The 71366-nt window shown below is 41.4% G+C and overlaps 4 protein-coding genes and 1 long non-coding RNA gene across 8 annotated transcripts in view; all 5 read left to right on the forward strand.

Annotated features, from left to right (window-relative positions):
- Nucleotides 1-17398: 17398 nt before the first annotated feature.
- CRT3 (calreticulin 3) lies at nucleotides 17399-24731 on the forward strand. Its single transcript, XM_078577991.1, has 14 exons — nucleotides 17399-17591; nucleotides 17939-18046; nucleotides 18181-18373; nucleotides 22802-23060; nucleotides 23185-23241; nucleotides 23342-23389; nucleotides 23487-23573; nucleotides 23639-23696; nucleotides 23807-23874; nucleotides 23966-24061; nucleotides 24149-24205; nucleotides 24280-24390; nucleotides 24480-24503; nucleotides 24588-24731. Exons 1-14 carry the CDS (start codon nucleotides 17492-17494, stop codon nucleotides 24597-24599), a joined length of 1278 nt encoding a protein of 425 aa, XP_078434117.1. The 5' UTR covers nucleotides 17399-17491; the 3' UTR covers nucleotides 24600-24731.
- An 87-nt stretch (nucleotides 24732-24818) lies between these two features.
- LOC144705368 (Nitrilase/cyanide hydratase and apolipoprotein N-acyltransferase family protein) lies at nucleotides 24819-33956 on the forward strand. Its single transcript, XM_078577992.1, has 9 exons — nucleotides 24819-25154; nucleotides 25527-25663; nucleotides 26641-26769; nucleotides 31593-31651; nucleotides 31849-31961; nucleotides 32038-32130; nucleotides 32296-32398; nucleotides 32533-32615; nucleotides 33757-33956. Exons 1-9 carry the CDS (start codon nucleotides 24957-24959, stop codon nucleotides 33802-33804), a joined length of 963 nt encoding a protein of 320 aa, XP_078434118.1. The 5' UTR covers nucleotides 24819-24956; the 3' UTR covers nucleotides 33805-33956.
- A 522-nt stretch (nucleotides 33957-34478) lies between these two features.
- Nucleotides 34479-37352, forward strand: LOC144705842 (hydroxyacylglutathione hydrolase 2, mitochondrial-like). Of its 4 annotated transcripts, none has more exons than XM_078578679.1 (9): nucleotides 34479-34578; nucleotides 34840-35019; nucleotides 35263-35466; nucleotides 35603-35726; nucleotides 35872-35972; nucleotides 36062-36136; nucleotides 36693-36791; nucleotides 36881-37040; nucleotides 37102-37352. In XM_078578679.1, exons 1-8 carry the CDS (start codon nucleotides 34525-34527, stop codon nucleotides 37025-37027), a joined length of 984 nt encoding a protein of 327 aa, XP_078434805.1. In that variant the 5' UTR covers nucleotides 34479-34524; the 3' UTR covers nucleotides 37028-37040; nucleotides 37102-37352. The 4 variants fall into 4 exon arrangements, with proteins under 4 accessions (XP_078434805.1, XP_078434806.1, XP_078434804.1 ...); XM_078578680.1 differs by having other exon boundaries at nucleotides 37111-37352; XM_078578678.1 differs by having other exon boundaries at nucleotides 37190-37352.
- A 2223-nt stretch (nucleotides 37353-39575) lies between these two features.
- Nucleotides 39576-40392, forward strand: LOC144705642 (uncharacterized). The gene is made up of 2 exons (XR_013582070.1): nucleotides 39576-39823; nucleotides 39924-40392. It is a non-coding gene; the product is annotated as an uncharacterized LOC144705642 (long non-coding RNA).
- A 30199-nt stretch (nucleotides 40393-70591) lies between these two features.
- The window catches only part of SKIP16 (SKP1/ASK-interacting protein 16), a 2555-nt gene continuing 1780 nt past the window's right edge, over nucleotides 70592-71366 (forward strand). Inside the window, exons 1-2 of the mRNA XM_078577894.1 lie at nucleotides 70592-70865; nucleotides 70929-71366. The exon at nucleotides 70929-71366 is cut by the window's right edge and continues 273 nt beyond it. Of these exons, the coding sequence (XP_078434020.1) occupies nucleotides 70656-70865; nucleotides 70929-71366 (648 nt within the window). The 5' untranslated portion in view covers nucleotides 70592-70655. The remainder of the gene's footprint in view (nucleotides 70866-70928) is intronic.

The following is a 71366-nucleotide window of genomic DNA, read 5'->3' on the forward strand; positions in this document are numbered from 1 at the left end:
TAACGAGGGGAGGCGAGATGGAACCTGATGTTGCCGTGCGGACGACGTGCAGTCGAGAGAATACCCACGCCAGATATACGGAGTCAGCCAACAGTTGTACTGGGAGAGGACCTTTGGAGAAGGCTCGGACGTTTCCCAGGCAGATCCGTCGTGGTTGACCGTTCGAAACAATTGCCGATGGAGTTAAACTATTGGGCACGCGGGGCGCGCAGGGTGAACAGGGACCAGCAGAACCAGGGCGTCGTCACACCGAGAAGGGCGGACGTTGGTCGGGGTCGTCCGCGCGTTGACCGACGCAGAGGACCGTACCGCGGGTACAGGACGTGCGCAGAAGGCGCGGGTCTGCGCGATTGTGCCCACGAGGCGCACCAGGGGATGATGCCGCGCTGAGTGATCTCCTGGAGCGCGTGCGGACGATTTGAGGTCTAACGGTGACGGCGGCAGCTCAGCTTAGGGGAGCTCAGATTATGAAAGGGGTCCCGAAGAAGGGCGACAACGTGTCACAGTCGCGCACGAGCGCGCAGGGGCGGGCTCGGTCGCAGTACTCCCGGAGGTGGAGGAACCAGACCGGGTCGTCGGCACGAGTTCAGGAGTGCCGTTCAAGGTGGGATCCGAGCGACCTGATAAGGACCAGCAGTCCTGGTCACGCAGAACGGGACTCGAACACTAGCGACAGTAGATCTTCCCGGCGATGCGCACATAAGACTCAACGGGGGGGAACATGCACGGGCTTCTCAGTAGAATGAAGGGGCGCCGGCTGATCGAGGAAGTCAGTCGATCCCGAGTGGCCGAAGATGTCCACCCAGAGACTTGCACGGATTTCTCAGACAGTCGAGAGGCGATCCTGGATCAAGGTCACGGGTGGGGTGGACGGTGAAGGGAGACCAACAAGCGACCAGAGGTAGAGGATGAAGGGAAAAACGTAGTTGCTATTATTAGCTACTAAAAAAAAAACGAACATACATGGTTTCTTTCAAAATGACTCTCTAATAGGGTTCGCCCGTCCCGATATCTGTCCGATATCCGATATCGGACAACCGATATCCGATATCCGGACTAAAGAGGGACGGTATAGGATCTCGGATATTGGATATCGGCCGATATCCATCCCTTAGGTGGTGGACGGATATCGATATCGGATATCGGAGGGGTAGGGACGTGGCAGATCTCGGAATCCGGATATCGGTTTCGATATCCGGATATCGAAAATCGATATCCGGCGAATTGTTTGTACAGTTTTTGCTATCACATACCGGAAAATTTTAAATTCCGGGAGAGTATTAAGTACGGGCGGCCCACTTTTTAATTGAAACGCATTTGAGCCGCCCCGTGGCCCATTGATAACGATGTTAACATTTCAAAATGACCTTAAGGAGTGTGGTTGTAATTAATAGAAATAATAATAATATTGTATTAATTGAATCAAAAAGTAAATACAATTTTCATTTACGTGAACAAACTCACGTGTTGTAGTTAGTGTATTTGGCAGTGTAGATGTAGATAACAAAAATATTTATAAACGTGTAATACTGAACAGAAAGAGTAAAAAATATTGATAAAATTTTTAAATTGAATTAAGAAGTGAAAAAAAAATTATTTTAAGTGAACAGAATTACGTGATGTACTTAATAAAAATATTAATAAATATTTTTTAATTGAATTAAGAAGTAAATTTTTTTTTTACTTTAAGCTAACAGAATTACGGGTTGCAGTTAATAAAAATAATAAGAATTTTAATGTTATCTTGGGAAAATTCATGGCATTTGATATTTAGTTAGTGGAATTAATAAATTAATGGAGTTTTCACTTTAAGAGAAGTAAGTCACGTTTGTAGTTAGTGTATTAAGGAGTGTAGATGTAAGTTAACAGAAATATTTATTAACGTGTTGTACTGAATAGAAACAGTAAAAAATATTATTAAATTGTTTTAATTGAATTAAGAAGTAAGAACAATTTTTATTTTAAGTAAACAGAATTACGTGATGTACTTAATAAAAATATTAATAAATATTTGTTAATTGAATTAAGAAGTAAAAACAATTTTTATTTTAAGCTAACAGAATTACGGGTTGCAGTTAATAAAAATAATAATAAATTTGTGTTAACTGAATTAAAGAGTAAATACAAATTTCATTTACGTGAACAAAGTTCCGTGTTGTAGTTAGTGTATTTGGGAGCATAGATGTAGGTAACAAAAATATTGACTAACGTGTTGTAGTTATAAGAAACAGTAAAAAATAGTAATAAATAATTCTTAATTGAATTAAGAAGTGAAAACAATTTTTATTTTAAGCTAACAGAATTATGTGATGTATTTCATAAAAATAATAATAAATTTGCGTTAACTGAATTAAAGAGTAAATACAAATTTCATTTACGTGAACAAAGTCCCGTGTTGTAGTTAGTGTTTTTGGGAGCGTAGTCAGTGTATTTGGGAGCGTAGTTAGTGTATTTGGGAGCGTAGAAGTCACGTGTTGTAGTTAGTGTATTGAGGAGTGCAGATTTAGTTATTAAGAGTAACGAACATATTAAGTTAATTGAGTTTATGGTGTTTCATACATAGTTAATTGAATTAAGAACTGGAAACGATTTTCATTTCAAGCGAACATACTCACGGGTTGTAATTAATTTTCATTTATGGCGTTTGATAGTTAGTGAATGGGATGAAGAAATTAATGGCAAGTGCATTCAACTGTATTATCGTAGTAAATTCGGGATATTTAATTACATGACTGGCCAGTGCATTAAAAATCTACTAATACAAAAGACACCATACAGTAGTGTTCGCCGGAATCCGGTTTTTTGATATTCGGTCAAAAAATTTACGGGTAGGCTATGAATGCAGCCATGTCAAAAAAACATAAGCCCAACGTCTCTGTCAAAGATTTCTGCTCACCTGATCGTCACCTGCGTTGCATAAGAGAAGTGATAAGTAGTGATAAATATGTATAAATAATATTTGGTTGAGTTATGTGACGTGTACCTCAAGAACAGCTAACCCCACCATCTTCATCGTCCTCAATATCCTCGCCTAGCTCGACGTCATTGTACCAACGTTTGTTGTCCGCACGGAGCCAACACTTCACGGTGATGAGTGTTTCAATGCTTATCGGCGAGACGGAACGCTTATGCGTGACAGCGCGTTAACTGAGAACATGCGCTCGGCGGGGGCGCTCGTCGCACATACAGATAACAAGTCCCTCGCGACGGCTGCAAGCAAGGGGAAACGCTTTGCCCCCGTCGTTGCCCACCAAGACAGTGGAGTGTAGACACCCTCGTTCGGCACAGTCTCCGCAAGGAACTGGTCGAACTCATCCCAGGCCGACCGCGTTGTCAACGGTGCCGGTTCCACATGTCGCATAGTGGTGCTAAGCCACCCAACCAACTCTGCACCTCCTCGCCGCCCCCTCTGAGCGGCCATTCTCGGAACACGGCTCGACCTGTCACCGGGCAACAACGACTGTACGTACGCGATAGTCGCCTCTCGAACCCCCGGGCGGAGCATTGACCCTTTGTGGATTGGGTCCATCAACGCTGCGGCAATGATCGCCTCATTCGCCCACAATATCTCCGCGTACTGTTTAAGTTTGGAAAGCATCGCTCTACACGCCTGTGCCATATTCGACCGATCTCCTTCGTGCAAATGTCGAACAGATGTGAAGAATGTGCCATCTTCAATTTGCTCTACCAGTTCCTCCATGTGAACCCTCAGGCCGTCAATGAGATGTAGGACATCGCAGATCGCTAGCGTCACGGACTTGCAGACATGGTCTGTGGATACGGCAAAACGGCCAAAAATGCGACAGAATTGTCCGACCAATTCCCACTCATCCTTCGACAGCTTCGAGGACGTCGCCTTCCGGCCGAAAGCCGTCGAGACTTCGTCCAGCACATCACGCTTCTCTATGGCGGCCGTCAGCATATCGTACGTGCTATTCCATCGGGTGGGGCAGTCTAGGACAACCATGTTGGTGTCCTCAACTTCGGGGTCGTCTTCACATGCTTGGGTGTACAGTTCTCGTCGTTGCGTAGAGCTTCGAATACTCCGCACTAAGTTGCGTACCTTCGCAACTGCGTCACCCAGACATAATGGCTTGCGCGGCCCGTCAACCTCATCGGATACTGAGTAGACATCTACGAGTTCATTGTCCTGGTCGCTGTCATACTGCTCTGCGGTCATCATCACATCTCCTTCTTCAGGTTCCATGCTCTGGGCCAAAGGAATGTTGAAGCTTTTCAACGCCGCTTTCACGACAATGTTTAAAATATGTGCGACACAAGGGACGTGCCTCCTGGCAGTAAACGTCAGGTTCACGCTCCTGACCTTCCGCGCCAACAAAGCCAACATCTTCTTGTTCACCGTCGCATTGTCCGTAGTAACGGCATAGACCTGCATAATTACGTTAGACAAGAAAACTAGCAAGCTCTACTAATAGAATGATCAACACGCTGAGTTCTGACCTTCGTCCACAAACAGAACTCATCTAGTGCTTGGAGAACAATGTACGCCATGTTCCCCCCGTCGTTCTTGCCGACGATTTCACGGATGGCAAGAACTCGCTCTCTGTACGTCCACGTGTCGTCCACCCAGTGGACGGTGATGCCTAGCAACCCGGTCCCGTTGTCCGCAGTCCACGCGTCTACAGTCAGTGATACTCGGGCCACGGTCTCCCAAAGCTTCCTCACACCAATCTTCATTTGGCCGTGCATTTGGATGGTCCACCTCTTTATGACCTTCGCACTTGGAGGATCCAGGTCTATAAGCGTAGCATACCGCCACATATCCTTGAACGCGACGTTGTCAACGATGCTCCATGGAGAATCTGTTAGGCATACGAACCGCTCAATGCAGTTCTTCGTCTCGTCTGGGGTGTGCCCCCTGATCGGCCCCCGTCGGCTTGGCTCTCCCTGTTGCCTGCTCTGCATTCTGTCGGTGATGCGTGTTTGACCACGTTCTTCGGGGACTTCGCCCTTCAATTCAGCATGACGATCTGGATGGCATGATTTGAAGTGGCGCCAAAACACATTTGTACTTCTGTCCGCCTGCCTCTTAATGGGTCTCCTCTTCGCGCGGGTTCAACTCCGCACAAGAAGCATATAGTACCCATCTTCTGTCAGCTCAAGTAGTCGATGATGAGGAACGATTAAATGCAGGCCGACTCTGTACGACACGGGAAGTTCCCTCCTCTGTACGTTCGGGACGTACGACTCCTGACCCAGCTCTTTCTTGGGCTGGGTCACCGCCTCCAATTGGATTCATCTTTCTGCACAATTTCAAGTTAACCTACATGTTTTGGACCAATTAAATTCAAATCTAGATACATTAATAATCAATCGAAACAGTGGAAGTACAGAAAACTTGGCATAATAAAAATCACGACCTCCATCTTCATCATCGTAATTAACATATTCCCCACAATTTCGACGTTTTTTTTCAGAATCGTGAAGTGATAAAATATGCACGAAAAGTAGATCTAAGTTAACCATAAAAATCACATTGCCTAGACTCACACCTAAACACCAAATCAACAATAAAATCCATAGTGTAATAAAGGATTTTAGGTGAAGAAATACCGTTGAAGAGCTCTTCTTCAGTTGTAATAATGCCCATATGTGGGTCTTCTACTCTGCCGGTCCTCAATCAGACAAGCTCGTCTTCAATTAAGAGAGGGAGAAGAAAAAATGGAGTTATGAAATTGAGAGAGGGAGAAGAGAAATAGAGATATGAAACTGAGAGAGAGAGAAGATAAATAGAGTTATGAAATTAAGAGATGGAGAAGTAAAATGGTGATATGAAATTGAGAGAGGGAGAAGTAAACTAGACATATGAATTTGAGAGAGGGAGAAGTAAACTAGAGATATGAATTTGAGAGAGGGAGAAGAGAAATAGAGATGAAATTGAGAGAGGGAGAGCAGTAATAGAGTTATGAAATTAAGAGATGGGGGAAAAAATAGTGATATGATATTGAAAGAGGAAGCAGTAAAATAGAGATATGAAATTGAGAGAGGGAGAGGAGAAATGGAGTTATCAAAATGAGGGAGGGAGAACAAAAATGGAGTTATGAAATTAGTAGATGGAGAAGTTAAAAGGAGATATGAATTTGAGAGAGGGAGAACAGAAATAGAGATATGAAATTGAGAGAGGGAGAGCAGTAATAGAGTTATGAAATTAAGAGATGGGGAAAAATTAGTGATATGATATTGAAAGCGGAAGATGTAAAATAGAGATATCAAATTGAGAGAGGGAGAAGAGAAATGGAGTTATGAAATTAATCAATGGAGAAGTTAAATGGAGATATGAATTTGAGAGATGGAGAAGTTAAATGGAGATATGAATTTGAGAGAGGGAGAAGAGAAATAGGGATATGAAATTGAGAGAGGGAGAGGAGTAATAGAGTTATGAAATTAAGAGATGGGGGAAAAAATAGTGAGATGATATTGAAAGAGGGAGAAGAGAAATAGAGATATGAAATTGAGAGAGGGAGAAGAGAAATGGAGTTGTAAAATTGATTGAGGGAGAAGGAAAATGTAGTTATGAAATTAATAGATGGAGAAGTGAAATGGAGATATGAATTTGAGAGAGGGAGAACAGAAATAGAGATATGAAATTGAGAGAGGGAGAGCAGTAATAGAGTTATGAAATTAAGAGATGGGGAAAAAATAGTGATATGATATTGAAAGCGGAAGATGTAAAATAGAGATATCAAATTGAGAGAGGGAGAAGAGAAATGGAGTTATGAAATTAATCGATGGAGAAGTAAAATGGAGATATGAATTTGAGAGATGGAGAAGTTAAATGGAGATATGAAATTGAGAGAGGGAGAAGTAAAATAGGGATATGAAATTGAGAGAGGGAGAAGTAAAATAGAGATAGGAAATTGACAGAGATATGAAATTGAGAGAGGGAGAAAAAAAATAGAGATATGAAATTGAGAGAGGGAGAAGAAAAATAGATCTACGAAATTGAGAAAGGGAGAAGTAAAATAGAGATATGAAAGTGAGGGAGGGAGAAGAAAAATGGAGTTATGAAATTGATGGAGGGAGAAGTAAAATAGGGATATGAAATTGAGAGAGGGAGAAGAAAAATAGAGATAGGAAATTGACAGAGATATGAAATTGAGAGAGGGAGAACAAAAATAGAGATATGAAATTGAGAGAGGGAGAAGAAAAATAGAGCTACGAAATTGAGAAAGGGAGAAGTAAAATAGAGATATGAAAGTGAGAGAGGGAGAGGACGAAGAGAGATAGAAAATTGAGAGAGGACGAAGATAACGGGAGAGAAAAGATAGAGAAAAAGAGGAAGCTGAGAGGAAAGATAGAGAGAGAGCTGAAAATCGACTTACCCCTGTTGCCTTCTGCCGCCGTTGCCCGCCGTTGCTCGCCGTTGCCCGCCGGTGCTCGCCGATGCCCGCTCTCGCCGTTGCCAGAAAATAAGGTTCAAAACTTTAAAAATTCGAAATACGTAACTTATATGAAATTTCATAAAAGAACTAACTTATATGAAATGTTTATGAAATTCGATGCGGATATCGAAAACCGATATCCGCATCTGATATCCGATACCGTCATCTATCCCCCTGAGACGGGAGACGGATCACGGTATCGGACGGATGTCGGTATCGGATATCGGCACTGTAGCAACCGATATCCGATACCGATATCCGGTATCTGGATATCGGAAAAAACCGGTACCGGAAGTTTCCAGTACCGGCATCCGTCCAGCATCCGTCCCGATACCGGTATCTGGTACCGGCATCGGGACGGGCGAACACTACTCTCTAAGGCAGTCCTCGGGCATGCCTCCCCTTTATATAGGAGGGGGAAGGGAGGGTGCCAAGAGACTAGACTAAGGGGAGGGTTCCGTCAAGTGACGTGGCCCTCCTCTTTACACGAGAGCGAACAAAATATCAAAGGCGGGACCGGTCCAGTGCACGACGCGGTCTGAAATCAACACTTTAGATAAATAACAATAAAACTTACTTGGGGTACTTGAACTCCGGGGTCACGGACGTTGGCACGAGTGGCTCGGAGCGGTCGAACATCTCCCGTGTCCGTGTCGACGCGATGGTCCCCCATCAACTCTTTAAGGCATACGGATGCATACACCATATATTGACACTAGCAGATCACTGGCATGTTATCCACTTCACAAGTTTGGAGATTCATGTGATTTAGCCATAAGGTATAGCTAGCAGCTAGCAAATGATTAAAAATCAAATTCACTAAATATGCATCCCATGCATCTTAAGTTCTCTACCTTTTGTCATTGGTATGAATGCTCATAAAGATGAGCCTTCTTCTCATAGTTTTTTCTCTTCTTAGGAGAAATATCACATTGAGATAGTGGTAACATCCAGTAGAATTATTCTCATACTATTGATGCCAAAGCAATCAATTTATTTCTCAAATAAATGGAACAACTATTGTGGTCTTCTGTTATTGTCTTAAGATACTACTATTGGGTTTGTTGTCCCACCAAAATCCCTGCTAATCTCGAGAGTGAACTAAGCCTAAAGGATTGATGTGGCTTTATTGTACCACTATAGTGGCTCCATTTGAATATAATCCCTTCAAATGTTGTATTTCAACCAAATCTAGTGGCTTCCAATGCTACCATGAGGATGCCATAGCATTAGAACTGAAATATGATTGGATATTACAAGGAATTTCAAGTCCCATGAAATATGTGCTCAATTAATGTATAAGTAGTTAGGCTATGTCCTTGATAATGATGTTTATGTTGATTCTACACTAGATTCAGCATATTTTTTTAGTATTGGTAGTGAAATATTCACTCTTATATGTTCTAATGTTACACATAATCAATGTTATACGATTTATTAAGATAGTGTGAGGACATAGAACCTAAATTCAAAAGATTTAAGGATGCTGTAGGAAGAGACTTAAAGACATGTAAGACTAAAAAATGTGATATAAATTAGTTTGTTTCAAGGGGTGGGATATATTATTTGATGGATATCACATGGCCTGAAAAGTGACCAAGACTTCCATGTCTTATTTATGTTAATCGAAATAAATCTTAATTCATGATTCTTCATATGTAATGTTTATAATGAAGCCCAATTGTATGACTAAGTAAATTATGATGATATCAAAATACAACGATCACTAGTCTTTAAACATTTATTCTAAATATTTGTATCCAAAATAAAATTGATATAGACATCAAATGTCCAGATATAATTTCATTGTATAATCCCACACATATGTTGAATATGGTAGATCTTATTGCCATTAATATGAAGATCTATATATATATATATATTTTTAATAAAACAAAAAACACGGTGGCGGGTACGGCCAACCCTGGGGTTGTTCCCGTCGACCGATCCATCCGTGCCCTGGACGCCACCCAGGGGGATTTTATTTATAAAGTGAACTTTTTATCAACGTTTATAGGTGTGGAGCGAGTATAAATATCCCAAGTACACTCGGATCCCACTCGTCTACGCCCATGTGCAGAAAACAAAAAGATACATAAGTGATACCTGGCAAGTGCTCGGAGAATTGCTCGCATCGACATCTTGCCGGAGCGTCCCTTGTGACGATGATGGAGCAGTGTGGGAGCTGTCCTCGCCTCCGACCAGTGGCAACGATGAGGTGCGTGATGAGGCTCCTTTCAAGGCGGGCGTAGTCCACCCCGCTAGCTTGAGATGATACGGCTTCGGATTAGGCGGAAGGATGGGCGTTCCCACCTCGAATGTTCCATGCAATCCGCCAATCCTGCGGGCCTGGTGGCAAGAGTATGTGACGCGTGCGGAGAGTCGCCAAGTTGAGACGGTCGATGCGATAGCAGCCCCTAGCTGTCGGAGGGAGCACCTGCCAAGAAAGAAAAAGGGAAGAAGAGGTGCGTGTGTGTACCGTGTGGTTGGCGAGGGCATTTGGTGTCTGGTTACCTTCTCGTAATTGATGACGTACGCTAATTGTGCGAGGTCGGCACCGCATGATGTACCTGCACAGAGCATCTCTACTAACACTTGTGAGTCTGATTCTATGACAAAAAGAGAATACTCCCTGTATGATCGCGGAGGATACCCCCTCCCCCTGTTGGCCCCGGGTTCCCTTTAGCCGCGCCATCCACATTCAATTTGAGGATGCCGATTGGAGGTGGGTACCAACGGACAACCTTTAGCTGAATGCGAATAAGGGTAGGGGTCACCGGACTGCCCCGGGAGGAAAGGAAGTCGCACACGGGTACGGAGTTGCACACGCAGGGAGGGATGAGATGATAGATGCGCCGTATCCATAACTTGACGCGCCGCATGATATCCACGGCACGCATGGGCGAACCTGCAAATTGAGAAGAATTTCGCCCTTTCCATATCCCCCATAGTAAATAAGCTATGGTGATGTGTAGGATGAGGCTCTGCTGCGAGCATGTTGGCGAGAGAAACACCTTGCCAAAACACTCGAACAGGGTCAGTGGAGTATGAAGAATTGGGCGCTAATGATGTGTGATTTGGCACCAACAGTCTACGGTTGTCTCACTATGGAAAAAAAGATGTGTCATGGTCTCAGTGTGTGGGGATGTGGGACAACAATGGCAACGAGAGCTGAGAGAGTGACCTATACGGATCACTCGATCATCGGTCGGAAGGCCACTATGTAAGAGTCTCTAGAGGAAAAAGGAGACGGGAGTAAGGATCGTTGGATGCCATATGCAGTGACCCTAGTGCTGGATGGGGGATTTCTCACGGAAATGCTCCCAAGAAGATCTGCATGAGTAGGCACCATTGAGTGTGAGCGTCCAAATGTCACATTCGGGAGTCGACTCGATTGGGGTAGTCTAGACCTTAGATAACGTGGCTAAAGGGAGCCCATGATGCTCCCATAGGTGTTGTGTGCTGCCTAGAAGCAGTTGGGCAACTGTGAGTCGCACTCGCTGTGGTACAAACTATGGGTGGTGAGCAAACTGCTCGTCAGCATGCCAGGTATCAAACCAGGTGCTAATTTCTCCTCGACCAATATGACAGCGTGTAACCTGAGCGATCTCAAACCAGTGGCGTTGCCACGTTCGCCATCTACGATGGCGCTGGATATCTATCTCTCGATAGGCCCACTCTCCATACTTGGCTGAAATAAAATTTCCCGCTGGGGAGTGTGTGGTGCGCATACGCCATACGAGCTTCTTTTAAAACATTTCCTGGACGTTCGTGAGGCGTCTGATCCCTAGACCCCCCCTCGGCCATCGGCCGACATTCTTTCTCCTAAGAAACCCAGTGATGACGACTCTCTCCCTTGAGGTGACCGGACCATAAGAAACGTGCGCATAGTCGTTCCACTGAGCGGAGGACTATAAGAGATAGTGAGTGGACCGCGAGGATGTGTAGCGGGATACTCATGAGGACATGTCGAATAAGTTGGATACGTCCTCCAAGGGATAGGAAACGAAGTTTCCATACCTCTAGTTTCTTTCTAAGTTTACCCTACAAGGCATCAAAGTATTAATGCCTAGCGGGCCCACGAAAGATAGGGCATCCAAGATAGTCGAACGGGAGGCATCCTTGTGAGTAGCGGGAAGATGATGGCATCATCGGCAAATAGAGAGTGCGAGAGGATTGGGCAGCCCCTTTTTATAAAATACGGTTGGATGAGGCCATGGTCGACCGCACGTGTGAGCGATTGGGTGGGCGAGATAGGATCACCTTGCCTTAGACCTCTCGTGGCCGTGAAGAAGCCAGTGGAGTTTCCATCCATCAGGAGAGAGAAATGATTCTCTCTAATGCAGGCATCAACAAGATCGATGAACGCATCTGTGAATCCAAAGTGCCTCAACACTTTGGTAAGGAAGTTCCACTCAACTCAATCAAAGGCCTTCTCCATATCTAGTTTGATGATGACATTTGAGCCCATAATATAAGCGTTTAAGGACTGGGCTAGCTCTTGAACGAGCATGATACTGTCATGAATCTGTCGACCCTTGACAAAACCACACTTTTTAGGCGAGATAAGGCTATCAAGGAAGTTCCCTAGTTGATTTGTAATGATTTTGGATGCAACTTTGTAGCGTAGGCATGGGCTGTCTTGATATGAGGAGAGTAAACCTAGAGTGATCAGATCAGGCTAACGGTTTTCATTGGATGAATAGTGATTTTTGGTTCCGACGTGTTTGTTTATTCTTATTGAGATTTCAAACCAAACCAGCAATCAAGGGTCGTCAATATGAAAATATGAACTTTAAGGGAAGACTTTTCGTTAATATGAAAATATGAACCATAGATAGTGAGTGTTCTTTAGGTAATGCTCTATATCAATCCTCAAATAGCATTATATATAAAAATCAACTCTGTTGGTTCATATCATGATTGTGCAATTGGCCATTGGATTTGAGACACCAAAGATAACAATATCTAATTTGTCTTAGCACATATGCAGCAAGCCATGGAAACATGTATGGTTGGTTAGCCAATCATTCATATCATCATAATTCATGTGTGATGCTTGTAATGAAGTCCATGAATGAATGTTAATACCAACTGAATTACGATGATATCATCATATTGAGATAACTAGTCTTCAAATATGTTTTCAATATATTTATTTTAGTGATACTAAAAAAGACCTCAAAATATCCGGATAATAACGCTATCTAGTCTCACGCATATGTCTGAGTATTGTCAAACATGTAGCCATTAATGTGGAGACACTAATGACATATAATGGGTGTTCTTTGGGGAAAGAGTTCAGTAAATCGATTATTATGAATCCATGGTGTAAGTGGACCTTAGACACACAACACTAAAGGCATATTTGGATGGAAATTGTACTCAAAATGTGACCTATGATTTCATAATCATGGAAATCTAAACCGTCTTAGCTCAAGTGCAGTTAGGAGTTCATGAAGATGATTAAGTGGCCCATATGGGTTGTCTACCATTGGTATCTGATGGCACAACTCTAGGAATAACATGGGATTAAGTCCTTATTTGAGGTAGTGGAATATCATAGAAGATTCACCTAACAGTTTTCTAAAACAATATTACTAATTATAATGATCAATAAGGGCTTAATAATTGACCATGCAATAAGTCATCCTAGGAGTTCCAAGTGGACGAGGGATTATACATACATTATATTTGATGAGAATAAGATTCTAGGAGAGATGCAATATACTCATTTGTATATTCTAGAGCATGAGGAATAGCTTGACACTCTACATATATATTCAATTAAATCAATCCTTCATTAATTAATCTTGATATTTTTATAGATAATTAATATGGTTTGTCGATAAAGGTCAATGGGCACCTTTGGTTATTAACTAGATTGATACTAGGGCCTAGATATCCACATGTAATGGTCTTAAGGATTTCAGATATGCAAAAGGTTTAAATTTTTTTATAAAAAATTCCTATTAAATATAATTAGGAGAAAATCCTGAAGAAATTTCACCAATATCAAAATTATTTAGGTTCCCACCCTTCTTTTCCCTTCCCTCCACTGCTCCCCTCTCATCTTGTTTTGATCGGGATAACTAAATGATGATGGTGGATTGAAAACATGAATCATCCAGATAGAGGAGATTGGGCATGACAATGAATGTGGATACATCAAGAGGCTTCATGCTTAAGCGTCACAATATGTCTTCACATATGAATTGAGAAATTGCAAATCTGAGGATTGTTATGATTACATAATACTTCTTCAGGTTTTAATAGTTTCACGATATCGATCATCAGGTTTTAAGGTGTGTTATGATTCCATTATACTTCTCCCAATTTACAATCATTCAAGTTTCATTTGAATCAGAACCTCATAACCCAACATAGATTACCCTTCAATTGGTAAATAATCAATTCTATATAATCATGGAATCAACATGCACGTTTGATACGAACATAAGAAGAGTTAGGAAATCAATAAGATCATAATTTTCTATGATAACATGATATGCATATTAATTTGATATACTATATGAGCATTCAAGGTATATCATTAAACATTTAAGCATGCTATCAGATTTGAAAATAAAGATAAAAGTTGGTTCAATTCCATTAAGAACATTCAACTTTTATTACTTGTAGTATTATTTACAGATTATATATGTGTGTTTGGAAGAAAAAACCATCTAAAGACAATCACCATTGTCTTGCATCTGCGTCTAGAAGTAACATTGCCCCAAGAAGAACACACAAATGAAAATGTTTGTTAGGCTAGAGCTAATATATCGCCAACGTTGATATGTCAATAGTCATCAACCATCACATATTTGTCAATATTAACAACACAATTATAGATAACATGATGACTTTGCTATGGACGAGACACAATGGATGACGAGGAGCTCTAGACGTGTGAAATGAAAATGGTTTATGATTTCATCGACGGTGGTGAACACTTAAAAATATAAAATCTAAATCTATCTTTTTTTGTCTCTCTCTTTCCCTCCCTCCCTATCTCTTTCTTTCTTTCTTTCTATGTCTGTCTCTCTCTCTCTCTCTGTCTCTCTCTCTCTCTCTCTTTCTTTCTTTCTCTCTATGCCTCTCTCTCTTTCTCTCCCTCCCTCTCTTTCTATATCTCTCTCTTTCTCTCTCTCTCTCTGCCTCTCTCTCTTTCCCTCCCTCCCTCCCTCCCTCCCTCTCTGTCTATATCTCTCTCTGCCTCTCTCTCTCTTTCCCTCCCTCCCTCTCTTTCTATATCTCTCTCTTTTTCTCTCTCTCTCTCTCTCTCTCTTTCCCTCCATATATCTCTCTCTTCCTCTCTCTCTTTCCCTCCCTCCCTCCCTCTCTTTCATTATATATCTCTATCCCTCTCTCCCTCTCTTTCGCTTCCTCTCTTTCTATCTTTCTTTGTATTTTTCTCTTTCTCTTTCCCTCTCTCCCTCTCTTTCGCTTCCTCTCTTTCTATCTTTCTCTGTCTTTTTCTCTCTCTCTTTCCCTCTCTCCCTCTCTTTCGCTTCCTCTCTTTCTATCTTTCTCTGTCTTTTTCTCTCTCTCTTTCCCTCTCTCCCTCTCTTTTGCTCCCTCTCTTTCTATCTTTCTCTGTCTTTTTCTCTCTCTCTTTCCCTCTCTCCCTCTCTTTCTATCTTTCTCTGTCTTTTTCTCTCTCTCTTTCCCTCTCTCCCTCTCTTTCTCTCTTTCTCTGTCTTTTTCTCTCTCTCTTTCCCTCTCTCTCTCTCTCTTTCCCTTCCTCTCTTTCTATCTCTCTCTCCCTCTCCCCCTTTCTTTCTATCTCTCCCTCTCTCTTTCTCTTTCTATCTCTCTCCTCTCTATATATTTGTCTCTTTCTCTATTTCTATCTCTCACACTTCCTTTCTTTCTATCGCTCTCTCTCTCTCTCTTCCTCTCTATCCCTCTCTTTCTATCTATATCTCTCTCTTTCTTGCTCCCTCTCTCTAATTCTCTTCCTCTCTATCCCTCTCTTTCTATCTATATCTTTCTCTTTCTCTCTCCCTCTCTCTCTCCTTCCCTCTCTTTCTTTCTATCCCTCACTTTCTATCCATATCTCTCTCTTTCTCGCTCCCTCTCTCTTTCCCTCTCTTCGTCTCTTTCTATCTATATCTCTCTTTCTCACTCACTCTCTCTCCCTCTCTTTCTTTCTATCCTCTCTTTCTATCTATATCTCTCTCTTTCTGGCTCCCTCTCTTCCTCTCTATCCTTCTCCCTCTATCTATATATGTCTCTTTCTCACTCCCTCTCTCTTTCCCTCTCTTTCTCTCTATCCCTCTCTTTCTATCTATATATCTCTCTTCCCTCTCTCCCTATCTTTCTTCTTCTCATTGCTTAGGTTTGATATATTGTCACGCGGTCAAATCCAGAGCTATGTCAATTGCTCGAATCTGGTGCGTGCCAGCCTCAGTGCTTGGGGCAGAACACTGAGCAGCCTTGAGCTCTTGCAGCAGAGTGTGGGGACGCAGCCCTATCGAGGAATAGTGTCATTGCATTGATATCATAAAAGAGTTACATTGGGGGAAGACCAAGGATGATAGAAAGTAACGAGATGAGGCGCATCGCGCCAGGGTACTGTTGCCTCTTCGCCTCGAGACCAGCCGCTCCGCGCACGCGTGCATGCCAGCTCTGTTGCTACACATGTGCCCCCCAGCTGGACACCGCGCCCCCACGGCCATGGCGATCATACACGCCACCCCTGCCTTGACGATCATACACACCACCATCACCCATGCTGACACCTATCGCGTGCAGACTACGCGACGCCGCCGCATTCGGCGCCTCAAGCCGAGCTCTGTGCACCCGAAACCACATGCGGGGACGCCACACGCCCCTATGCCGCCTCGGTGCTCACTGTGCACCACTGCCTTAGTCTCTTAGAGGGATGCCTCCTGCCCCGCGCCTTGCACACGCAATGCGCGCGCGCCCGTTGCGCGGCTCCCCGCACAACTCTGCGCACTGCACCCGCGACACGCTGCCTGGCCTGTGTGTCCCGTGCCCGCACGCGGCGCTTGGCATCCCCACGTGGCGCTTGGCGCGCTCACGCCTGTCGGCCCGCGTGCCCAACATTCGCGGACTTCACCTGATCCGTCCTGCTTAAGCGCGAATGGGCACGCGCACCGTCCATAGTTAATTACCACTACGGGGGCGATGGTCTGAAAGATTAGGTTGGGCGTTACCACCCTTAGTGCATCGTAGCTCTAAATAGGACTCAATCATTGTAGATAGTGAGTCTCACGCAAACACGCCCTCCCAATAAGCATGTTGGCCTCTGGGCAGGGAATGCCGCCTAGTTAGGGGCCTAACATATATACAGAGACCAAAAATGGGAAAATATAATACAGCCCTCAATGGGAAGATAGAGATATAGCAACGGGAAATATGACAACGGTCATATTTCCTTAAATTATGGACCCACGTGAGTGTCACGTGCAGTCCCTAGTTAACACCTGTCTTTCTCTCTATCCCTCTCTTTCTATTTATACATATCTCTCTCTCTTGGCCACTCTTCCTCTCTCTCTCTCTCTCTCTCTCTCTCTTTCTCTCTCCCTCTCTTTCACTCTTTTTCTCTTTCTCCATCTCTTTCTGTCATTGTCTATTCCTCTATTTTTTCTATCTCGTTCCTCCCATCTATTTCACACACACTCTCTCTTTCTTTCTCTTCATCTATTTCTCTATCTTAATCTTTTTATTTATATTTCTCTCCCTCTCTCTCTGTCTTTCTCTTACTCTTTCTATTTATATTTCTTTCTCTCTCTGTTTCTTTCATACTCTTAATATTTATATCTCTCTCTCTCTCTCTCTCTTTCTCTTACTCTTTCTATTTATATTTCTTTCTCTCTCTGTTTCTTTCATACTCTTAATATTTATATATATATCTCTCTCTCTCTCTCTCTTTCTCTTACTCTTTCTATCTATATTTTTTTCTCTCTCTATCTCTCTTCTCCCTCGCTTTCTTATCTTACTCTATGTATTTGTATTCCTCTCTATTTCTCTCTCTCTCTCTCTCTCTCTCTCTCTCGGTAATTGAGTGGACAAACTGCCAGCGAAGGTGCGGGAGGGGCAGAGAGGAAGCGACGTCGATGAGCAATCTGTCGTCGATATTGCAGCTGCTGGCAGCGATTCTCTCGCTCCATCTTCGCCTATGTAGCTCTGAAATCTTCTTCGAGGAGAGATTCGATGGTAAGAGAAGATAAACTGACCGAATACCGAACAATCCGTCGTTCCAGCTCGCCTCCCACTCTCCGACCAACCTTTGAATCTCTACATTGTTAAACCCACTTTCTATCTGTCACTCACTTCTGAATTTTCTTCCCTGTTCCCTTTGATTATGTTTGATGTTTAACTGCCCGTTGCAAAACCGTGCCAGGTTTTGGGCTTTATCTGGGTGAACTGTAATTTGAATTTTTTTAGATTTTTCTTTCCGTGATTATCCGGATCGTTGCTCTAGAATTCAGAATAATACACCATTTTGGCGATGCTGGTATTCCGTGGAAACTGACGATCTGCTCCAATTATCGGAATCACAGACGATTGGGACAGCCGGTGGATAAAATCCGACTGGAAACGAAGCGAGGAGAAGGCTGGGTCCTTCAAGCATACTGCAGGAAAGTGGGCTGGAGATCCAGATGACAAAGGCAAGTATCTTTCTTCTTTGTTTGATTCTAGTATGCACCGCCCCGTGTGATAAATTCCTGTTTGGTTGTCTAATTCTGCGTGGTTTGAACATGCAAAGTTACATATTTTACTTAACCTTTTCGCCGATCGCCAGGTATTCAAACTTATACAGATGCCAGGAATTTTGGTATTTCTGCTAAGATTCCGGAATTTAACAACGAGAACAGGACGCTTGTGGTTCAGTACTCGATAAAATTTGAGCAGGATATTGAATGTGGTGGTGGATATATTAAGCTCATGTCTGGATACGTCAATCAAAAGAAATTCGGCGGTGATACTCCGTACAGGTCTCTCCAAGTATCCAATTTAATTTTCCTCTTAGTCTATGTCAATAAATTGGCTATCTTGGCTTTGATTTTTCCTCCTGCTCTCTCTGTCATTATGCCACGAGTGATAGTCCCTTGTCAAGAAAAATTTTCAGCTTAAAAACCAAATCTGCTAATTTTGGGTGTAGAGTTAGTACATATGTTGTAGCTTATTGATACACAACGCTTCTTTTCCAAGAGTTACCAAATAAGGTAAAGAAAGAACAACCCATAGATACACGCACACCATAATGTAGCATATGTGAGAAAGCTATAAATGAGGAAGATTTTCAAGAATTGGTTGCCAGGAGCAACTGGTGGCTGGTTAGTTGGATCGGGCCTGCTGTCTAGAAAGGGCGAACTCTACTCGAGTGATAAGATCCTTCCCAGGACTTATCATTGGAAGAGGGCGCGAAGAAGCACCCAATCACATTAAACTTAAAACCGCACATGGCAGTTAAAATAAAAGGGGGTATTGGCTGCCACCGAGCCTATAACTAACATGGAGAGCACCCAAGAAGAGGAGTTGTTGGGCGCAAACACTCGCGGAAGCGTACTTGGATGTGAACAGTAGAAGATGTCAAGGATGATCCCAAGACGATACGAGGAGAAATACCAAGGCGTCATTGTCAGCCTCGTCACATCCCCTCGTTGTCACCGTCAAGAGAGCACCAACTCCAGGAGAGAGAGAGAGGGAAGGAGAGACTTCTAGTTCAAATCAACTTTCAAGAAACTCAACTTAACTCAAAGGAAGAAAAGAGAACACATCAAGGGATGAAGAAAACAAGAGAAATGGGGGGCCTTTTACAGGCACAACCCATGGCCTAAATGCCCCATAAAAACTAGGCACGATCCTAGAAAGTAGGCACGATCCTATTCTCAAGGATGTGCTAAGTCATCCTACTTTTTAGGATATACTAAGTCAACCCCCACAATCCTTAAACTTAGGGCTGGGGGTTTGACATTTTCGACAATCTCTACCTTGGCAAACTTCCCAGCCTATGCACTTGTCACTCAATCATCTTCAAGGTGCTCCACCTTCATCAAGGTACCATCTCCTACAAGCAAAAGCAGCAAAATCTTCTAGATGAGCGGGAGGTCTTGTCACCCCTCAGCCTCATCTAGATGTAACGCTCTCCTTCATGGACTCTGGAGTCTCCATGCGTTCAACCATCGACTTGGCTGACGTCCCAGTCGGAAGCAATCGAAGGGGGCAATCCGTGTAGACGCACAATTTCTCGGAAGACTAATTGTGCGACCTGAGTTGCGTCGGATGTCTTCCCACAGAGCACGAAGTGCGCCATATTTGAGAACCTACCAACGAATACCATGATAGAGTCATGTAGTTATACGGTATGGGGCAACCCTAGGACGAAGTCCATACTGACTTCGCCCCTTGGACGCTTGGGCACGCGTAGTGGGGTGTATAACGCTGCGCTCTTATTGACCAGTTTGGTCAAGTTACATACACCAGCACTAGGCGACAATGTTACTAACATCGTGCACCGTGCCCTCTCCACAATAATGCGATTCATGCGTTCAGCTACACCATTCTACCGAGGAGTCTTCTCACTGTAAAGTGATGATGGATCCCATGCTCATCACAAAACTGATTAAACTCTGAGTTCTTGAACTCTGCATTATCAGTTCGCAAGATCTTGAACTTCCTCCCAGTTTGATTCTAGCACACCATGTCTTGAACCAATAAAATACCTCGGACTTTGCGCAAAAAAGTGAATCCAAACCTTCCCGGAGAAATCATCAGCAAAGGTCAAGAAATAACGAGCACCTCCTCTCCACATCACATCAACAGTACCCCTCACATCAACATGAATGTAGTCAAGTGTGTTCCCAGTAGTGTGCTTTGCCGCCGTGCAATGCACCCTGCACTGCTTGCCAATAACACAATACTTGCACAAATCTAAGTTGCAAGATCTAACTCTTGGTAGCAATCCACGTGCATGAAGCGTCTGCATGCCTTTTTCACTAATATTGCCTAGCAGTAAGTGCCACAATAGGATGTCATTAGTTGACGGCTCATGGGGTGTTGTTGTAGCAACTCCACCTACAACGGTGCTCCCTTCAAGTCTGTAAATGTTGGCTCGCTGTCAACTTCCCTTCATAATGACAAGAGAACCTTTACAAAATTTGAGCACCTCATTCTCGGCCCGATAAGAATATCCATTCACCTCTAGCACCCTAAGCAAATTCAAGTTCTGGCGCTAGGCTGGTACATGCCGCACGTTCCCCAACATTCTCACTATGCCATCTAACATCCGAATCTTCATGCTTTCATGCTAACAATCTCGCACGGAGCATTGCATCCCATAGAAACAGTCCATGTCGAACTCCTATAGTAGTCAAACCCGTCAGCATGTGGGCACATATGATAAGAGCAACCAGAATCAAGGATCCACATGTCTGCCAACTCTGTAGCCGCAACTATGGCAGAATAAACTTCACCATCATCACTATCCTCCACCTTTGCGACATTGGCTGAACTCATCTCTCCACCTTCTCCCTTACCACCATTCAGCTTTGGACAATCACGCCTTAAGTGCCCTTTGGCATGACACTTATGGCATTCCTGGTTTTTCAACCAGTTGGCCCTTGACTTGGACCGTCCCTTCTTCTTCTCCCCGGCCTTGCTTCTCTCCCTCGTACGACCTCTTTCTTGTCTGCCTTGCATGAACAAACCTTGACTCTGATCTGCATCAGATGCGGACCGCCTCTTGTCAAACTCCATCAATGTCGTAATCGCCTCATCAAGACTTGGCATGTTCGTCCCATGAAGTATAGTTATCGCAAGGTTCTCGTACTTGTTGGGCAACGAAATCGACAAGATGATCGTCTTGCTCTCCTCAGACAAGTCGTCCTCAAACTTCTGCAGTTCAACGCAAAGGGATTGGAAATGATCAATATGAGCATGCAATTTGGTACCGTCGGCCATCCGGAGTCCAAATTGCTTTGCTTTCAACAAAGCTTTGCTCATAGTTGTCCTCCCCGCATATCGTCGAGCCAATGTCTTCCACATCTGGGCAGGATCTTCAAGATCGAAAACATGATATCTCACACCATCTGACAAACATTGACGAATAGTGCTGGCGGCTTTCATTTGCAGCCGTCTCCAATCGGCATCCTTGACACCTTCATGTTTCGAATCATCCAAAGCTTCAATAACGTCCTTTTTAATGAATATGTCCACCTTTTGTTGCCACAGATTGAAGTTGACCGAGCTGCTCAATTTCTCCAACACATAGCACTTGTTGGAGGGGGACGCGTGACGGCTATTGGAATGGCAACTTCCATTATTTCTCGATATGGGGTTGAGAAATTGGGCAGCTCGGTCAACTTCAGTCTGTGGCAACAAAGGGTGAAGGACATATTGATTAAAAATCATGCTATTGAAGCTTTGGATGATTTGAAACTTGAAGGTGTCAAGGATGCAGATTGCAGACGGCTGCAAATGAAAGCCGCCAGCACTATTCGTCAATGTTTGTCAGATGGTGCGAGATATCATGATCTAGATGTTGAAGACACTGGCTCGACGATATGCGAGGAAGAAACATCGAGGCATCGTCACGTCCCCACGTTGTCATTGTCAAGAGAGCACCAACTCCAAGGGAGGGGGAAGGAGAGACTTCTAGTTCAAATGAGCTTTCAAGAAACTCAACTTAACTCAAAGGGAGAAAAGAGAATACATCAAGGAATGAAGAAAACAAGAGAAATGGGGGGCCTTTTATAGGCACAACCCATGGACTAAATGCCCCCAAAAAACTAGTCACAATCCTATTCTCAAGGATGTGCTTAGTCATCCTACTTTCTAGGATATACCAAGTCAACCCCCACAATCCTGAAAGTTAGGGCTGGGGGTTTGACATTTTCAGCAGGAGTTTTTGAATATTCAAAATTCTGTTATGATCATCCAAGGCTGGAGCAGAGAGGTACTCTTATCTAGAGAGGGGAATCACCGGTGACTTCCTGTTTGTGTCTTCCCTTCTCTTCCCTTACCTCAATTGCACTCGATCTCATTAGTGTATCTCACATTGTTCTTCCTTTTCTTCTGAATTACTGGATTTGGTTATATTAATTGTGGCTCAATTGAGCTACCATGTATGGGATCATTACATTGAGATCTCCATCCTTCTATCACAATTCTTCTTCTTTCTCAATTTTTTTTGATACTCTCCATGGACCTTGTATTTTTACCTCTTTTGGGGTTCTATTGATACAAAACTCGCATCGTCTTTTGATTGGAACATATCATCGATTTCTGATCATATCACATAGCTTAAGAGGGGCAGAAAGTCAGACTTTGGAGTTTTCTTCAGGATCCTTCCAAAATCAAAATTTACGTCTTGTCAGTTTTTCGTTTTCACAAGAACTTATAGTTTATTCTATTTTCTACAGTTTAATGTTTGGTCCAGACATATGCGGCACACAGACAAAGAAGATCCACGTCATACTCTCTTATCAGGGACAGAACTACCCCATCAAAAAGGATTTACAGTGTGAAACAGACAAACTGACACATTTTTACACGTTTATCTTAAGGCCTGACGCTTCGTACAGTGTCCTGGTTGATAATCGGGAAAGAGAATCTGGAAGCTTGTACACTGACTGGGAAATTCTCCCACCCCCGAAGATTAAAGACATTAATGCGAAGAAGGTTTTTTGTCCTTTCAATGTTTAACCATTTATTTATTTTTGTGAAAAATAATGTTAAAAATAATGTTTTACCATTTATCATCGTGAACATTTCCCACATTATCGTTTTGTCCAATTTATTGCAGCCCCATGATTGGGACGATAGAGAATTCATAGATGACCCTAATGATGCCAAACCGGAGGCAAGTCGTCTGGATAAATTCTTCAATCTTTTTTATAAATACGGCCTTATTTCTATCAGTAAAATGTTCGACACACTTGACTCTATTGGTTTCTCTGTAGGGATATGATTCTGTTCCTGCTGAAATCCCAGACCCAAATGCTAGAGAAGTAGGCCATCTATCATCTGTTCGGAATTCAAGGCTTATTTTTGAGTAAAAATATAGTTTTTATGTGGAAATCTGGTTTTCTTCTTTCTTCTTATCAGCCAGCCACATGGGATGAAGACGAAGATGGCCCTTGGAAACCTCCAAAGGTGCCCAACCCAGCCTACAAAGGGCCATGGAAACCTAGGGTATGTGCAATTGATTAATCTCTACCATGAAAGTAGCCTCTTCAATCCTAATACTTCTACTGCAGAAGATAAAGAATCCAAACTATAAAGGGAAATGGAGGACACCATGGATCGATAATCCAGGTTAATTATTCTGCTTTCGATTCCGAAGTTTGGTTCAATATTACGCCACATGAATAAGATTGTTTTTCTTTCCGTTGTTTTACCATGCTTATCATGCATTGTGCTGACAGAGTTTGAAGACGATCCCTATCTTTATGTGTTGAAGCCCGTAAAATACGTTGGGATCGAAGTATGGCAGGTTGTTCTCCAACTTCAGGGCGATAATTTCCGATTTATTCGAGAAATTCATGAGCAATAGTTCTGATCTGTTCTGGGCACTGGATTTATAGGTTAAAGCGGGATCAGTCTACGACAACATTCTCATCTGCGATGATCCATCGTACGCGAAAGAGATCGTGGCAGACTTTATTTCTAGAAATAAGGAGGTGAGCGCGTTCGATACCTTTTTCCAATGTCGATTCTTCGGCCAGCAATCATTTTTAATTCCATCTTGATTTTTCTCGTGCGTTTAGGCCGAGAAAGAAGCTTTTGATGAAGCTGAGAAAGTGAGACTCGCGAAAGAAGAAGAGGTGAGGATAAAATTTTCAATATTTCTCGCACAGGAGTGAATGATTTGCAATCAAATTGGTCGGCATTGCGACAGGAATCCAAACGAGCGAGAGCAGAGGGCGAGCGGAGGAGAGCGGAGAGAAAACGCGACCGTCGGCATCGCGACAGAGATCGATACAGACACAATCGCGACAGATACAGAAAGGTATGTTCTTTCTCTACTCCGACCGGCCGTTCTTTCTTCTTTCTAACCCTAACCCTAACCCTAAATTTCATCTTCTTCTCCAACTGCAGAGAGATTATCTGGACGACTACCATGTGAGTTTCTTCATGATCATCTCTCAACCGCTGTTCTTCTGTTCATCTCTCACCGTTGCTCTTGCCCTCTGTTCTTGACTCCAGGACGAACTGTAGACGAAGAGACCAAGCCACGTGTCAGCATTTGATTGGGTTCGATTTAGACCGTCGATTATTATGGGTCCCACGACGACCTGAATGTTGACTTTGACAAACTGATAGCCGTTACAGCATCGTTTGGAATTGATACGTGCGGTTTCTTGGCCGTAGATGCAAACACGTGATAGGAAATAGAACAGATCGTAGCTGTCCAAATGGTGGGCTCCAACCGGATGATGGACCCTTACCGGACAATTACGTAATTATCGTTTAGGATTTATTTGGGAATATCTTAAGCAGTTTGTCCTGCAGGGCCACTGTATCGCTGCCCTCCTCAACCGAAGTTTCGGTTACTGTAGCTCAGTTAGACATTGTATGGCAGCGGCGAGGAGCTTCCTCCAAGTCTCACAGAAGATCGTTCTCTCGAGAAATTCCCCTTTGGTGAGGTTTGTACCGCGGCGTACTGCTGTGGAGTGTTCCATGGCTGCGAAGAAGGTGAAGGTGGCCGTCGCGCAAATGTGTTCGACGAACGATCTGATCGCCAATTTCGAGACCTGCAATCGTCTGGCGAAGGTAAAAAGTATTGGTTGGCAACCTGCTGACGATCTGTTATCTTTATTCTCCGTTATCATTTCTGCTTCGGACGTGTAGTTCTGGCCAGATGCTGGAATAATTGAGAAAATAGACATTGACGCGATCCTGGCGGTGTATGTAGACAACAAGCCTGGCAGTTTAGCCAAGGATTATAATCATCGTCCTTCAGTCTTGGTGATTGCTTAATGTGGGTTTGCAACGCCACGGAAACGTCGGATAGTTGGTGCTGTGGCATTATCTAGTGGAGAATTTTCTTGATGATTTGATGTCGATGATTATCATCCTTTTATGGTAGAGGGAAGAAAAAATAAATCCGTGATTTCCATGATGTAATCGAATCTTAATACGTAGGAAGCAGCCGCAGCTGGCGCTGAACTGCTATGCTTTCCAGAAAACTTCTCCTTTGTAGGAGCCAAAGAAGGAGAGTCTTTGAAAATAGCTGAAAGTTTAGACGGACCTATCATGCAACGATATTGCTCTCTTGCAAGGTAAACGGCGATGCAAAGGTCCTCTTTTCTAACATTTTTTTTTTTAAGTTCTGGTTATAAATTCTTGCAATTTTTGCCTCCGCTTGGTTTCAGCCAATTCTGGATGGAAACATCCCATCTGAGACCTGGAAAGGATACAGTTTTATTTCGCGAACCGACTTCTTAATCCACGTGTATCTTTCTCCCGTCAACCTCTCTCTAGACCTCTTAACAAATCTTAAAAATTTTATTTCATGTGCCCACCAAGAGACATTTGAGTGAAAGTGAGGGCTAATTATCAACAATTTCTGGACGCAAGTGGAAGGATGAATTACTTCTTATTTTATTAGGGAACAAATTTACGTCGTAGAAATATGGACACTTTTTCAATATTCTCTTACGCCTTCTTCCAACTCAATATAAGCAAGAAAAGAAATAATTCAAGAAGCCTTATGTACCAATTCTTCCTGTTTTTTCGATGCCTAGCCTTCCCTTGGATAGAGAGTCCTTCTCACTGGAATGGATTATCACTGGAAATATTACTCCCTCACACCGCAGACAAAATGCAGCCGTCTGCTCCTGGAAGTCACCTCCTGCCAGCACTACCCCAAGACAGTAGATGAGCCCTCTCCCAAGAAGTCAGGAAAACCATCGCTGCCCTTTTTCCTCTTCTACCTTCTTATTTGTATCTTTATTCAAACGCCACACTTCCCGGCAAAATACCTGGTGGTTATTCCCATGGCCAGCATGGGTCACAAACCACGCTGGATGAACCCCTTGTTACTGGTCCCTTCTCCCATCTTCTTTTCTTTCTCTTTACTCTTCTTCGTATATTTTAATGCTGGTACCGTAACATATTAGTCTCTTTCTTCATTGCCTTTTCCGCCTGTCTGTTATAGTTACATCACCCCATCAGAGAATTTAATATCTCCCAATCATTTTGTTTTGAAAATTATTTAGTCCTCATTTGTTCTGGTTTTTTGTTGCCTTGCTTGCAGAGACTCAAAAATTTGGTTATCTTTAGGAGGCTTCCAAGAGAAAAGCAGCGAAGACAGTCATATATGTAACACACATGTCCTTGTTGATGACTCTGGGAACATCCGGGAAAAATATCAGAAGATACATCTGTAAGAGAAATTTGACCCTTGTTCTCTGACTTTGACATTCATCTGTTTGGATTCCTTTTTCTTGTGCTTCAAATTGGTTCACGTTTTTATTAGAAAGTATTATAACTATGAAAGGATGCGTTAGAAATGCTACTAATTTCAACAAGTAGTGATGGTGTATTAGGGGATGCTTTTCTGTGGCTCGCGACTAGTACCGCTCTCATCTGAAATGCCTTCTCCCGCGGTTTTCACCTGCATTGAGAAATCGGTCATCCATATTGTCTTTAGATCTCCCTCCATAGGACCAAGGCGTTTCTTGCAGTGATTCAATCAATAAGGTAATTGAACAAAGACTTCAGGTGTCAATTTTTGCTTCGTGACTCTGATAAAAACTTGAAGAAGAAAAGCAGATAATTCTCCTTATAAGCGATTTACGAATTCAATCAATCCTTCCTCACGACATCCAAGAACGATCAAGCAAGTATGTAGAGAAATTCACACCTCTTAGCCCACTTTATACAGAGATTCTTGGCAAATACAGCTCCTCTCATCAATCCCTCCTTTGCCAATCACAGCCAGCTTTCTGAAATTCTCGCCGCCCCTCTTGCTCCAATCAGGGTGTGCTGTATTTGTACGAGTCATTACCAAGAACCAGTCATAATGGGCATGTGTGGCGCTTAAATGTCCCCGTTGACTTAAGGAACCATATCAGGCTCCTCTATGTTAATCCTTTATCCATTAATTGATATTAGAGAGAGGTTTGGATCCCTTGAGGATCATTTTTTTCACAAATTTCAAATGTTTCATTGTTCATCTGGTAGTTTGTGTGCTTTCTGTCAGTGTCTAGTTCTTTTTGGCTATGCCATTTGGTAAAACATTTATATCTTTTCGCAAAGACTACTTATTTTCTTTGGTTTATAGTTATACCCTAAAACCTACATTATTGTATATATATTCATGGATTGCTATTTGACTCCTGTATCATGCCTAATGAAAAATGGGTCATCCTAAAGGGTAGTGGATCCAACCATGATGTATGAAACTAGGGCTTTTACCCAGGAAATAGAATGTCGTATTCTTTCTTCTCCTCTGTTCCTCTCTCAAAGTTTCTCTATCGATGGCGACCTAGAGCCCTGTTGCTGCTGCTTCAACTTTTTGGGGGGCTGCTACATTGATGCTCATCCTTTTGGACTTGGTATTCTGTAGTCTTTCATATCTAACTAATATCATGTGAACTTAATGTTTCATATTATCTAATGGTCATACTCACTTCTAACCGATTTGCTATATAAGTTCATGCGTCTAGAAATTCGCAGACTATGAACTTTTGGCATTGAACTGGGACGACAAGGTAGATCACCTACCTGACATCAAGAGTGGTTTTTGTCAAATTATGTAAAATAGATTTGGGTCTATTCTTGTGGCTTTCGTACTTGCGTGTTTATTTATTGATCTTACTTTTACTCACCTAAATTGTATTATGTGCCTATTAATATGCATAGAGTATATTAGTATTGAACAGTACAATGCATTATATATATAAATGAAGTCTATAATAGAATCATAAAATGGGTTCCTTTTTTCATCCATCAGAGTTGAGTTATAATGTCTCCTTCTTGATTATGAAGTTTTGTGACTTATGCTTCCTTCATTATTTGAATATTTAAAGAACACTGCCATTGAGGTTTCAATGTTGAATGGAAGGAAGCATCACTCTTCGAACCTAGTTTTATAGACTTAGATTTATGCTTCGAAGATGCAATGCCCCCCTCTCTTATTGCTGAGACAAAGTCACGATCTGAAAATCGGGTCAAGCTGCTATCTAGCTGCTACATATATTGGCCTGATTGAACAACAATTTGTTGAGAATGAGAAGGCTAAAGCTGTAGCTTTAGAACAAGGGAGCTTGACTAGCTACACAAGACAAGGCAGGTGCCTAAAAATCCATCGTGTAAACATGTGACATTGTGGGGTAGATGGCCACGCTTTATATTCACATGCCCAGAGAAATTCAACTTGCACTACAGCTTATAAATGCCATTGGATCCTGTTAGCTACAGACTTCTATAATTGGACTTTACTTTTTTTGGTTATTGTACTTAACTGTACTTTCCTCAAGTCACTGGCGGTCCATTGTGATGGGGCCACCAATGTTTGCACATATTAGTACCCCTATATATAGGGGTGCGTGGGTGTTGTAATTTTTATCAAGAATCTATTTTGTTTTTCATCTAATTGATCTGCTACGTTTGATTAGTCCAGATCAGACAGATCCAGATGATATCTTCAAAGTCTCCTACACCATAATGAAGGAACAATAGACATTGATTGACTTCAACTTTTAATATGTCAGACAGCTGGTATGCTTGAGTCTTTGATGAATATGAATATTTTTGTTCATGATTGAGGGATTCCGTAATTCAAGGATTTGTAGATATAGAATCTAGTAGATAACAGCAAGTAAGCAATCGGCTGGAAAAGATGGAAGTATCATTTCTGTATGAAAGTCAGTCATACAAAGGGCTGCATCAAAGATTATTATGTTCCTTATTTGAGTTGATGGATTGAATGTGTCGCCGCTGTGCATATTTCCACCACCTTGCTTGGGTTTTTGAGCAGGCAACCTCTAGCTAGAGATGTTCAATTCGTGCAACCAGTCCAAATATAGTGTGGTGTGTGGTGAAGTTCAAATTGCAAGGTGCATATCGCAGACCAATCCGAGAAACTGTACAGCACACCACAGAGGCCTGGGCGGCGCAAATCTGCAGTTATATGAAACTTTAAAAGAAACGGTATTCAAAAAATTTTCCTCTCTTCCTCTTAAGTCTCTCTTTCTCTCTCTTTCTCACTCGCTCTTCTCTCTGTCTCTCTCCCTCAATCTTCTCTCTCTCTCTCTCACTTGCTTGCTCCTCTCTCTCTCTCTCTCACTTGCTCGCACTTCTCTCTCTCTCTCTCTTTCTCCCAATTGCTCTTCTCTCTCTCTCTCACTTGCTCGCACTTCTCTCTCTTTCTCTATCTCTCTCTCTCACTTGCTCGCACTTCTCTCTCTTTCTCTATCTCTCTCTCACTTGCTCGCACTTCTCTCTCTTTCTCTCTCTCTCTCTCTCTCTCTCTCTCTCGCTCGCACTTCTCTCTCTTTCTCTCTCTCTCTCACTTGCTCGCTCTTCTCTCTCTCTCTGGCTCTGATACCAATTGATACTAACCTTGATCTAGGTTCGTATCGGAAGGGGATTGGAGGATGAGGCGAGGTAGATGTTCGCGGGGTAGGAGAGTCGATACGGGAATGATCAAGAGGAGGCCGAGCAGAGGGGGAGGTAGGGATCGGCTGAGGACGAGCTGCCTGAAGACGATGAGATGTAGAGACGGAGCGTTGATGTAGGAGAGACGAGAGGGAAAGAGAAGCCACTAATCACTTATGAACCAACATTCAAGTCTGCCCTCACTCTCTTCTCTCTGTGCTATTTAAAGGCAACATAGAGAGAAAGGAAGCATAGTAAAATGACGATAATGCCCCCCGACTCCAAGGAAACCTATCACTCACTTCCTCGCTCTTCTCTCTCTCTCTCTCTCTCACTTGCTCGCTTCTCTCCCTCCCTCTCTCTCTCAGTTCTTCTTTCTCTTGTTTGCTCTTCTCTCCTTCACTCTCTCTCTCTCTTGCTCGCTCTTCTCTCCCTCACTCTCCATCTCGTTCGCTCCTCTCCTCCTCTCCCGCACTCTCTATCTCACTCTCTCCTATCCTTCTAGATCTCTCTCGCTCTCCTATCCTCTCCCTCTTCTCTCCATCTCTCTCTATCTTGATCACTCCTCTCCCTCTTCTCTCCATCTCTTCCTATCTTGATCACTCCTCTCTCTCTCTCTCTTCCTCCCCCGATCTTCTCCCTCTCTATCTCTAGCTCGCTCCTCTCTCTCTCTCTCTCGATCCTCTCCCTCTCGATCCTCTCCCTCTCTATCGATCGCTCCTCTCCCTCTCTCTCTAACTCCCTTGTTCCTCTCTCTGTCTCTATCTATCTCGCTTGATCCTCTCTCTCTGTCTTGCTCAGTCATCTCTCTCTCACACATCTCTCTTTGTCTACCCACATTATTTCGTGCGATGTGCAATGCTAATTTCCACACATTCGCACTGCAATGCGACCAAATTTTCACACGTGTTGCACAAATTTGCACCACACCGCACACCCTTCTCTGCTCAAGCTGAAGGTGAGGCATTTGTAGTATTGGTAAAAGAAATGCGCTCGAACTTGAAGTCAGTGAGAAATTACAGCCAGTCCCAAGCCCTCAAAAAAGTGATTATTTGAAAGAATATTTCATTTCACTTTATGATGAAATTTGCAATCATACTGTTATTTGCCTCATTATAGACATCCAAAAACTGCAAGACAGAGATGCAGAGAGGAGGTACAATCTGATTAGGCAAACTCGTGGATGACGCCACCAATCTGGTCTCTTTGAGGGCGTCTGTGTTCTCTAACTCCCTTCTTTTTTTTTCTCCTGTTGACTCTGAGATTGGTTCACTAGACTCCCAGTCTTGAGATACTAATGTTTCAGTCGATCAGATCGAGGAAGTCCACGTCAAAACACTACTGTCTACCTATGCTTGTCTGCTTTACTCCTCATGTGGGCTTGGGTTGGCTCAGGGCAAGCCTTAAGTTAACCTAGCATTTATTTTCCAAGAAGTTAAATTAATAAATGCATGATTTATAATCCATTTATTTTGGACAAAATTTTATTGCAAAAGCTTCCATGTGTTGTGTTCTCATCCATCCATGCCCACAAATTATGATACGGCTCAAGAAAATCAAATATTTTGCGCAGTATTAATTGACATTCTTTTATTTCATTTCAAGGTTTGATGTCGACGTTCCGGGGAACATGGTGTACAAAGAGAGTAGATTCACCACGCCAGGTGTGCTCCAACTCTTTTTCTTTCTAAATACGTGTGTCGTGTGCTTCAACTTCCGTTTTCCTCAGCCATCTTATTTCTTTGATCAGCCTACATTTTAAACTTATTATTGAGGCTGCATCCAAAAAAGCCCAAAAATAATGATTCTTTTTCGTGAAAATGAGTTTTGACCTTAAAGCGCATATCTTCTGGCTCAACAGGAAACCGCATAGTTGTGGCGGATAGTCCTTCAGGGCTGTTAGGTCTGACAGTCTGTTATGATTTGCGATTCCCAGAGCTTTACCAGCAGCTGCGATTTCAGCATCAAGCTCAGGCATCACTCTTTCGATTTAATTTTTCTGTTGTTATTTAATTTTTCTGATGGTCTAACTCTAAAATTACCTATAAAGGTCTTGCTGGTACCGTCAGCTTTTACCAAAGTAACAGGGGAGGCACATTGGGAGATACTTCTCCGCTCTCGAGCCATTGAGACACAATGCTACGTGAGCCTGCAGTCATGAATTCTAAGATTTTTTCCCCACTTTTCGCTATTTCAGTTTTTTAGTCTCTCATTGACAAGACTATTTAGAGGATTATCCTTATTTACGTGCCCAAAAAGTGTTAGATTAGTGGTTCATGGTTGATGTTGATGGTGTTCATGGTTGCAGGTCATCGCTGCTGCCCAGGCTGGAAAGCACAGCGAGAAGAGGGAGAGCTACGGAGATTCACTGATCATTGATCCTTGGGGAAGGATCATTGGGCGGATGCCAGGTATCTTGCATAATTCATGATCATCAAAAATATATGATTGTCACTTCTCTGTTAATTATAATGTAATCTGTTTTACGAGGAATGTTATCTCAATCATTTTCCGTTGCACTTCTGATGGGCATTTTACTCTCCAGATCGGCTTTCTACTGGGATAGCTGTAGCTGAAATTGATCTCTCACTCGTTAAATCTGTCCGGGAAAGGATGCCTATTTCTGAGGTTCTTTCTCTCCCTCTGTTCATTCTTTCTCTCTCTCTCTCTCTTGCTTCTCTTTCCTTCTTTCCCTCTCTTTCGTTTTCTCTCTCTCTATACCTCTCTCGATGTCTATATCTCTTTATATCTCTATCTCTCTATCTCTGTGTCTCTCTCTCTCTACCTCTCTCTCTCTCTACCTCTCTCTATGTTAATCTCTCTCTGTATCTCTATCTAACTTTCTATGTCTATATCCATCTATATCTCTATCTCTCTCTACCTCTCTCTATGTCTATATCTCTATCTCACTTTCAATGTCTATATCCCTCTATATTTCTATCTCTCTCTACCTCTCTCTATGTCTATATCTCTATCTCACTTTCTATGTCTATATCCCTCTATATCTCTATCTCTCTCTACCTCCCTCTATGTCTATATCTCTATCTCACTTTCTATGACTACATCCCTCTATATCTCTATCTCTCTATCTCTATCTGTCTCTCTATTTCTCTGCCTATATGTCTCTATATCTCTTCTTCTTCTTCAAGAAAATCTCTCTCTCTCTCTCTTTATGTCTATATCTCTATCTCTCTATCTCTATCTGTCTCTCTATTTCTCTGTCTATATGTCTCTATATCTCTTCTTCTTCTTCAAGAAAATCTCTCTCTCTCTTTATGTCTATATCTCTTTCTATCTCTATCTCTCTCTACCTCTCTCTCTATGTCTATATCTCTTCATATCTCTCGCCACCTCTCTCTCTATGTCTATATCTTTTCATATCTCTCTCCACCTCTTTCTCTATGTCTATATCTCTTCATATCTCTCTCCAACTCTCTCTCTATGTCTATATCTCTTCATATCTCTCTCCACCTATCTCTCTATGTCTATATCTCTTCATATCTCTATCTCTCTCTACCTCTCTCTCTATGTTTATATCTCTTCATATCTCTATCTCTCTCTACCTCTCACTCTATGTTTATATCTCTTCATATCTCTATCTCTCTCTACCTCTCTCTCTATGTTTATATCTCTTCATATCTCTATCTCTCTTTACCTCTCTCTCTATGTTTATATCTCTTCATATCTCTATCTCTCTCTACCCCTCTCTGTCTATCTCTACCTCTCTCTCTCTCTACGTTCAACTCTTAATTCGTGCACTTCCCTGCAGCATAGAAGAACAGACATTTACGAGCGGGCCTTCGAATCAAATTTATGAGCGGGCTTCTTCAGCGAATTGATTATTTGGGACTAATTGTTTGTGTGAGACCCGCAAAAACCGCTTAAACTCCTCCCTGTTGTAATGTGTAAATCTCGAATTTTTGTAATCTCGAAAGAACTGAGGAATGACTGATTTTCATCACTGGTAAATTCAGTGCCTGAATCTGATTCTGAATTGACTTCGTAACATGAAGATACATCATCATTGACTCTGTAACATTCATCTTCGCTCCGTATCATAAATTCCCACGCACCTCACTGCCGGTTCATAAACTCTCTTAATGGCGCACCTAAGTTATCTCCTGTGTCAAGGTTGAAGATGTCCGACTAAGATACCTGGGAATAATTTATGAAAAATCCTGGAAAACTTCATTTTGTTGTTTATTTTAACAATTTTTTAATGACATTGCTTACTTTAACAATCGTCAACTCTCTCCTTCATTGCTTCCTCGAAATAAATATAAGAAAAGTATATGATAATGCGGCGATGCCGCAGCAGATGACGTAACGGACGGGGACGGTAGTAAACCGTGTAAATCAACCGCACCCGATGACGTAACGGGACGGGACCGAACGAAACGGAAGGCACGCATGCTGTGCAGGTCCGTTCCGTTCCGTTCCGAGATCCGGACGGTAAGAGACGGAACGGATGACGAGCCGTCGCGTGAATAAGAGTTGATCGCGCGTCGGATTGCTATGCAGGCGGGAACGGGAGGAGATGTTCGCCAGAGCTTCGTCGTCTCTCGCCGCGTCTTCCTTGCCTTGCTCGACGGTTTGTTTCCTTTCTCGGCCTTGCTCTTAATGATTAGTACGCAATTGAGTTCTGAAATGGAATTTTTACTGCTGAAATCACGTTAACGAATACTGCTCGCGGTTTGCCCTATTGACGAGTGAGGACTGCGTAGTTTTGCGCAGTTATCAGTTTTCTTGGTTTTTTCGAGCAATCCTCCTAAAATTAGTGTTGAATTTATGGATACGCTCTTCTGGGTGAAGTCATTCGTCGTTGTGAATAAAAATCCTGAATGTTGAACAGGTGAAACATGGGCTTCTTGCATGGGTCAACGCTAGACATCAGCCGTTTGGAAATCGTTACCTTACATCCTTTGGTGCCAGCCTTTTGTATTCCCGGCAAGCTTTGAGAAGAGGGCATGCTTACGGGACTCCCAGATTTCAATGTAGCGTTTCTAAGACGTCTTCATTGCAAATCGAACTGGTATGATTTCTTGACAACACTAAGTTAATTTTTAGGCGGAGTGAAGGTTTTTTTTGTCTAAGATTGCCATCGTAATCTTGTGGGGTCGTGTGGAATTTCTGCAATTTTACCTTGGAATCCGCTGCGTCTAATGCTATTCGTCTTCAATTACAACTTTAAAAGATTCGATCTTCGCGCGGACTTCGATAATAACTTTTTAATCTGTTTACTAAATACTGACTTCAGAAGATATTCCGACGGCAGGTACCATGCCTCAAAGACAATTATGCTTATATTTTGCACGACGTGGATACTGGCACGGTTGGAGTCGTGGACCCCTCTGAAGCAAAACCCATTATAAATGCTCTAAATAAGAATAATCTTACATTGGCGTATGTTCTAAATACCCACCATCATTACGATCATACCGGAGGAAACCTCGAACTGAAAGAAAGGTATGGGGCAAAGGTACTGCTTATCACATGGTTATCCCATTTACATGATTCCTTTTTTTCATTTTTTCAAAAACTATCTTACTTTTCTCACCATTTTCCTAATTTTCTATGAAGAATTTATTTCTCTAAGCTTTGTGTTCTGGATATAGGTAGTTGGCCCTCTCGCAGATAAGGACCGAATTCCGGGGATTGATGTGGCACTTTCCGACGGAGAGAAATGGATATTTGGAGCCCATGAGATGGTCGTGCTCTTCACACCTGGGCATACAAGAGGTACACAATTTATTGCAGCTACATACCAAAGATTTGGTTTTCACCATAGCTCGACGAGTATAATGAAATAAATTTACTTTTGACTCGGGCTTCGATGTATCCCTTCAATTTTTTAACGCTCCTTCCGCCAAAAAATTTGAATCAGGTCACTTGACTTACTATTTCCCTCAGTCCGGGGCTCTCTTTACTGGGGACACTCTTTTCAGCCTGTCCTGTGGCAAGCTCTTTGAAGGAACTCCAGGGCAGGTCGACTTTATGTTATATCATATTACATTAACTCGGAACTAATCCCTGAGTAACATCAGTTAATGCAAGGAACTGTGTTTATCTCGCAGATGATGTCTTCTCTTCAGCGAATTATGTCTCTGCCAGATGACACAAAAATATACTGTGGCCACGAATACACTTTGGTATCGGTTACTGCTTCATTTATAGACGTTAATTGATTTTATTTTTAAGGTTATTTTTCATCATCTTAAAGAAAATGCAAAATATATTTTTAAATTAAGAAATGGTTTTGATGGCTATAAAGGTATTGTACCTCGATGTTATTAAATGAAAATGAGAGAATTTATAATTGTTAAATTTATATTAATTTTATTGGGTTTTCTTTCTAATTGTTAAATTTATATCTGTGCTTTTTTTCTAATTGTATGTACTTTTTAAAGTAAAAAATGCATTTCCCTATTTTCTTCAGAATTTCTGGATTTTATTCTGATTTAAAATAGACATTTGAAATTTTAATTTATTGTTGAATTCCCGACTATTTTACAAAAACATATTGAAGTAATTTCCATGTGTTTTTTGACTCTGAACTCACTTCTATACAAATCATATAATTTGGATTTTTGGTTTGCAAACATGTTGAGATTATCGACTGTAACCATGCGGATTCGTAACATTACTGTATTCATGCTTAGCAACGATATGTTTTTCTTGTCTTAGCAATGTTTCTTCTACTGGCAGAGTAATGCGCAATTTGCCTTGTCGATAGAGCCGAAGAATGATTTGCTGAGATCTTACGCTGTTGATGTGGCGGATCTCCGGAGAAAGGGCTTGCCCACGGTAGAATAAATCGTTGACTTTTACCTTTTACCCGGAGGCCAACGTTGACTTGTAGGATCTTAGCTTTGCGTTTCCTTGTTGAGTTGCAGATACCCACGACGCTGGGAAGAGAGAAGGAGGTCAACCCTTTCTTGAGGACCTTCAGCGCAGAGATTCGTCAAAACCTTAAGATTCCGGTCGAGGCGACTGAAGCAGAAGCCTTGGGGGCCATTCGCCAGGCCAAGGACAATTGGTAGTCCTGTTGACTTTGTAAGTTCCACAGGGAGTTGACTTTCAAACCTCTTTGTTTATAGCTTAACTTTCTCATTAGCCCATGCAGAGGTAGTCAGGGTTTTCACAAGTTGGTCAGGTTTTGAATAGGGAATGACAAATGTCATCCGTCACGTCATTTGTCACAGTGACAGAGGTGGGACAGTGATAGATGGCGTTTTTGGACTTCACGATGGTGACAGATGGACATGACGAAATATTGGTGACGGGTGATGTAACGCTGACGGATGGTTTTGGATGTGTGCTGTGACAGGATGGCCATCACGGATGTCATGGTGATGGGTTTTTAAATGATGAGAGTAGAGATGGTCCAAACGTGCGATCGAATCGTTTCTGTGCGATTGTGCGGTGCGGTGCGAAAATTGCACCGCACTTCGTACAGAAAATTCTCACATTTGCACTGCACACCGCACAGGTCTGCGCGGTGCGAATGTGTGAATTTTCGACGAATAATGAATGGACATTGGATATTGGATCATCTCTCTTTTCTTTCTCTGTTGCACTCTTCTCTGGCTCGTTCCTCTCTCCCTCTTTCTCTCTCTATCACTCTTCTCTCAGCTTCTCGTGCTCTTTTCTTGCTCTCGCTCCCTTGTCTCTCTCCTTTCTCTCACTCACTTTATCGCGCTTCTCTCACTCATTCCTCTCTCCCTCTTTCTCTCTGTATCGCTCTTCTCTCAGCCTCTCGTGCTCTTTTCTTACTCTCGCTCCCTCGCCTCTCTCCTTTCTCCCTCTCTCTCTGTCTCTATCGCCCTTATCTCACTCGTTCCTCTCTCTCTCTCTCCCTCTTTATCTCTCTATCGCTCTTCTCTCAGCTTCTCGTGCTCTTTTCTTACTCTTGCTCCCTCATCTCTCTCCTTATTTCTCTCTCTCTCTCTATCGTCCTCTTTCTCTGTGACACTCTTCTCTCTCTCTGCCATTCCTCATTCTTTTTCTATCGCGCTTCTCTCACTCTTGCTCCCTCCTCTCTCTCCCTTTTTCTCGCTCTTTCTATCTTTCTTTTCCCTCCCTCTCACTCTCCGTATCTTCTCTCTCTCTCTCTATTGCTTCTCTCTCCCTCTCACTCTCAGTCACTCTCCTCCCTCTTCTCTTTCTCGCTCTCAGTCACTCTTCTCTCTCCTGCTCACTCTTCCCTCCCTGTTTAATTTGTAGCTCCTCTCTCCCTCTCTTTCTTCATTATTTTCTCTCTCGGGGCCTCCTCTCTTTCCCTCTCTCTCATAATCATTTGTGTGAATTTATGTGATGTGTAGTGGGAATTACCGCAGAAATTCGCACCTCACATCGCACAGGGGGTTTTGTGCGAGCAAAAATTTGCACGACATATGCGAAAATTTTCCCTGGACCGCACAACCATCTCTAGATGTGAGAGAGAGAGAGAGAGACCGAGGGAGAAAGAAGAGGGAGAGAAAAACGGAGGAGAGAATGAGAGAGAAGAAGGATAGACAAAGAGACCCCAGAGAAGAGAGAAAGAGAGGTTGAGAGAGAAGAGAGACCTAAAGAGCCAAAGGGTGAGTGAAGGAAAGAGGCCCAGAAGGAGAGGAGAGAGATTGAGAGACACAGAGAGAGAGAAAGAGGCCCATAGAGAGAAGAGGGAGAATGACAGACAGAGAGTTAGGTATATATAAAGAGAGATCAAGAGAGATATATAGAGAGAAAATGAGAGAGACAAGAGAGAGCGAAAGAGAGACAGAGAGGGATAACAACAGAGGGAGAGAGACATTGATAGAGAGGTGAAGAGAAATGAACTCCTCGCGTAGCAACAAAAAAGGGGATAGAGAAGGAGAAGAGGCAATATAGAGTAGTTGAAATCTTGATATTTAATCCATGATCTTTTGTTTAACAATGGATTCATATTTATAATGTAAAATAGTAGCCGTTATATAATCTGTTTCTATGTTTAATCATAGCCGTTATAACAAACTATAACATCTATAATGAAACCAATCCTGGCCGTAAAATCTTCCTTATCTACATTTGATCCTAACAGCTATATTTGATCCTAACGAATATATTTAATCCTATCTATGTTTCAACCTATATTTAATCATATTCACTATTTCTCTAACGAGTATAGGGGTATGTGGCTTTATTTACTAGGCTAGTTGTTATATTTAATCCTATTGGTCCATACCTGGTCATCCAAAGCTTTTGACTCGTCTTGAACGGAAATGAGAGTGTGAACAGGGTTAGAAACTCCGTTATTAAGAGGCACACATTAATAGAGAGAGAGAGAGAGAGAGAGAGAGAGAGAGAGAGAGAGAGAGAGAGAGAGACCCAAAGACAATTACTGTTTGACAGAGACATGATGAAATATGCGTCATCGATTCGTCCATCTTTGTCGTCATCCGTCCCACCACATCCTTGCATTCCCCTAGTTTTGAATATTCAAAAATCGGTCGGGTCGAATTATTGGGTTTTGGGTCGATTCAAATTTTATGGATTGAATGCCTATCGACCGACCCTGGATCGATCAATTTGATGGATAAAAATGAAAACGTAAAATTTTATTGGGCCAAACGTCCGGCCCATTAAGCTGTAGATTTTGGCGGGAAATTTGGGGCCCCCATCTGGTACGTTGCGCAGCACACCGTGCATTCAGGTTTTGAATTTTATACAGAGCGGGAAGGAAAAAGTGGGAAAGGATCGTCTCCAAGCTCGAGCCGAAGCGATCAACCGTGATCGACTTCGTCGGCCAGAAAGTCCGATCCGATCGCAATCTCTCCTCTCCGCGTGATCCAGATGTCGATCAATGCTCATCTTTCAAGGTTATTTCTCTCGTCCTCCATTTCCTGTCAGATATTGATACTCTTCACTCTTGTTGAAGAATTCTGCGAAATGACTGAATCCATTCCTTCCACTTGCAAGTACAAATTGGGGAGAAAGGTTTGTCCGTTATCCGTGGCTGCACCTGATGAGAATGAAGAGGCGCTGGAACGATCTGAAGAAGTAAATGGCGGATAATTTCTCTTAGGCGTTTGCGACGCTACAGAAGGGCACATCCGATGATGCAGAGTTGAAGCCCACGGTGATGTTGTGCGGATATCTTTGATCTCTGCAAACCATCTGGTGAACGTGCGTCTTTATCCTCTGGACACCATCGTTGATGAAACGAGAAGATTCAGAAGAGTGTTAGAATGTTCCGCCACATTGAAGTGCGCGCATTACAGTGGTAGTATCAATTCTCGTTGAATCCAAGAGCGGCGAGATGCTGTGGTACGTTCTTCATGCTTTGATCTGACTTTCACCAAGCTAGGATGGAGACATAATGTTGCAGAAGTCAGGATCCGACTACTCGAGTTCCATCGAAAGAAATTGATCTGCTTATTTCCATTAACATTTCCTTCTTGTTGCGTTGTGGTAGATCTCAAGACTTGAATATCCAATCAATAATATGCTTGGTAGATTTCCAAAAGAAAAACACAATGTAGCTTTAGATGATAGATCTCAGGTAAGGGCGATCCGCCGTTGTCGAAGCTCCCTGGCCGACGAGACGACTCTCCACCGTGGCTAGTTCCTTCTCCCCGAGTCGAGATGACTTCGGTCTTCCAGCGTGACGCCTTATCTGGGCGACTCCCTTCCTCCAGGCGAGCTCCTCCCTCCAGGCGAGCGGAATCCTCTCCCTCCTCCTGGCCTTTCCCGAACTGGTAGTTCGGTTTCTTCTCCAAGAAATGAAAACTGGAGATTCCTCTTCCTTCTCGCACAGGCTTTATTTATAGGGAGAGGGAGATTCCTCTTCCTCTTGGACTACTGATCTCGGTCAACAGTCCGTTGACCAGATCACTTCAGCCTCCGTCTTAGGTACTTCCGGGAGTAGTACTTATCACGTTGCAATCACCAATGGCATAAAGCTATTAATCTCTCCAAGTTTCTCCAATGTATTAATTTCTCCATGTTCTAGTACGTGAGACACCAGTATTAGGACATTATTCTTGCTGTTGTAGCTCGTATTGGACCGTGACTAATTCAGCCCAATACAGGCCTGTATATTTTACTCACATCTAGTATAAACATGGAGCAGTTTTTTCGCTTTTTTGCCTTTCATATTTTGTTGTTGCTCTGTCTTCATCTTTGATTGTGGTACTTTTTTTTACCTGCAATCGATTGGTGGATAGACATGGTTGTTTTGTTCTGTTCGTTTGAAACGAACAAAAAATTCGCACAAAAGAACCGCACAGGGCCTTTCTCTTTGTTCTGTTCTTTTTTTTCAAAACAAACAAAATTCGCACATTCTCACAAATTTGCACATTCGCACAATACTAGAACAAAATTCGCACAAAGCAAACAAAAGAACCGCACACGGATCTGTGCGATGTTCTGTTGGAATTTGTTTTTGTTCTGTTCGGAAAACTGAACAGAACAAAAATTTTGCACAAATTCGCACAAAAAGAACAGAACGACCATGTCTATTGGTGGATGACCCTTCGGCTTCCCAGTGTCTCCCGACCTGCTTCTTGGACGAATCCTGTAGACATTACTTCTACTATCCTGATTCTTCACCAATATCCTACTTCAATCGACGGTTCCCCCCCACAAGTGCGATCATTCTACTTGCTTTAGTTGTTTCCCTCTTGAGCTTCTACCTTTATTTGTGGGGTTTTGTAATCTGTCTATGAAGCGCTTATTCCACACATTTTTTATCCTCCATTGATGGCTAAAGAGGAAACCCATTCTAAATCTGATACAGGATCTACCCTTATTGTGGGGGAAAAAAAGTTATGTGCACCTTCCCCAATAAACTCCACAGAGTTTCTTCATCCTCATGGTCTGGAATACCATTTTTGAAGTGGCATTGTGAAAAGGCTATGAAGAAAAGTGGTATGGCTGTTAGATTCTATGATGCTTGAAACTGTTGAGTTTATGTTGACTATGATCACATCAATGAAGTGTGGGATTTCATTCAATGAAGATATGCCATGCTCGAGGATGAATTGCAGATCGCTCATCTTATAGTCCAGTCCATAATTCTACTCCAGGAGAATTCAACTGCATTAGCATTTGCTAATGAGATCCTGGCATAGTGGAAAGAAAACGTTTTTTATTAGCCTATTATAGCTAACTCTGTGGATATATGACATGTTTTTTGACATTGACCCCATTGGTAACTGAAGGTGCTTCAACCAGAATTTGACTACACTAGAAGACAAATGTTAAAGTGCAAGCATAAGGTAAAGTTTGAAGAATCAGTTTATACCTCTCTCATTAGCTACTTCCCATTGACTAGAAACAGAATTAGCAAAGGCTCGTCATCCTTTAGAGCTTGAGGACCAAGGCTATAAGGATGTAATTAGTAGGGTTTGACGGTTCTGGTTGGGTCTGGGACTTTAGCAAAGACCTAAACGTTACCTAGTGTGTGGTCTGTTTCTGGTCCTTTCTTGTTGAATCCATGTTAGGTCCCAGTCTGGTCAGGTTGACTAGTCAATGCCAAAGTCGAAATAGAAAATTAGAAAGTATTAATATAACAAGCTTTAGAACCCTAGGTAATGAATGCCCTTTGCTTACATTCCCTTCTTCCCCCCTCTCTCTCAATCTCTCTCTAGGTCTTTTTCCCTCCATATCCTGCCTTTCTTCATGGAGAATTATCAGGGTTAATAGAGAAGGAAGAAAAATTCAATTGAGGAAGAAAATCTGATGGATTATTGCAGGCTGCCTTCGAAGAACTTTTCATCAAGTGTGTGCCCGATGAGGGCCAATGTACCTCAGTTACTTGCACTCAATAGAAACTTCTCTGGCGAGTTAGATTTAATATTTTTAGAATTTTACAATAAATATTTAATAATTTTACAAAAAGGAAGAATTTTACAAAAAATATTAAATAAATATTTAAGAATTTACTTTTGGTTCCAGTTCTGTTTGACCCTTGGATCTAAACATGCCTGACCAGCTAGTCCGCCCTCAAATGGATGACCTACAGACCCGTTTGGTCCGGTCTGACTAGTCCTCAGTCCTAAATGTCCAACCCTAGCCTTTAGGCGATGACAAATGTCATATGTCATGTCATTTGTCACAATGATGGAGGCATGAAGGATGATGTGATGATGATTGACATTTTAGAAGGTTGTGATTGTGACAGATCATGTGATGAAAAATTGGTGAGGGGTGGCATGATGGTAAAAAGGGGTCTGGGACGTGTGACTTGACAAGATGGCTGACACGGATGATGACGGTGACAGAATTTTAAATGATAAAAAAAGGGGTTAATATTTTTTTGTGTTTCGTATAAAAAGATTGTGGTTGAAATTAAAATTTTAAAAATATTTTTTAAAAATTATATTATAAATAGAGGGAAAATTAAAAATTGATGACTGATTATTTTATTATGTAATCTAAAATTAAGATTATTGGTCATATTAAGTATAAGATGATGCCAAAATACATAGAAAGTATTTATGTATGTGAACCTATGAGATATTAAATTTTAAATTATGGAAAAAAGGAAAGTAAAGGGTAAACAAATTTATTTTATGCCGAGTAAAAGAATAGATATAATGGTCAAAATTTTAATATTTAAGAATACATCATAATGTGTACGAATAAAGGAAAAAATGATTGATTATTAATAATATTGCTCAAATGAATAGAAAGTATCTATGCATGTGTGTCAATATAACTTTATCATACTTCTCACTATTTTTATGTGAATATTCATTTACGTAATATTGTGTATATCACTATCTTTTTTTCACTGGATATAAAAGGATTTTAAAATATTTTTTACACTTTGTCTCTGCAATTGTTTTCTTAACGGTTCCCCCCTTTTCTACCATGAAAGTCTACATTTTTATGTAAATCTAACAATAAACATTCTGATATACTAATTTTCTTTATTTGATGAAGATTCATCTAATTAGCATGGATACTATGACATACACTTATGTGCATACTTTGTTAATACAAATCTATCATATTTCTCATTATTTGAATGTGAATATTCGTGTACAGAACAGTATGCATATCATTATATTTTTCCATTGGATACAAAAGGATTTAATCCCGTTTTTGTACTTTCTCTCTCTACACTTGTTTTCCTAACCATTTCCCCCCTGTTCCACCATTTAAGTCTCCTTTTTTTCCATTCATCTAATGATATACTAGCTTTCTTCATTTAATGGAGCTTCATCAATTTAATGGAGTTCATAAAAAAATATAAAATATCGAAAGAATGATGTGAAAATAAAAGGTGAGATATAGTGGTTTAAATTAAATTTTTTTGAAATATTGAAAGAACGATGTGTGTAAATAGAGGAAAAAAGAATGTTTAATTACTGATAGTAATGTTCCTATTTAATATAGGATGATGCAAGAATGAATATAAATAATCGTCGTACATTAAATGTATTTAACATATTATCTATAATTATAAAATTAACTCATTTATTATTTGATTATTCCAGTCAGCATTAAATTATAACACCGCCATGAAAGAAACATTGATCCCCTTAATCAATTAAAATAAGTGTTTTTACATACAAAAAACTTCCCAAACGGTACACTCATCAGTAAACTCAGAATGAAAACTCCACCAAGTCGTACAACTGCTCAACCCCACCTTGGTATGCACGAAGTTGCACTTGCAACATGAGGCACATATTGTTCTCTGAAAAGGAAGAGCAGTTAAATAACAAAAAAATAAATTGCACGAAGCAATGTGGGTATTATAGATGAAAACCATTTTCTCACCTTGCTATACATTGTTAGAAAACCCCTTGTCACAATCATCATCGTGAAGTTGAGAATTCTCAGCACATAACCAACACTTAACAGTGACAAGAAGCTCATTCCTTTCTGTAGTTAGGTGTGCCCTTTTGAATGTGACGAGTGTGCATCCCACAAAGAACAAGCACTCCACTAGGGCACTAGTCATGCATACAGAAATAAACTCATGGCAAGTGTAGCTAGTCGAGGGTAGCTATGTGTGCCTATGTGTGCACACCATCCTACTGTTATCTATGTCCTCCCTCTATGATGCTTGAAGATAAGTTTACAACTCCTCAATAGGGGTGAGAACCCATCGTTCTCATTCTCAAGGGGGGGGGGGGGGGGCGATGAGTTCAGTGAGATAATCTTCGTCGTCATGGTTATTTGAGTTTAGATCTTGGTGTAGTAACATTGATAACTCGAAAATTGGTGTGATTAAATGCTAGTTGAAATGTGTCGTTTGGATTTAAGCTTATGCAATAAATTTATAAAATTCTATTTTTCAAAATATAGAAAGTATAGGATGAGAAAGGGCTCGAACCACACGGAGGCACTTCTCAAGAATTTTTATTCTTATTTCTATGAATTAATTCAAGAATGAATTAATTTTTATATCCAAATGGTCTTAATTGTGTTTAATTTTTTGTAATTACTCAAAAATAAGTAGAATATTTATAGTGATCTTAATATTTTCAGTCAGAACACTCTAACGAGGATAACTTTGATTCTCGTATCAGATTAATTTGGATTGCCAAGATTCAAATCAAGATGATTTATCAAAAAAAATTATTTATTAAAATTGGAAAATAATAAGAAAGAAAGGGATTTTGAAATTGGGCTTGAAGATGGACGAATTTTTTGATTAAATTTTGGATTTAGGTATTTTAGATGTGGAATTGAATTTTCCATCAATCAATTTTTAGATCTATAGAGAAAAATTAGGCGAGCTAACCTAAAGAGAGAAAGTGGAAAGAATTGGGGGGAAATGAATTGTAGATGAAATTTGACTCTAATCTAGGGATCTAAAATGCAAAATGAGATGGGAAATAATGTAGAACTAAAATTTTAAAGTCAGATCTTGAATCAAGTTCAAATTGGAATTCTAATCACTATTAAAATCATCTCCAACGGGCATGTACATTTCGCCCGTGGCTTGGCGTTTGGAATCGTTCAAGAAGAAGTTTAAAAAGTGAAGAAGAAACTTAAAAATTTGATTATTGAAGCAAGGTATGTCGACTTCAGAAGCAAATCATGTATCCTTCATGGGCAAATAACCTGATGGAGAGCTTCCTCGGTAGTTTTTCCCTTCTTCCCGACCTCTATTTTAAAATCCAACCATATGGATTGTAGAGGGTGAAAAGACAACCTACCCTCAAAATTTGGGTGCAATCGGACGGCTAGATCTCGAGATATTGCCATTTTAATGGCGATTAATCCTAGCTGTTGGATCTTTTTAACTCTCCTCCACACAATTAAAAAATGTCATTTTCTGATTTGCCGACGCCATTTCCTTATTGTCTCTGCCCTTGGATCACGAACTGACATGTCTTTGTGCGCAGAAAACAACGAAATCATTACAATTAATAAGAAAGAGAAATTATACCTTTTTAACAGCTGGGAGAGCGCCATGTCGCCGCATCATCTTCTCGTTTAAATAAAAAAACTGGTAAGCTTACTGCTTTAATAATTGAATGCGGAGTATCGATTCATCGTGTATATTTATTGCACGCAGATATTGATTCTCTGCATGCATTAAATGCATGAAAAATTCCAAAAGGAATGGAAAAATATACCTTTTTCTCCTCGAACCACACACTCCAGGTAAAAATCAAGATAATGATTTGCTCATTATGGCATCGCGCATTGCGATGCCATAACGAGCCAATAAAATGCTTATTTGATGCATCCAAACATTTGCCCAAATTTTGGGCGAATGATGTGGATGCCACGTGATTTAATTTTAAAAATCCTTTTTAACATGCCAAATAAATTGAAAAATATATTCTTTAAATTCTTAAAATTATTTCTTGGCTATATAATGGTCAGAAAAGTATAAAAAAATATTGAGAAATTCCAGAAAAATAGTAAAAGCATTAAGGACCTCTAGCCAAGTATTGTATGCCTTGAAAAAAAAAAATCTTCAATGCACTGATGTTAAATTTTATGTAAAAAATACTAAAACTTAAAAACAATCATGAAACTCTAGTGCAAGCCATTCATGTCCATTTAATTATGATAACATGCAAATGTTCCAAGTAAAACACATATATGTATGTAGCATTCATCAATTTAGCATTATAATTTTCAAGTTATCAAACATTAACCAGTGATGAAGCCTTGTTGAAAGGAATAGGAACAACTAATGTTGTGGTTTCTTAGTTCTTTGATGTAATTGTCTCATACTTCAATAATTTATCATCATACTCTCACAAGTGGTCAACTTTCTTCACGAGGTAAAGATAGTAGACACGAGAAATCTGTGAAGTACATTATCAGTATGACTCAGCAATGCCTTCAAAATGTGAAGCCCTTTCACGACTCTCAGTGCCTTTGAGCCACGAATAAACCTAGGATGCTACAAAAGTCAACCAACATTTTCCTTTCATCATGAGATATTCCCATGTCCTTACCCACCATAGCCAATATTTTTAAAGCCATGAAATTGATGACATCTCGTTTCTTCAATGCATCATGTAATATGTCATGCGTATTATTCCATCATGGGGGCAATCCAATAGGATTTCATTATGATTCTTTTGTTCAAGGTCTTTGCATGTCTTCATGTATTGTTGGCGTCATTAAGTCGTTGCTTAGATGCCTATGAACTAGGCACTCAATTGAGTGACATCGCCCCCCAAGACATGCAATGATCATGAATGACTATGTCAGCTTGGATCGTTGCAGCCTCACAAATGTCATCCAAATCATCTATGCGAACGTGTCACGCGGTCAAATCTTGAGTTAGGAACAATGCCCAGATTGTACATGTGCCGACCTCAGCGCTGGAGTAGGAACACTGAGCAACCTTACTTTTTTGTAGTGGAAGTCTTCTCAATAGCTTAAGAATGCTTAAGAGGAGTTAATGAGACAAGGTGGGGACACAACCCCATACATGCATAGGGTCAGTGCATTATCTATCATAAAAGTTTACATCGTAGTCATAGTCATTACATGGGAGAAGACCAGGAAAGATACTGAAGTAACAAGATGAGGCACCGCGCACCCGAGTAGTGTCACCCTTGCACCTTGAGGCCCATAAACTCTTGTGCACACCTACCAGCACCGTCACTACATGTGTGCCCCCCTGGCAGGGAGCCGCACGCCTGTGGGCCTTGGCACTCTACACATTTGTCAATCCAACCCGAGCCTTGATGCCCCGCGCGCCAAGCACCCACGTGGACACCATCGAAAACAATCCGCATTTGCGCCCGTTTGGGTTCTGTGCCTTAGTTCATCCATAGAAAACATGATTCCATAGATGCAAAAGCGTGTAATTGATTCAAAATCAATCTTTGAAAGCATATATCAAATGTACCTTGTGGGGAACTTGTTCCACCTTTAACTTTGTTGCTCTGAGATTGTTCTGAAGCCGTTCACATGTCCAGCCTCTAGAAGCATCCACTCGATCACTTGGCGCTTGGATCTCCACCTCGTCTTTTTCTACTCTTCTTGAAAATCTTGAAGATCTTCTCACCATGAAGACACTCTCCTTGGTTGAGTGGAGAAAAGAGTGGAGAAAGGGTGAGCTCTTAAATCTAGATAGCTTGGGTACTTGAAATGAGTGCCCCTTCCCTATTTATATTTTACTTTAGTTTTTCTCAAAAATCTTACAAAGTAAAATATATCCACCAATGCTCTTGTGACCTTATGCGTGTGACCCTCTAGGCCCATGTATCATTCTATTTAATAACTTTAGTGTCACAATAACAATTACTGGCCAACCTTATTAATTAATTATATCAACATATAGATTAATTAACTAAGGATAGACTTAACCCAATCGATAGGTTAAGTTTCCAGCCCCTAAGGTGCCAAGCTACACCTCATTTTCTAGAAGATACCGAGTAGTATTTGAACTTTCTCATATAAATTTTATCGTATATGTATAATCTATCATCTGCGCTAGACTCTCGAATGATTTTGGGTATGGTTTATGTTCAAACTCTAATCCATCATTTGATTAGTACTGATGTGTAGCGGGGATCATTGGAGAACTCCTTTTCCAATATCCTCACTACCCTGGCCTGGGATTTTTTGCATTGTCTTCATTGAGTCAACTCTTATACCTAGGGCGGATGATCTTGTCTTGACCACCCAATCATCTTCGTGAGCTTCTTATTACATCCGACCTATGACTTGTTTCAATCCAATGATTATAGGCTCATAAGTCGTAGTCAAAATGTAGTCATCAGTTCACGAGATGTCCTTGATGTCTTAGGTCTGTGGATCACTTATACAATCGTAAAATGAATCAACCTGATTGACTTTTTGGTGTAATACCATTTCGGGATTCATACGAATCAATTAAGCAAACTCTTTCTCCAAAGAGCACTCACTGTCTATCCTTAGTGTCGCCACACTAATAGCCACAGAATCTCCTATACTTATCGTATGAGTAGGATCAGTTAGTGTTATTCTATCTAGATAATTCAATGTCCTTCTTGACTATCCATCAAATAGTAATATTTATAATACATCTTTAAAGACTAGAGATCACTGCATTATGATCTCATCATAATTCACTAAGTCATTGCACATATTCATGGAGTTCATTATAATCATTACACTAGATAATGATGAACATAATATTTTATTCAACGAACTTAAATAAACATGGATGTATCATTGGCTTGACGACCACATAATATTCATCAGTGCAATACTTGATGCCCCAAACTGCGCGCAGCGCACCAAACACTAACCACGTGAGTGCCACATGTCCCACTACTATCTCGGCGCTCTCTATGTGCCAATGCTTTAGTCTATTGGCAGAAAGTCTCCCGCACCTCATACACACAATGTGTGTGGCGAGTGTTATTCCCACAGTGCACATAAAGCCCGCGCGCCTCTGTACATTTCCCACGTGCCTCGCATGTGCTTCTATTGCCCAACCTGCATAGCCACGCCACACGCGCGTACCTCTGGCACACCTGCCTGTAGTCTTGCCCTGATCCGCCGCCATTCCGTGCGATGAGCACAAGCACCAAAAGGGCTTTGGCTTTAAAGATCAAGGTCAAGTGTCACCACCCTAATGCATATGGTGTTTCACACTTAAGGACTCGATCTCAAAATCCTGAGTCCAATACACAGACATATCCCTACAATAAACACGTAGACCTATGTGCAGGACATGCTGCCTACTTTGGGGCCTGACACAACTTTTGGGCACTATCATCACCATCACAAACTACAGTGCCATCTGTAACTCAAGGGGGGGGTGGGGGGTAGAACCCTTATGACACGCAAGGACTTCAAGGCATCTTGGACAACAATGTTCAGCAAATTAGTAGAACATGGGACATGTTGATTCCATTATGAAATATTCATTCACCTAGTTCTGATGTTTCAAAAGGGCCATTATCATCGGCTTATTGATTGAGGCATTGTCTATGGTGATAATGGTAACTTGTATGGAAAATTTTTAAGATTACTATAAAAATAATAAATGATAATATAGAATCGAGATGGATTGAGTTGTTGCAAACATTTGGTTTCAGCCCAAAGTAATCCAACGTCGCTCCGCTACCCATAAGATTTTGGATTACAAGCACACACTCGCATAGTTCCTTTTGGTTGTTTGGCCAAGTGGATTGTAAGAATCTCAATGGTCAACAGATCCACAATCAACGATACCTTGGGGACATTAGCTAGGAAATTTACGAGCCTCTCCTTCATGACCATGTATAGTTTCTCTGTCACAACCTTTATTTCCTTTAGGCCTAGTGGGTTAACAATCGTCTCAGCGGCATACTTCCACATGATCTTGAAAGCTACATTGTCCACAATGATCCATAGTGAGAGTGGAAGGCAAAAAAATTGGGCTATAATATGCTTCAATTTCTCTAGAGTCATTGTCATTGCACAACTCTGCCCGTACGCATCAGCAATCAAGTGGTGTTAACCGAGAGTGACCTTTAACTTATCATGGATTCTAATAAAATTGAACTACATACTCCTCCAAAAGATGTGTATATCCATATTTTTTGCCTCTCCAACCTATTTCGTAACAAGTTGACTTTATGCTTGCAACATAGTATGCAAGCCCATATGCTTGTTTGATAACATGAATTTTATTACCTTATATGATCATATTTACATGTTTATATGCATTAAATTACTCTTATTTGCATGTTATCAAGCTGAATTTTCTGCATTTTTGGAATTTTTCTAACAATAGATTCTTAAAGAATATAATTTTTTAGACAGAATATGATTTTTATGGAATTATTAGACATTAAAATTGGAAAGATATGATTTTTCTCAGTCAAAATATATATTTATATGTATTTTTTGGACTCTTATTTTATTTTATATGAATTTTTAAATTTTTATTTATTTTGCGCCACCACGTGTCGCCATTTCATTAGTCGAACGGCAACAAATCAGGCCGTTTTATGATGATTGGCACCAGCCAATCATTATTTGAGTTAATGATTGGCGGCAACCAATCATTAACGACACAATCATCGTTTTGTGATTTGCAAAGCAATGATTGCTGAAGTTATTAAATGATTCTCTTATTTTAGTTGGCGCAGGGATGATGTGGTGCAATCGCATCTACACGATTAAAAAAAGAAGAATAAAGGAGAGAGAGAGAGAGAGAGAGAGAGAGAATGACGTGGCGCGTGTTGACGCGCCGCCACATCATCCCCGAAAAGGTACTCATTTTTTATGTTTTTTTGTCTTTCTTTGACCTTTTCTCCTCTCTCTATGAGCACATGCGCGGAAAAAGACAAACGTGCATACAAGACCAAAAAGACCAGAACATGAGGCGCTTTGACATCTTACTGGGCACGAAAAACATCGACAATGATGAGGAGAGAGAAAGTATCAATGGCTAGGAATTGTTCAACTTCAAATGGCCAGAACTTTTGATCTACAGCTCCGATTTAGCTGAAATTTTCAGCGTTGCTTCGTCTCCCTCTCCTCTTTCTATCCATACACGCTGATCTATAAATAGATGCCTGGATCATTGTAAATATTATCTTGAACTTACTTCTTACTTTTGTGGGTTGATTGAAAGATAGTGAGTTTTGAGATCCCTCAAGAGTGTTCTTGGTGTCCTTGATGTGTGGGGAGAAGCATTGGATAAGAGGGAGAGCTTACTGGCACTCGTAGATTGTCATGATCCTGGCGAAACGTAAGGATCTATGGTATGTATCTTCGCCTTACATTGTCTCTTTCCCCACGCCATAGTTAACGTAATGAGGGTTTATCATCGTTCTTGCACTCTCATTATACTCTCTTTTCCCATCTCTTCATCCTCGCCACTAATAAATTGCAAATTAACATCATTAATTGATGAATTTTACATTATATTTATGTGTTTTAATGACTATATTTGCATGTTATCATATAAAAATAAAGATAAATGACTTATACTTTGATTTTATTATTATTTCTAATTTTTTATCATTTTTTACATGGAATTTAACCTCATTTCAGCGAAGAAATATTTTTTGCAGGGCCTTTAATACTTGGCTTAAGGTTGGTAAAGGTTTTCCTAATTTTTCTGGATTTTTTCCATATTTTTATATAACTGTTTGACCATTATATAGCCAAGAAATGATTTTTATATATTTAAATAATACATATTGAATTTATTTGGCATTTTATAATGTATTTATATATACACTAAAGGGCATCCACGTCATTCGCCCGAAATTCGGGCGAATGAGTGGATGTTTATTATTAAATAATAAAGAGAGAGAGAGAATAATAACCATTATTGGCTAATTATGGCATCGCAAATCGCGATGCCATAAAAAGCCAATCATTAGATCGAAATATATATATATATATATACTATGCAGCACGGGCGGCGAGGCATATTCCTCGTATGCAGAATCGAGTGGCCGCGTGCATTGAATGCATGCGGTAATCAATTCCGCGTGAGTTTTTTTTTTTTAAAAATGACGGTAAGCTTACCTCCTTTATTATTTTTTTTAAAGAATGACGCAGTCAAACATTGCTGCTTGAGTTTTCATTTTCTGTTTTATTTATAAAAATATTCTTTAAACACTGTACTTTTTTATCTTTTATTTTTTTAATAGCGCCGACAGGTGACGTGGCGTCCTCTCAGCCATTCAAAAGGAGCTTCGATCTCCAATCATTGCGGGCGGCCGACGCGGACAACGACGTTTCGACACGTGATCTGAGGATGGGGAAAACGATAAAATCAATGCCAGCCAATAGAAAATTCCTATTTTTTAAGAAGATAAAGAGATCCAACGGCCCAGATTTTTCCTCACTAAAACCTTGATATCTTGAGATCTAGACGTCCGATTGGGCTGAAATTTTGAGGGCAAGTTCATCTTTTCTCCCTCTACAATCCATACAGTTGGATCTTTAAATAGAGGTCTGGAAAAGGGCAAAAATCACTTTTTGAAGCTCTCTCCAAGGATTTGACCAGGAAGGACACAAGGGATGCTTTGGAAGTCGATAGTTCTTGATTCTGCACTCAAAGTTGTAAGTTTCTGATTTGTATTTCAATCTTCTTCTTGAACGACTCTAAAATGCCAAGGCATGGGCGAAATGTACATACCGTAGAAGTTGGTTTTGGATGAAATTAGGACTGCATTTTGATTCTGATTCAAGATCTGATTTTTTATCCTTAATTCCACATCAATTTAGAACATTTCTGCTTCATTAGATTTTTAATTTAGGGTCGGATTTCATCTTTTCCCCAAAATTTTTACTTTCTCTCTCTAGGTTAATTTTTCTAGTTTATCTCTCTAGATTTCGATTTTTATTGTTTCAGAATTTAATTTAATATATAAAAAACCTAAAAATAAAATTTTATTAAAAAATTCATCCATCTTGAAGTCCAATTTAAAAATCCATTTCTTGATTATTTAATTCCCAATTTTAATTCATAAAAATTATTTTTAAATTTACAATAATTGGGAAATTAATAATCTGAATTAATCTGATCTCAAAATTAAAATATTTCTATCTTGAGTTTTCTGACCAAAATATTTAAAATCAAAATGCTGTCTTCCTTGATTTTGATTAATGAAAAACATTATTAAGCATAATTAAGATTTATTAATTGCAGAATTAATTAATCTATGAATTAATTCATTGAAATTGGATGAAAATTCTTATTTGTTGCCTCCTTGTGGTTCGACCCCTTGCTTGCTCTATATTCTATATTTAGTGATTAAGGGAAATTATAAATTTTATTGTTTTAGTCTAAACGCCAAATCAACGATATATTTACGTGCATTTTTAGGCTTATCAGCCACCATACCATTCCAAATCCAATTACTATCATCATTCATACCATCGTCCATCATCATGTCCGTCTCATGCACTTTCTCTTTTATTTAATAAAAATTAACTGATAACGTATGTATTTTTAATCGACATCACTAGCTCACGTCCTCGAATTTTATTTTTGTCGATCCTCTTGTTGATCATCAGTAGTATAAGAAAGTAATTCCTTAATCATCGTTCCCATGTGGAGACGATCCATTCTCATCGCTAACTACGTATTGTTAAATACCGGTAACATATATTTTAATTGAATAATCTCAATCACCAACGACAAATTCTAACCCTAAATTGAGATTATCACTGTTCTAACCTCTGTAAAATACTTTAGTCTTTGTGTCTTTCCTTTACGCTTGGTACGAGATCTATCAACCAAGTTGAGAGTTATTTCTTGAACATCATCTGATGATGACTCTCCTCTCGACTCAACATGCAAGTCACCACAAGTGGAAGCCATTCTGACTATGTAAATAGAGCAAACATTGACCCTAACACCCTTCTCTAACTCCTCTCTCTTGTCCTTGACACTTTGAGAACCTACCTCATCACGCCATGACCACTACACACCCCACATCTCAACTCACATTTGGCACCCACACCCTTGTGACCAATCACTCGATAAGCCGACCCCATCATAGCATGAAATTCTACACCCCACCTCAAAGTGACGGATAACCCCAACTTCGATACAGATACCTATAGTCCACCATACTTATGATCTAAACTATGAAAAGTCAACCCCATCAACCCCGTCATTGAATGATCGATCACCTTACCCTTGTCTTCAACACCCTACTCCAACACACTCCTTTTTGACGCCCTTGGTCCATGATTTGACTTTAATTATGGAGGATAATTGATTTTATAGTCACGTCAAAACATACAAAACTATGTTGGACATTAAATGCATAATTATGACATTAAATATTTACAGCTTAGGTGAAAACATGTTACATTAAAAATAAGGAATAAAAAATTTCACAATATAACAATTTTAACCTCCCATGGCCTGCAGCTATGGTGGCAAACCAGTAGCCAACATTATTAACTAAGAAAATGGAATGATGTTGAGACAAAGTAAAATTAAAAAAAAGTTTAACCAAAGATAACAAAGAGAGGAAATACATGATCCGGGATAGAGATAGAGAGAAGGGGAGAAAAAGAGAGTAAGGAAGACAATGAGAGATAAAGGGAGAGGGAGTCCGAGAGAGATAGGTTGTTTGATAGATGGAGAGAACGAAAGAGAGGGAGACAGAAAGAGGATGAGGAAGATAGATAGATAGAGAGAGAGGGAGGCCAAGAGAGAGAGGAATTGAGGAAGAATAAGAAAGAGATAGAGGGAGAGTGGGAAACCGAAGAGAGAGGGAGGCTAAGAGAGAGAGGAATTGAGGAAGAATAAGAAAAAGATAGAGGCAAAGTGAGAGAGAGACAGAGAATGGGAGATTGAGAGAGAGGAGAGTGAGAGGAAGGGAGTCGGGGAGATAGAGAAGGAGACCAAAATAGATAGAAGGAATCAAAAAGAGAGGGAGAGAATCAGCTTATCAGCGGTGAATGTTAGAGAGTGGGAGAACAAGAGAGAGGGAGAGTGGGAGACAGAGTTAGAGAGAGAGGGATTCTGATAAGGAGATAGGAAGACCAAGAGAGAGGGAGAGTGGGAGACAGAGTTAAAGAGAGAGGGATTCTGATAAGGAGATTGGAAGACCGAGAGAGAGGGAGAGTGGGAGACAGAGTTAGAGAGAGAGGGATTCTGATAAGGAGATTGGAAGACCGAGAGAGGGGGAGAGGGGGAGAGTGGGAGACAGAGTTAGAGAGAGAGGGATTCTGATAAGGAGATAGGAAGACCAGGAGGGAGGGAGAGTGGGAGACAGAGTTAGAGAGAGGGATTCTGATAAGGAGATTGGAAGACCGAGAGAGGGGAGAGGGGAGAGGGGAGAGGGGAGAGGGGGAGAGTGGGAGACAGAGTTAGAGAGAGAGGGATTCTGATAAGGAGATAGGAAGACCAAGAGAGAGGGAGAGTGGGAGACAGAGTTAGAGAGAGAGGGATTCTGATAAGGAGATTGGAAGACCGAGAGAGGGGGAGAGGGGGAGAGTGGGAGACAGAGTTAGGGAGCGAGGGATTCTGATAAGGAGATAGGAAGACCAAGAGAGAGGGAGAGTGGGAGACAGAGTTAGAGAGAGAGGGATTCTGATAAGGAGATTGGAAGACCGAGAGAGGGGGAGAGGGGGAGAGGGGGAGAGTGGGAGAGTGGGAGACAGAGTTAGAGAGAGAGGGATTCTGATAAGGAGATAGGAAGACCAAGAGAGAGGGAGAGTGGGAGACAGAGTTAGAGAGAGAGGGATTCTGATAAGGAGATAGGAAGACTGAGAGAGAGGGAGAGTGGGAGACTAAGTTGGAGAGAGAGAGTCCAATAAAGAGATAGGAAGACCTAAAGAGTGTTGAAGAATGAAGAAGAGAGTAGATGATGATGAATGCTGAAAACAGGAAGATATTGAAGAAGCAGAAGCAATGAAAATATGTTGATCTTCCGTGTCTTGAACAGGTTATACACCACGCTATTTGTAGTGGTGCAAGTGTCTAAGTTTATACATTAGAGAAAAGGGATTTGAATGAAGTCTGCCATCGTGCTACGACGGTGGTTATCATGACGGGAGATGGCGTTGATGCTTGATGGCAGGTGATGATGACAGCTGCCTTGGCAGCTTAGGAGCAAGTGACGACTGCCGCTGTGCTGGCGGCAGGTGATGCGAGTGTGGCGGTTGGTCCTGTTGGACTACATTGGAGCTCGTGTCCTTAACACTCCCTCGCAAGCTCAAGCATGGGTGGAGATTGAGCTTGGACCTAAGAATAGAAAAATGAGTCTTGGGAAGAGGTTTGGTGAGGAAATCTGTAATCTGGTCTCGTGTAAACAGAAAAGAAACATGCACTAATTCTCCTGAGACATAATCACAAACAAAATGGAAATGAATTTCAATATGCTTCATCCGGGCATGAAAATCTGGATTTTTTCAGAGATAGGTGCTTCCAATATTCTCGCACCAGAGGATTGGAAGAGATGAAGTGGAAATGTGAAGTTCATGAAGAAGAGATTTAATCCAGATGAGTTATGCCCTAGCGTTGGCCATAGCTTTATACTCAACTTCAGTGTTGGAAGGAGTGACTATAGTCTGCTTTTTAGAGGCCCAGCTAATGAGATTTGTACCTTAGTAGATTAAGAAACCATTGGTGGACTTTTGATCCAGAGGATCGCTAGCCCAATCAGCATCACTAAAAACATGCAGTGTGTTGGGAGTGTTAGCATAAAGCTGAAGAGAGAAATTGGAAGTACCCTTAAAGTAATTGAGCAGGTGTTTGAGAGAGACCCAATTACTGGGGTGAGGTTCATGCATCAATTGGCATGCCTTATTAACCACAAAGGCAATATCTGGGTGCATAAGAGTTGAGAACTAAAGGCTGCCCACTATTTTTTGATATAATGTATCATCTTCTTTGAGATGTGATGAGCTACTCGATTGGGAGGAAATGGTGGAGGAGCAGGGAGTGGTGACCGGTTTACAGTCAGTCATTTTTGCTAGTTGCAAAATTTTGATTGTATATTGTTCTTGTGAAAGAGACAAATCTGCGTTGTTGCGAGTTAAGTGAATGCCAAGGAAGCTTTTGGCTTGGCCGACGTCAAGAACGACGAATTGGGTGTTTAAGCTGTTGATAGTTTGAGATATCAGTTGTTGATTTGGACTAAGAAGTAGCATATCATCGACATAAATGAGTATATACAATGGTATTTTATTTGAAAATTTGAAAAATAGTGAAGGATCAGTACGTGAGCCAATAAAATTGCGGTGAAGGAAGAAGGATCTTAGCTTTTCAAACCATGCTCTGGGAGCTTCTTTGAGTCTGTAGAGAGATTTCCGGAGTTGGCAAACATGATTAGGTTGTTGCTGAGATGTGAAGCCTGAAGGTTTTTGCATATAAATGGTCTCAACTAAATCACCATGAAGGAATGTGTTAGACATATCAAGTTGATGAATGTGCCAGTAATGACTGGCGACTAAATAAAGAAGTACCCATAGCGATGCCATTTTTAAGACATGACTATAAGTTTCGTGGTAGTGCACTCCTGGGGTTTGACTAAAACCTTGTGCCACGAGGTGAGCTTTACAACGATCAAGGGAACCATCAGAGTGAAACTTGGTATGAAAAATCCACTTACACGCGATGAGCTTTACGTTCCTTGGTGGAGGTACAAGATCCCACGTGGAGTTGTTGATGAGAGCTGCATATTCATCAGACATGGCTTGACCCCATAGGGGATCACTAAGTGCTGTCACACTAACTGGTTCTGGTGGTAGTTTGGCGAAAATGTAACAAGAGTGAATGGGATATTTGGTAGAGGATGAATATAATTCAGAAAGGTTTCTAAATCGTTTGGGTGGTGTGGAGGATGGTAGGATGGACGACGTGTTTGGAGATGCAGGGTTTACTGTAATTTTGCTGATGGGTTCAGCAGTTGGAGTTTGAGGTTCTACGGCTGGTGTTGGTGAGGAGGGCGGCGCAGGTGCATGATGTCTTTCTAAGGGGGGCGAGGCATATGTAGGTATGGGTAGGTTGGATAGAGGCGGCGTGGACTGGTTGTGTGATTTGAATGGATACATATTCTCATTAAAAACAACATCGTGAGAGATAACTATTTTATTTGTACGAAGATTAAGACATCTGTACCCGTGGTGGCGAGAACTGTACCCGAAGAAGATGCACCTCTCTGACCGAGAGCTTAATTTTGAGGCAGCGTATGGGCTGAGGTTTGGGTAGCACAAACATCCAAAATTCTTGAGAAGATTATAGTTAGGGGGTTGAGAGTGGAGTACCTCATGCAGAGATTGGAAGTCCAGTTGAGCCATAAGGAGCCGATTGATGAGATATGCGGCAGTAGCCATTGCTTCATCCCAGTAGCGTTGCAGCACACCTGCATGATGCATGAGCGAGAGGGCTATCTCAAAGACATGCATGTGTTTCCGTTCTACAACTCGATTCTGTTGATGAGCATGCTACCAGGAGACTCAGTGCCGGATGCCTTCCATGCGAATATGGTGATGTAGGGACCTGTATTCTCCCCCCCAGTCAGATTGTAGAGCTTGTATCTTGCAATTGAACTATCGTTCAACTGTCTTTTGGAATACAATGAAGGTTTCCAATAGATCATTCTTCCTCTTGAGAGGAAATAACCAGGTATAATGACTAAATGCGTTGATGAATGTGACATAATAAGAAAAATTGAAATGTGAAATAAGGGGGGCTGGCCCCCAAAGATCTGAGTAAAGAAACTCCAAAGGTTTGGACAAAACATGATTAGACTGTTCATAAGGTAACAGTTTTGCTTTGGACATGGCACATGATTCACATGTGCTATGTCTTGGTAAATCAGTCAACAGAACTCCAAAACGGGAGATGATGTTGTTCAAAATCTTAAAAGCGGGATGGCCGAGTCATTGGTGCCATAGCTCGTAGGATGCCCGCGCAGCATAAACTTGTTGTGGCTTTGACGCAACCAGATGATACAGCCTGTTCCACACATCACCCTTGAGGAGGATTTCCAATGTCTTTTGATCCTTGACAAAGTAGGTATGAGGGTGAAATTCAACATATACGTTATTATCAAGAGTAAGTTGTCTAACACACAACATATTATTTGTGATTTTAGGGACATATAAGACATTTTGAAGTTGTATAGATTTCATATGTGTAAATAAACTAGATTCACCAGTGGCTTTAATTGACAAACCTGATCCATCTCCTATGTAGAGCTTATCTGCTTCAGAGTAGGGAGTGGATGGATTGACGATTTGCGGGTCCGCAGTGACATGATGAGTGGCTCCACTGTCGAGGTACTAGTGAGTGGCATTGGCAGATGGTGTCGAGGATGGTACACCGCAAGACATGAAATAGGACTAAACAGGTGGATAGTTGAATTTCGTGGTTGTATTCGAGGACCGATTCTGTGGAGTTCTTGGCCCGAACCAGTCATAGCAGACATCAGCCCGATGACCAATCTTTCCACATATTTGATATTTTGGACCTGGCCTGGTGGATTGATCTCCGCCATGTCGACCACACCCTCTATCGCAATTTCCTCTGCCCTGATTTTTCCCTGAGGATTGCTCAACATGAGTCTTATTTGCTTCAGGAGGGGGCTGATCTTCAGTTTCTGCTTCATCACCAAAAGTGGTTAGATTTTCTTTAGCTCAAAGCATGGCGACAATAGAATCAAACGAAAGGAAACTGGAGTGTGTATTTACGCTAGTTCTAAACGCTTGATACTTGTAACTCAAACCTCAAAGCAGAATGAATTTCAAAGTGCACTCGTGGACTGAGCATCCTATGGTGCCCAGAGATGTAGCAATGTTGTGTATTTCTTAAACGAAGTCATCGACTGCGCGCGTACTTCTAGGAATGTTATGCAACTTGTTCGTTAACTCCATGATTCTTGCTATTGAGCTTGAGGAGAGTTCATTGTTGAGGGTTCTCCATGCGTCAATTGCGGTGACACTATCTTGAATGACAAGAAAAACATCGTCGCTTATCGACGACATCAGGATGGCCATGACGGTCATATCTTTCTTCCACCAGCTGTTTTCTGAATCTGAAAAAATAGGTTCAAATGATGGTCTTTCATGAGTTGGATGCTTACCAAGCCCTTGGGCTATGATGGTGGTTTGCACACAACGCTGCCACACTGGGTAGTTCGTCCGGGTGAGCTTGATTCCGATTTGTGGAATGTGAGGCACTGGGACTTTTGGCGGCAATCAAGTTCTTTGTCGCCTTTGACGCTGGATGACTCCTTCATCTGAGGACGCGTCTTCAGGGCTCGTCGGAGCGTGCTCTGATACCATGTTGAAAAATGAAGAAGAGAGTAGACGATGATGAATACTGAAAACAAGAAGATATTGAAGAAGCAATGAAAATATGTTGATCTTCCATGTCTTGAACAGGTTACACGCCACGCTATTTATAGTGGTGCAAGTGTTTAAGTTTATACATTAGAGAAAAGGGATTTGAATGAAGTCTGCCGTTGTGCTACAATGGTGTTATCATGATGGGAGATGGCGGTGATGCTTGATGGCAGGTGATGATGGCAGCTGCCTTGGCGGCTTAGGAGCAGGTGACGACTGCCATTGTGTCGGCTGCAGGTGATGCGAGTGTGGCAGTTGGTCCTGTTGGACTACATTGGAGCTCGTGTCCTTAACAGAGAGAGAGGAGAAACAAAGAGTGAAGGAATTCAAGAGAGAGAGACTGAGAGAGAGGTGGAGTCTGAGAGAGAGAGAGAGAGAAAGACCAAGAGAGGGAGGAAGAGTGGGAAAATGTGATAGAGAGAGGGAGAGCGAGAGACCAAGTTTGAGAGAGAGGGAGGGTACCATAAAGAGATTGTAAGACCGAGTGACAAAGTATGAGAGGAGGAATGGAAGAGTGAGAGAGAGAGTGGGAGATTGAGTAAGAGAGAGATGGACTAAGGAAGTCTGAGAGAGAAAGAGGGAGACCGAGAGAGAGGGAGAGTTTGAGAGAAAGGGGAGTCTACGAGAGAAAGGAGGGAGCCTGATAGAAGGGAAGAGTCTGAGAGAGAAAGAGGGGGAGACTGAGGGAGAGACGGAGTATGAGAGAATGGGAGGAAGAGAAAGAGAGATGGACAGAGTTATAAAGCGAGAGTGAGAGTGAGGTAATGGAAGACAAAAGAGAATGAGAGAGGCATGTCAATTACAGTCACAAAGTTACAGGCTGTTAGCAGAGGAAGGTCAAGCAATGCAACAGCAGGAAGAGAAGAACCAGCAGTAGTATAGGCGGCAATTTGACAGCAAGTCAACAATATGAGAATTGAATATTTAACCTAAATTCTTTTTATTGTGGATATGTCCTTTCCTCCTCTATGCAGGGACACCATCTGGTGATGGGAAGAGGACGAGACGACAGATCTGGTGATGGATGACAAAAATGTCCAGGTATGAATGATGTACTTCACATCTTGTAAAATCCAGGTGTGGATGATGGGACGGGAGACACAATGAACTTTACATCATGCTCTCATATGTTGCTACTCGTCATCAGGAGAGACCTAGAAATAGGAGATATATATATATATCGTGAGGGAAAGAGAGATTGAGAAAGAGAAGATGGAGAGAGCAAAAAGGACAAAGTGAGAGAAGTGGGAGAGAGAGAGAGATACAAAGAGAGAAAGAGAAAAAGGAGAGAGGGACTAAGAAAGAGAAGAGAGAGGGAGAGATATTGAGAGAGAAAGAGAGACCGAGAAAGAGAAAAGGGAGAGAGACAGAAAGACCAAGAAGGAGAAGTGGGAGAGAGAGACCAAGAAAGATAAGATAGAGGGAGAGAGACTACTAGAGAAAGAGAAGAGGGAGATAGAGAGATACACAGATAGGGAGAGTGAGAAAGAGAAGAGGAAGAGAGGTAGACTGAGAGAGAGGATATAACTAGAAACTGAGTGAGAGAATAGGGAGAGAGAGAGAGAGAGAGAGAACTGTTGAGATAAAGAGGGAGATGGGAGATCGAGAGAGAGAAACCTGACTAGAGAGAGAGAGAGAGACATAAATAGAGAAATGGAGAGAGAGGCATATGTAAACAAATTCATGTCCTTTCATCATGTGTGACGACGAGAGAGGCATACTCCCCTTCCTTGAAGACTGCCTCATTTGCAGGAGACTCAATCTTGATAGTATCACTATTATTTAAAGGGTAAGAGGGTAACATTAGGCGCCTCAGTAACCACTCCCTTGACAATTGAAGCATGCAACCCTAGACTGGGACACTTGAGGTAACGAGGAATGGGAAGCTCACAGGCAATCACATTTGGGGACTTCAAAGCTCCCAGCGGGGTATGAGAAATGGACCTAAACAAATAAATTAGAGATGGAGGAGATATCATATCACCACAATGGTTGGGTAGTGAATTTCCTCAGCTTGTGCCCACCTTGGTGCAGTATAAGGGGTGGAGTGGGATGATTCTTATTTGTGGAGGAGTGTTTTCTGGTGTGCATCAATTGAGTGGTTAATAATTTTGACAATGCTCAAGGTCCTCAAAAACTTTGCCATCTTGCTCTAGTGTGTCAACCTTACAAATGAGGAGCTCAGTCCAATGATGAGGAGGAAGACCAGTTTTGAAATGAGATAGTGTAAAAACCAGCATATTGTCGTGAAATAGTTTGTGCACTGAAGTTACTCAAGTAGGCTAAAAGAACATACTTTTTCTCTAATTGCATATTATACATTCAACCATGACTTGGTAGAGTTCTCTCCATTTCAAGATAATTTAATGTTTTCCCAAAAGATCTTGGCTTGACCTCTTAGCTTCCCCTCAGCAAACTAGACCTTCAGCTCAATCATGTTTTACAACTTCAAATTTATATTCATCTTGAACTCCCAATCAAGGCACTCCTTTGGATCTTGGGTCCCTTTTAAGTAAAAGACTATTAGATTAATTTTTTAATCTGTGGATAATTATATATATGTATATGTATGCATGTAACTGCATATTATTAAGCTATTAATTATCAATCCCAATTAGTGAACTTCACTAAACTATAACGATAGGATTTAGACATTTCTAACAATAAGTATGGTTATTAAGAGTGTAGAGTCTAAGTATGTATTAATTAAGATAGCCTAGAGATTAATTAAGATATGTATTATGATGAGATTAATTAAGATAGACTAGAGATTAAGTAGCTTCTCTTCTTATAAATTATGCCCAGGTTCTTGGACCATAAAGAGATTTTGACTTTTCTCTTGAGCATGATAGCTCGATTCTCTTCTAGGGAATGAGTATTGTCAATCACTAGGATGGTTGAACGAGGAGTCTGTCTCAAACGGTGCCATCTGTTTCGTAACGTCATCCATCCCATCGATGAGTACAGGTAGGAAAAGATATAGTCTGACTGAATTTTAATCAAACAGGACTAAACCAAATCGTCGATCATACTTTTTAGTGCAAACCAAACGTTCTTTCCTGGTTTATTTCTCATGTTGAGCTGGACTAAAGACCGTATGTGTGTATATTAGATATGATATTATAATATCTTCAGTCTCTCTCTCTCGCCCGCTCCCCCTCCCTCTCTCACTCCCTCTGATGTAGGACTGCAGCACTGAGTGGTAGCGGTGGCAGCAAGAACAGGTGACACATGAGCTGAACGGGGCAGAAGCCATGAATCAGGTAGACAGCCAATGGGGTGGTCATGGGGGAGGCAATGGCAGACAGTGGGCGGCAGGAGTGATGCTCGCTATAGGCCAGAAATGGTGGGTGGACGTGGGTTGACACACTAGCTATGGCAAGCAGCATGCGAGCGGAGGTGGGGTGACATACTACTATAGGCAAGCACATGTCAGATAGACACAAGCGGGCTACATGCTGGCATGGCGTGGACCGATGGGTAGGCACGGCGATGGTGGTGGCAGTGGTTATATGTGGCAGCGATGATCCATAACCAGTCTCCAGGGTGAAAATGAAGTGTCCTCTCGATTCAAAATTCACCATGGCCTACATCAACGAATGGGGCTTCAAAGCCTTTTCCCTATTGACTTTTGGAGTTCAAAAGTACACATAATATTAAAGAAAAGGGAATTTTATAATGTCAGTTGTGTTCTGTTTGATTTCGTGATGCCAGCCACTATGGTAATAATTCTGTTTCTCCAAGCATTCCCTCCCTCTCTCACTCTCTTTCCCTCTCCCTCATGCACTCTCCCTCTCTCACAGTCTTACTCTCTCCCTCCTCAACTATCTTCCGCTCAGTCTCTCACCCTATCTCTTGCTCTCTCTCTCCCCCCATTCCCCCCACCCTCTCTCCTCCTCTCATTCTCCCCCCCCCCCCTCTCTTGCCCTCTCTCCTGTTCTCATTCTCTCCCTCTGGTTCTGTCTCCTTCTCTGTCTCATCCACTCTCCCACTCTCCCACTCTCCCTCTCATTCTCTCTCATGATCTTACTCTCCCTCTCGTTCTCTCTCCCTTTCTCTCTCATCCTCTCACTCGCTCTCGCTCTCACTCTCCTCTCTCCCTCTCTCTCTCTCTCTCTCTCTCTCTCTCTCTCCTCTCCCTCTCTCTCTCCCTCTCTCTCTCTCTCTCTCTCTCTCTCTCTCCCTCTCGCCCTCTGCTCCTCTCTCCCTCTATCTCTCTCGTCTTCTTTCCCTCTCTTCCTCTCCCTCTCTCTGTCCCTCTCCTTCTCTCTCCCTCCCTCTGTCACCCTTCATCCCACTCTCCCTCTCTCACAGTTTTACTCTCTCCCTCTCTCCCAATCTCACTTCCTTCTCTCCCTCTCATTCTCTCTCTCTCTCTCTCTCTCTCTCTCTCTCTCTCGTTCTCTCTCTCTCTCTCTCTCTCTCTCTCTCCCAATCTCACTTTCTTCTCTCCCTCTCATTCTCTATCGTTCTCTCTCTCTCTCTCCCACAATCTCACTTTCTTCTCCCTCTCATTCCCTCTCGTTCTCTCTCTCGCACATTCTCTCTTGTTCCCTCTCTCTCTCTCTCTCCCTCACACACACACACACTCTCACTCTCTCACCCTGTCTCTCCCCCGCTCTCTGTCTTGTTCCCTCTTGCTCTCTCTGTCGCTCTTGCTCTCTCCCTCTCTCATTCTCTCTCGCCTTTTCCTCTCACACTCTCTTCCTCTCTCCAGTTCTTTCTCTCAATCTTACCTGCTGATAATCATGAATACCATCCTATTTCAGTAATAGTTTCATGCATTTAGTGTGCTTATTTTCATTGAAATTGTCATAACTACATATTTTTATGCTTAAAATGATTTATTAAATTTTTATAATAAATTTCCAATGTTTTTTAAATTTATGGTACTTTAACATAGGTTTTGGACATTAATTTAATTAATTAACTTTAAAGTCATAAAATATAAATTTATATTTATTTAAATATTTTAAGGGATTAATTACATTTTTAAGATGATATTATGATTTTCTGTAGTTTGTAGTATTTATGGAATTTAACTTCATAACGAATGTAATTTTATAAGTCATAAAATATAAATTTTAATATTTTTAAATATTTTTAATGAATTAATTGACTTTTCAACTCCTAGAAGTTCTTTCCATGCTGACATTCGACCATATAATTAATAGGAAAGAGAAAAAATGGGATGACTCAGGTTGTTCCAAATTGAAACGAAGATATCTAATAATCTAGAAGGAGTTTCAGGCTGAAAATTTTGAAGACAGTTTCAGACTTCCCCCCTCTATCCATCCACCAGCTAGATCCATAAATAAAACCCTCATCATTATAAAAAATCCACCCTGGGATTTTGTTCCTAATTACGATTAATGGAGTGATTTTCTCATTCAAAATCTTGTTTTGGTCCATTGTTGTACTCCAAGAATGAAATATTGAAGGAGTGGCATTCAAGTCAAGACATGTGAAGAAAAAGCAACACTCGGCTTGTTGGGCATGTGACAAAGAGGTTTGTATGATCTTTTTCTTCTTACAGTTCACATATTCATCATTTTTTCAAGGTTATCATCACCAGTAGCTTAGGTTTCCACTCACACACACCACATTCAACTCCGCCACTCTTCGGCATGTATCTGCCTCCATCTCCATCGCGCCAACGACGGTAAATCATCAACTCTTGCCTATGTTGCACTGCTCATCAAGGCATACCTGGCAACATCTATGTCTCATTCAGCACGGTATCTCCCTCATCTGCTCCACTCCACTCATGCCCGTCTTCGGTATTTTAACTTAGAATTGATTAGTGTTTTCTACTAAAATATATATTAAAATTCTTTAAATTATTCTATATATTTTAATAAATTAGGTTAAATGTGATTATTATTTTATGACCTTCCTTTAATTATTTTGAATCACATTTCCTAGTTTTCTTTATTCCATTTAAATTTAATTTATAAAAATAAAATTAAAAATTTTAAAATAGAAATTAAACAGAAAATTTGTTTATTGAATACTTGCTTCCTATGGATTAAACCCTTACTCTATGCATGTAAGGAGATTATAAATATTTTTGTATAAACCACAAACCTTGAATGCCATATTTAGCCCTAATTCCTAGTTCATCAACTCTTCCATCTCTTCCTCTCACGCTCTTGCCCTCGCCCTAGGGAACATCAAATGTCATCCATCACATCATTCGTCACAGTGACGAATCTGTGATGGATGACGTGATGATGACGGATGACAATTTTCAGGCATGTGACGGTGACAATGATGGTGACATAATACCTGTGAGAATAACAATGACAGTGAAATTATGCCGGTGACAGGTGACGTGACGGAGATGGAGGATTTCAAACGTGTGACGTAACGGGACGCATGTCACGGATGATGAATTGTGATGAAAATGTTAAAGCATGAAAAAGGGGATAAAATTTTTTTCTTCTTCGAATAAAATGAGAAATAGTGTGGACAAATTTAAAATTTTTTAATTATTCAAATACTTAAAAATATATTATATTGTAATGTTTTTATACCGTAATTCAAAAGAAAGACTATTGGTCATATTAAGTTTAATATGACGCCAAAATATATAGAAAGTATTTGTGTATAAGAGCCTATGAGAGATTAAAATTTAATACTATGGAAAAAGTAAATGAAAGGGAGATTAAATTTTGTTTACATATAATTAAAAAACTATGTGATGCTTGAAATTAACATTTTAAAAATTATTAAAATATTTATGAATACATCGTTAAAGTATTTATTCATGTGTTTTAATATAACTCTATCACACTTCTCATTATTTTGAGTTGAATATTCTTGTGCATACTAGTATGTAGATTAATAGCCACTGAAACTTTCACTATTAGATGTAAAAGGATTTTAACACATTCTTCACACTTTCTCTCTCTACACTTGTTTTCTTAACCATTCCCCACTCTTTAAAGATAAAAATATCCAAATTTAATTTTTTTTCATCTAATGATAAACATTCTGATGTACTAGCTTTCATTATTTATTGGAGAATCATCTATCTTTATGGATCTTATCACATATTAAAGCTTTAAAATTTGGAAAGAATTAAAATTAAAGGGAAATTAGTTCTCTTTATTTAATGGAGCTTCATATATTTAATGGAGCTTCATGAATTTAATGGAACATTCTGTATAGTCGCTTCAATTATTTGATGGGGATTCATCTATTTAATGGAGATTATCACATATTTGATGGGAATTCATCTATTTAATGGAGAGAATAAAATGCTTCCGTGAGCCACTAGTGATAACTATTATAAACATGTGCCTACCAGTAAATAAATAAAAATTACTTTGTATGATTCCTCGGACTCTCAATTACAGGAGCTCCAGCTGTCAAAGTCGGAATGAAATGGCTGAAAATCAGGGCAAAAGAGGATTCATTAGGCAAAAATATCAGAAAGAACCTGAAATTTATGTTCATAAGATTATAAAAACGAGGATTACAGAATTACTGAATATTGAATGAGGCTATTTAAATTTAGACAACCGAAGAGAAATATCACATTGACATTGGGAAGAATATCACATGTCACAGCCTTTATTACCAGAAAGTACCACTGAATGTCCATGACAAATCAGGAAGGATAATATGTTACTAATATCTAACTTAATATGTAATTTTATATACAAAGGAACAGCCCAACAGGCACAACTGAAAAATCAGTGAAGAGATAAAGAAAGTGTACTTTCTGGTAAAGAAATCTTAGACAAGAGTCTCCCACTTTGGTTAGCATCACCAGCCACAATCCAAAAAACAAAGTAAGAAATGCTTATTTCAGCTACACAAGCCACTAAAAGCTTGTCCTGAGTGGAAGGTTTAGTTCTGTTGGATAGTAAGTTGGAAATGAAAGTTTCAAATGTGACTAATCTCTGAGAATTTGGAAACAAGTTTTTTGGAGTATCCCCCCCCCCAAGTTTTGGACTTAGTGAAAAGAGAGCGAGTGAGAGAGCATGTTGAGTTAACTATTCATATTTTTTTAATTAATTGTCGACATATCATTTCGTGCCTTTTGACAGCGACGCCGTCTGGTAACAGGACAAGAACGGGACGATGTATGCAGTGTTGCGTTACGAATATTACGGTTTTTTTTAAAATCCAGGGACGTGTGATAGGACGGGAGACATGAAGAACTTCTCATCACGCTCCCATCCCCCACCAGACGTCTTCCGTCTCATCATGTTCCGGATGTGTCGTTCCCTACCTCGCACTCACCCTCTCACTCTCTCATTGACACACTCTATCCCTCTCTCCCTCTCATACTCTCTTTCTTGCACTATCTCAGTCTCGCACTCTCTCCCTAATTCACCCTCTCCCTCTCTCATTCTCTCCCCTTCTTACTCTCTCATTCTATCCCTCTCTCCCTCTCTCATTCTCTCCTCCGCTTACTCTCTCACTCTCTCATTCTCACACTCTTTTGCTCTCTAGCTATACTCCTATCTCGTTCGGCACCCAAGGTTGCCATTCAGATGAAGTCTAGTTAAATGCAGAGAGAGGACCAAGGCAAACTGACATTGACTTTCACATTGACTGGTCAACATAACCCACCGAGATTGGACCTGACTGAGACAGGATCGAGGCCAAGACTATACCAAACTTCAGGTCTAGGTTTTGGCCTTCGGTAAGACCGGACAGAGACCATCATCTAGGGATTGGCACGCGTTATCCGTCATGTCACTCGTCACCATGACGGAAACATGATGGCGGCGGTGACAGTTTTAGGGGTCCGTGACAGTGACGGTGACGGATGACGAAGTGGTCGTGGCGGGAACGTGACAAGGTGCCCAGAAGGTGTGATGTGACAGAACGGCCGTCACGGATGACAGCCACGACGGAATTTTTAGAAAAGTTGAAACAGACAGAAAATACATAAAAATTATCATTTTTAATCTTTCCGACAGCTGAGATTTCACCACTTGACGTGTCCATCTCGATTTCCTGGCATTTTGCACAGAAGTCCCTTTTTTTGCGCGCACAAACCACCCCACTTATAAATAATCGGAGATATACCTCTCAGTTCAAGTAGGGTTTTATTCGCATCACCAGTGACACCGTCACGGTGACGGGGACGTGACGGGATGCCTATGGAGGGACAGGGACGGGAACGTGACGGTTTTTTTTGCATATGCTGGGACGCGTGACGGAATGGTGATGTGACAAAAGTTTCATCATATCACCATCCGTCATATTTAGTCATCCGTTCCGTCACGTCTGGGGGGTCACGTTCCCGGACGAGGCGTTCCCTACCATCATCGTCATCGTGATGGATGGGTACTTCTTTTGGCCCTAATCTCCGGTTAATTTTTTTATTTTTACCGTTAATCTTCTTCGAAGCGCGAAACTTTTGATTTATCTGCGCTGTACCGGCACCGAAGATCAGAAAGGGGAAGAAGAAGAAGAAGAAGAAGCAGGAGAGCGGTGGCTATGGCGGCCACTCTTGAGCTGCTTGAAGGCCTGGTTCTGGAGAGCATCTTCTCCTTCCTCGACCCCAAGAACGTCGCCGCCATAGCCTGCGTCAGCCGCCGCCTCCGCTCCTTCGCCGGCGACGACGCCCTCTGGCGCGCCGTCTGCTCCTCCGATCTCGATCTCTCCTCTCCGCTCAATCCAGACGGCGAACCATGCTCATCCTTCAAGGTTCTTCCTCCCGCTCCCCAATCCTACCCCCGGAATCCCCGCCATCATCTCCATTTCTTGCAGATCGCTTATGCGAAGTGGCGAGAATCGTTTGCCGGCTATCCCTGGCCGCTCGTGGTGAGAATCAAGAGGGCCTGGAGCGATCTGAAGGCGTGGATGTCGGATAATTTTCCGGAATTGCGCGAGACGCTGCAGAAGGGCGCGTCTGAGGCGGAGATCGAGGACGCGGAGAGGAAGCTCGGGGTGAAGCTCCCCCTGCCCTCCCGGATCTTGATCAGGTTCGTCAATGGCCAGAACACCGTTCGAGCCGACATCTCCGGTCACGATCGGGTTTCTCTGCTCGGCGCCATCGGCGGCTACTGCTTCTACGATCATCTAGTGAATGTTCATCTCTATCCTCTGGACACCATCGTCAGCGAAACGATTAGGCACAGAAGGCAGCTGGGCTACTCCACCAGATCGAAGCGCGTTATAGTGGCAGATTCGACGTACTCTGAGAAG

The sequence above is a fragment of the Wolffia australiana genome, chromosome 7 (assembly GCF_029677425.1).
Source record: "Wolffia australiana isolate 7733 chromosome 7, ASM2967742v1".
NCBI lineage: Eukaryota > Viridiplantae > Streptophyta > Magnoliopsida > Alismatales > Araceae > Wolffia > Wolffia australiana.

What these genes read in the sequence shown, in the direction of transcription:
- CRT3 (XM_078577991.1), top strand. Translation starts at nt 17,492, where the DNA reads ATGAGCAATCTGTCGTCGATATTGCAGCTGCTGGCAGCGATTCTCTCG. An exon ending in CTTCGAGGAGAGATTCGATG is followed by an intron (nt 17,592 to 17,938) that starts GTAAGAGAAGAT and finishes TCGGAATCACAG; the next exon opens with ACGATTGGGACAGCCGGTGG. An exon ending in AAGACATTAATGCGAAGAAG is followed by an intron (nt 23,061 to 23,184) that starts GTTTTTTGTCCT and finishes AATTTATTGCAG; the next exon opens with CCCCATGATTGGGACGATAG.
- LOC144705842 (XM_078578679.1), top strand. Translation starts at nt 34,525, where the DNA reads ATGTTCGCCAGAGCTTCGTCGTCTCTCGCCGCGTCTTCCTTGCCTTGC. An exon ending in CTTCCTTGCCTTGCTCGACG is followed by an intron (nt 34,579 to 34,839) that starts GTTTGTTTCCTT and finishes AATGTTGAACAG; the next exon opens with GTGAAACATGGGCTTCTTGC. An exon ending in GTGGCCACGAATACACTTTG is followed by an intron (nt 36,137 to 36,692) that starts GTATCGGTTACT and finishes TTCTACTGGCAG; the next exon opens with AGTAATGCGCAATTTGCCTT.
- LOC144705368 (XM_078577992.1), top strand. Translation starts at nt 24,957, where the DNA reads ATGGCAGCGGCGAGGAGCTTCCTCCAAGTCTCACAGAAGATCGTTCTC. An exon ending in CCTGCAATCGTCTGGCGAAG is followed by an intron (nt 25,155 to 25,526) that starts GTAAAAAGTATT and finishes CTTAATACGTAG; the next exon opens with GAAGCAGCCGCAGCTGGCGC. An exon ending in AAAGGATGCCTATTTCTGAG is followed by an intron (nt 32,616 to 33,756) that starts GTTCTTTCTCTC and finishes ACTTCCCTGCAG; the next exon opens with CATAGAAGAACAGACATTTA.